The 71731-nt window shown below is 42.6% G+C and overlaps 5 protein-coding genes and 3 pseudogenes across 5 annotated transcripts in view; all 8 read left to right on the top strand.

Moving 5' to 3' along the window:
- Positions 1-6632: 6632 nt before the first annotated feature.
- LOC118825033 (trace amine-associated receptor 13c-like) lies at positions 6633-7643 on the top strand. Its single transcript, XM_036595532.1, has one exon. The coding sequence runs from the start codon at positions 6633-6635 to the stop codon at positions 7641-7643; it is 1011 nt and encodes a 336-aa protein (XP_036451425.1).
- Positions 7644-17318: 9675 nt separating this feature from the next.
- On the top strand, positions 17319-21225 carry LOC118825052 (trace amine-associated receptor 13c-like). The gene is made up of 4 exons (XM_036595550.1): positions 17319-17475; positions 17587-18384; positions 20785-20864; positions 21000-21225. Exons 1-4 carry the CDS (start codon positions 17416-17418, stop codon positions 21223-21225), a joined length of 1164 nt encoding a protein of 387 aa, XP_036451443.1. The 5' UTR covers positions 17319-17415.
- A 2840-nt stretch (positions 21226-24065) lies between these two features.
- Positions 24066-25088, top strand: LOC118825051 (trace amine-associated receptor 13c-like). The gene is made up of 2 exons (XM_036595549.1): positions 24066-24143; positions 24255-25088. Exons 1-2 carry the CDS (start codon positions 24066-24068, stop codon positions 25086-25088), a joined length of 912 nt encoding a protein of 303 aa, XP_036451442.1.
- A 3040-nt stretch (positions 25089-28128) lies between these two features.
- On the top strand, positions 28129-29423 carry LOC118825073 (annotated as a pseudogene).
- Positions 29424-41969: 12546 nt separating this feature from the next.
- LOC118825050 lies at positions 41970-42993 on the top strand (annotated as a pseudogene).
- A 15680-nt stretch (positions 42994-58673) lies between these two features.
- Positions 58674-59718, top strand: LOC118825049 (annotated as a pseudogene).
- Positions 59719-63485: 3767 nt separating this feature from the next.
- On the top strand, positions 63486-64529 carry LOC118825048 (trace amine-associated receptor 13c-like). Its single transcript, XM_036595547.1, has 2 exons — positions 63486-63563; positions 63675-64529. The coding sequence occupies exons 1-2, from the start codon at positions 63486-63488 to the stop codon at positions 64527-64529; spliced, it is 933 nt and encodes a 310-aa protein (XP_036451440.1).
- A 6379-nt stretch (positions 64530-70908) lies between these two features.
- The window catches only part of LOC118825047 (trace amine-associated receptor 6-like), a 1023-nt gene continuing 200 nt past the window's right edge, over positions 70909-71731 (top strand). The window contains exon 1 of the mRNA XM_036595546.1: positions 70909-71731. This exon is cut by the window's right edge and continues 200 nt beyond it. Coding sequence (XP_036451439.1) covers positions 70909-71731 — 823 coding nt within the window.

Raw genomic sequence — 71731 nt, 5'->3', positions numbered from 1 at the left:
CACTCTGGACCTCAGCAAGGGCTACTGGCAGGTTTCCCTAACTCCTGTGGCATGCCCAAAAACTGCTTTCTCCACCCCCACTTGGCAATGACAATAGCGGGTTCTTCTGTTCAGCCTACATGGAGTCTCGTGGTTGACCTCTGCCCAGTGGGGGTGGAGAAAGCAGTTTTTTGGTGGGCTCCAGCCACCTTCCAGCACGTTTAATTGCATTTGACTAGTGCATCGCTATCAGTGACCCTCTGCTTTATTCTCATAGACCCACTGTTTGTAAAACATCTACGTTTATATTTCTAGACAGGTGTTTCTCTTTACTGTATGTTATTATTTTGATGTACATTAATGATCACCTCACTCCATCTCAGATATCCACTAAATGCTATGGAGAGTGTGTGCTGGTTATGTAGCCTGTGGGACACCAGGTCCCATTTGGGAAGGAAACTGGAAGGGCACTAGGACCCAGCAGGAAGGCTAGTTTTCAGAATTGGGAGCAAACACGAATATCTTGAGCTCTCTCGAGACCCGTAGTATGCCGGCATTGTTAAACAACGTGCTCAGAACGCCACTGTAGTCTGGAGTTTCCGACTTTTACCTGTGTGTAGGCACTGGAAACGGTTTGTATGATTACTTCAGCAAGTTTATTGATATGTGCACTGTGGTAGTTTTTCTGTGTAGAAGCTTAAAGGGTTGTTTCATTGATTCTGTAGCTGAAAGAAGTCTTGGTAGTTTGCCCTGCTTAAACAGTCAGAAAGATGAGATACAGGTAACTACTTTCAATTGTTAAGCAATGCTGCTGGGGGTTTTAATGTGTTTTATATACAATGGAATGGCTTAGCATTTGTTCTAGTCCCAAATGCTACAGTGTTAGTGCTTCTTATTGTGGGATATTTATTATTTTTAGTTAATTATGGAGGCTGGTGACTGAAGGAGAGCTTCCAGAGGGTGTCAGCAGTAACAGTTACTGAAATAACCTAAAAAGAGGTCATGGGTATGCCTATTTCACACAGTGCTTGCAAGAATCACTGGGGCTAAGGCTACAAGGCTATGGGTGCTAATATGGTTTACAGCTTAACTTTACTGGAGGTTTAGGCTGCTGCAGCATTTATATATATATATATATATATATATATATATATATATATATATATATACATATATTAAAGCAGCGAAAACATTAAGTTTAGTCATTTTTGTTTATATTTCTTGCTGGATACCTTACTATTTATGTTCTCTCTCAGTTGGAAGTGTCACATTTGTGTCATGTGGACTGTGTTTATCTGGCTGATTCTCCTTAACTCATCACTGAATCCACTAATATATGCTATTTTCCATCACTGGTTCAGAGCATCGGCTAAACATATTTTAACCTGTAGAATATTTGAAATCTCATCTTCTAGGCTTAATTTGTTTTGTGAATGTGTTTAATTTAACTGTGTACAACTGTGTTTAAGTGGGGTATAAGTGTGAGAGGGAACAAAGGACACACATGGGTATATATGCTAACACAGAAGACAAGGAACACCTGAGACTGATGAGAGGGCAGGGCTAGAAAACAAGAAACAGGTGAAGGCTGAAGACAGTGAACAAAACACGAAACTGAATAGAAAACTGAATTGTGGGACAAACAATGAGTGAATGGGAGACTACATCTAAAAGGGGAGGAGACAGAAAGAGGAGACAGGACATGAGGTGAGACATGAGACAGGACTACGGGCTGGACAGGAGACAGAACTACAGGCTGGACAAGAGAAAGAACATGAGATGAGATAGGACCAAACAAGTTTACAGTGACAGGGACTGCAACACTGACAGGAATGGACACCAAAAAACCAACTGAGACAGAAACAGGAGCACTAATGGTAATAGGCATGAACACATACACAACAACATTGACTGGAATAGGACTAGGAACTGGAGACTGAACTGACATGGGGAACTGGAAAGATGAGGAGAATAGTACTTGAACAGGGCACTGGGGCAACATCACTGAAGTGGGACGCTGAAAGGCCGATGCTGGAGCAGGGTGCAGGGAGGCCAGTACTGGAGTGTGATGCTGGGAGGCAAGCACTGGAGCCTGATGCTGCAAGGCTGGTGCTGGAGCGTGACAAAGGCTAAGCCACATTGACATCCTTGAGTACAGATTGAGTCATACCAACATTCAGTGACGTCACTGGGTGCAGACTGGGTCACACTAGCATCCGGCGGACCTGCAGCAAAATTATGAAGTGCAGATGCTCCTGCAGCAATGTCCTCAGAGGCAGGTGGGCCTGCAGCAACAACCTCAGAGGCAGGTGGGCCTGCATCGGTGTCTTTGGAGGCAGGTGGCTGCCTACTAGAAATCTCCAGAGCACAGTGTGGTTCAACAGGGGCTGTAAACATTCATTCATTCATTCATTCATTTCTTTCATCATCTGAAATGTCTTGATCCAGCTAGGGCCAAAGTAGCAGTAGGGAAAGCAAAGAATTCCAAATGACCCTGTTTCCCACAACTTCCTCCAGCTCATTCTGGGTGACCTTGAGTAGCTCCCAGGCCAACTTGTAGATATAATGCCTTCAGCAGATCCCAGGACAACCTCGAGGTCTCGTCCTTGTCAGCCGTGCCTGGTAAACCTCCAATGGGAGATGGCCAGCGGGCATCTCACTGAGATGCTCAAACCACCTCAAGTGGCTCCTCTCAATGTGGAGGAGTAGTGGCTCTACTTTAAGCTCCTCCCGATTGACCAGACTCCTCAATCTATCAAGTACTGTGTATCCTGTCACCCTGCAGAGAAAGCTAATTTCTGCTGCTTGTATCCATAATCTCATTCTTTCAGTCATTACTCAAAGGTCATGACCATAGGTGAAGGTTGGGATGTAGATGGACCAGTAAACAGAAAGTTTTGCCTCTTGGCTCAGCTCTCTTTTTACCACTACAGTTTGGTACAGTGACAGTTACTGGTGCCACCTGTCCAAGCCTGTGACTAGTCTCACAATCCCTCGTCTCATTACTTGTGAACAAGACCCCAAGATACTTAAACTCCTCCACCTGGGGTAGGTCCTCTTCCCTTACCAAGAGTGGGCATGCCATCCTTTTCTGGGCTAAGACCATGAACTCAGACTTGGAGGTGCTCATCCACATACCACACACTTTACACAGCTGCAGTGAGTGCCGGAGGCATCCATGTGATGTAGCCAAAAGGACAACATCCTACACAAAAAGCAGAGACACCACCTTACAACCTCCACACATAATGCCTTCCTGACCTTGGCTATGCCTTTACAACTTATCCATCAATATCACAAACAAAAATAGAAGTGGAGACAAGACACAACCTTGGCAGAGCCCAACACTCACATTGATTTTGACTTGATGTAGAGTATACAGACAAAGCTGTCACTGTGGGAGCACAAGTCAAGTCAAATTTATTTGTATAGCGCTTTTTACAACTGATGTTGTCACAAAGCAGCTTCACAGAAATCCAATTAAGGACAAAGTTTTAACATGAAATGTAAATCCTCCAGGTGAGCAAGCCAGTGGCGACAGTGGCAAGGAAAAACTCCCTCAGAGCTGGGGAAGAAATCTTGGGAGGAACCAAGGCTCACAAGAGGGGACACATTCTCCTCTGGTCAAACTACCTACAAAATTATTATACTACTAATTTTAATAGTAGTAGTAGTAGTAATAGTTAAGAGTCCACTTCAGTGTAGGGTGGGCAGCTAGTCCAAGGCAGGTGGCGGTAGCTGGGCAAGTGGCGGTGACTGGGGCGTGGGCAACTGGTCTGAAGCGGGTAGCAGGAGAGCTCGACAGACAATCATCCATCAGTGTCCGGCCGGACAGGTGGGCAGTCGTTTACTCGGAAAAAAGGTAGGGAGATGGAGTTAGTTTTGTTCTGTATGGGTGTATGTATAATAATATGTAAAACATTTCCAGAGTGTGGCTAATGACTCCGGCAGATCTGACTATAACAGCTTAACTAAAAGGAGAGAACCAAAAGGGCACACAGATATGGGAGCACCCTGAAACAATTTGGCACAGAGTTCGAATGGCCCAATAGTGGCCCTGGCACCCCATACACCTGGAGGACCTGGTTGTAAATCTTCTTCAAGTGCACAAAACACATGTAGACTGGGTTGGCAAACTCCCATGCCCACTTAATAATCAGTGCAAAGGTGAAAAGCTAGTCCATTGTTCCACAGCCAGGATGCAATATGCATTGTTCCTCCTCAATCCAAGTTTTGACTATTGGTTGGAGACTCTATTCCAGCACCTTGGCATAAGCTTTCCCAGGGAGGCTGAGCGGTATGATACCCCAGTAATTGGCACACACCCTCTGGTCCCCTTTCTTAAATATGTCAGTCCAAGGGTACTGTTCCCAAGGTCCATGCGACCTTGCAGAGGTATGTCAACCTACTTACCAACTACCTCAGTAACCTCCACCAGGGAAAAGGGGTCTGGCACTCCAGAGGCCTCTGGCCCTGACTCCAGTGACGAAGGCATGTCTCTTGGGTTTAGAAGTTCCTTAAAGTGCTCTTTCCATTGACCAGCTGTAAACAAAAAGTCAAAAATGTCCTTGGGAGGCAACTCGAAACTAAACATAGGGTGAAACAGTGTGATTGCAGCATTTTTTTGTTTCTTCTTCTTCTTGACCTAGGGGGGTCTTCCTCTAATACTAGGAAATCCCATCACAAGAAAAGCATCATTATCAGCCGCAGTGATGTCCTCCAGTGCAGCTGAGGAAGAAAACTCCAGCTTAGCACTGGGCAGCATAGCCTTAAACTGGGACAAGACACAAAAACCATCCTGAAGTCTGATCCTCTGTTTATGGGTCCATATACTTGGTGTACCAATTGGAGAGTCAGCATTCTGTAATGCGTAGGCTGGCAAGGCAGACAAGGAGGCAGGGTACAAGTGTGAGTGTCCTTTTAACTAACACAACAGCTCCTTAGTTTCAGTAAAGGCTAATATTACGTTACAGTATACAAGGACATTTTAGACAATTATTTGCTTCCAAGTTTGTGGCAGCAGTTTGGGGAAGGCCCAAGATGAGTCTGGTATGAAGGAACTCCAGTGGCCTGCACAGAGCACTAATAATAAAATAAATATAATAATAATAATAATAATAATAGTAACATTCTTAAACTCAAAGATGCTTTATGATTCTAAATAACAGCACAATAAAACCGAAAAATTGTAGAACCTTAACGAAAAGTGTCCCAGCTCGCAGCCTAGTCAAAAACTGCTGTTGTGGTGTGACATCTCTGAATTGAGGCTGAGTGAAACAGCTGTCATGGTGCACAGTCATCAATTTCAATCTACTGCAGTAAAAACAGTATAAGCTCCAGGCCTAATCAAATTCTGATGTCATGTTGCAAAGTCCCCAGCGCACAACCCAGTCAAACTCCTAGGCAGACTCTGTTACCACAGTTAGTGTCCTTGCAAATGGCCTAGTAAAACTACACTACCATGGTGAAAAGTAAAGTGTTCCACCTTGTGGGTTACTTAATCTCCACTGTCATGGTAAAAAGTGCTCTAGCTTACAACCTATTCAAACTTTGCTACCACTGTAAAAGTATCATGGCTAGCCGGTTATTCAAACTAAACCATTGCGATAAAAAGGTTTGCTAGTTAAATGGATAGTTAAACTCCACTACTGCAGTGGCTTGCACCCTAGAATCATTCTGCTACCACAGGGAAAAGTGTCCCGGCTTAAATTCATAAGAGCATTTCATATACAATCTTATCTAGAGCAACTTTTTGGATATGAGCAACACTTTTATAAGAAGTCAAAAACCTTTGAGTTTATCTGAAGGTGTTCCTGGACCTCACTGAACCCAAAACAACCCAACAATAGCAAATACTGAGCTTCTCTTGAGAAAAGGCAGATACAAGGCAACACCTTAGTTATACATCAGTAGAGTACCATTAGACCTCCTCTGTCTGAATCTTCTCACAGCAAGATCTGCTGGAAAGCAGCTTCAGAGAAATCTGTTTGGGACAAAACACATCAGACAGTGCTGTTCAAACAAACGGCTTCTCTCTGCGCCCTCAAGACTGCATGGACACTACCAGCAAGGAAAAGAGAGATAACATTTGTTTCTTAACCAGGGACTCATGATACACTAAATTTGATATCATCATGAAATCTTGCACACCAGTGCATGACGGCCTCACAAACAGATGTTGTCCTTTCTACCACTCTTGTAAATTTTTAGCAGTTTTACTCACTATATCTCACCAAATGCTTATGCTACACTCAATGACCTGTACACATACAAGAAAACAGCTACCTGAACACACTCAGTGGTAACATCTCACACCACCGCTGTCAACAATCCTGATTTAGTAAGATTTTTAAAATGTTACATTTCAAACCAAATCACAACTATTTGATCTAATTTCTGTGACATACAGCCATTTCGGTTTGCACTGAGGTTTTTGGCTTTGTCCCCTTTTCAGCAGATGATTCCCAATGGAAATAATAAAGTAGTTCTGAATATTAGATGAGTGACTGTTGTAATGGACCAACAAGCCAATCATATATCAGTGGGCAGACATATGCTTAGGTATAAAGAGACATGACAAAAGGCAAATCTCCCAGTTGAGCATTACTGAACTCCACAGGTGGATCAGTCCCAGTTGGCAGATCTGCATACAGATGAATAACACAGAGTATCAGCACAACATCACAGTTCAATACTGCTTTCCTGACAGTACTGCATCTTGCAGAAAGGAAGTTCAAACAGGCCCTGCTTATATGTTATTGTTCATTTTTCTCTCATGTGTATCTGTGTGCACTGTGTTTCTGAACCTGCTGGTGATCATCTCCATCTCTCACTTCAAGCAGCTCCACACTCCCACCAACCTGCTCATCCTCTCTCTGTCTGTGGCGGATCTACTTGTGGGATTGATTGTTATGCCAGTGAAAGTAATGAGGCTGATTGACTCTTGTTGGTATCTTGGAATAGTGGCATGCATTGTTTCTGAAATAATCATTGGCCTTTCGATGTTTGCATCTCTCAGTAGTTTAATTTTCATTGCAGTTGATCGGTACATTGCTGTCAGTGACCCTCTTCTGTATTCCAGTAGAATCACAGTTTGTAAAATGTCTGTATTCATATTCCTTGGCTGGTCTTTCTCTCTGTTTTATATTGTAATTTATTTTTACTTTAATAATCATCTTCTGCCGTCTCAGATTTACATTAGATGTTATGGTGAGTGTGTAGTATTTCTAAAATATTCTTGGTTGGTTATTGACCTGGTGATTTTTTTTCTAGTCCCCTGCTCCGTTATACTGATCTTGTACTCAATTATTTTTAATGTGGCAAGACGACAAGCCAAAGCTGTTAGAGCTGTCATGAATATAATCTCACAAAAAGTTTCAAGCTCTTCTCAAATCAAAGCTGCAAAAACACTAGGAATTGTAATATTTGTTTATCTTGCTTGCTGGATACCTTATTATGTAAGCTCTCTGTCAGTTGAAAGTGTTACGTCTTTGTCGATGGTGTGGACTGTGTTTGGGTGGCTAATATGCATTAACTCCTCTGTGAATCCATTAATTTATGCCATAGTCTACCCATGGTTTAGAGAATCAGCTAAGTATATTTTATCATGTAGAATATTCGAATCCTCATCTTCAAGGTTTAATTTGCTTCCCCAGCATTTTTAACTTCAGACTGGATTCCTGCTGAAAAACCACTTCACAGTTATTATGCCCAGATTTAGGACATATTCTTAGACAAAGCATAGAAACTACTTTTGCTTTATTATTGTAGATTTAGACTGCTTTACACAGCACTGTTAAATGTGATTTTCTAATATTTAATAGAACTAATGATGGATAATAAATAATAATGAAGGAAAGGCAAAGATGATTTTACTTTACAGCCAACTGTGGGAGATAAATGCCTTGCTTTTGATCCCTCAGACTGCCTTTTAATGTCTAAGTAAGATTTTAAATTTTCTGATTAGAGTTCCGAGTTTAAAGTTATGTAAGACATGTTTATCAGATCTGATGTGCTTATTTGAAATTGTACTTTTTGTTGCTAAAGTCTTATTAATGCTATTTGTAAACCATATATATATATATATATATAGGGATGAATAAAGGATCACAAGGTCATTCACCTTCTGCATAAATTTATGGCCAAGAATCAAACCCATGCCTTCTTGCTGTGAGGTAATAGTGCTACCACTGTGCCACCCTACAACAATCTCCCAAAAAAAAACACATTCAATGCAGGGTTACAGGTATATGTCTAGCTTGGGGATGGTGTTGAGACTGAGGTTATCTACACAAAACTGGCAAGTACCGTGTTTCTTAACCAACACAGCTGCTTCTGCTCAGGGGCTACTAGATGATAGACTAGATTGCAATATATGCAGCCTGCACCAATGCGTCAAATGGTCAACCATGTAGTTGTCAGTGTGGGGCTGAACATATGGGGGCATCTTGTGGCATTAGGGCAGGGATGTCAAACTGGGGATCGTCCGAGCCAAAGTGCTGTGGAGATTAGAGTTTACCCTCACCTAACACTCTGAATTCAGTTCATGAAGGCCTTGCTAATTAGCTGATGAGCTGAATGAGGTGTGTTAAATGAGGCAGTGTGCTGAATCCATTGATTCTCAATCCAGTGCTGGCAACAACTTCAATAGACTATTATTATACACACCCACCACACTCACCTGCTATCAGCTGGCCACCAATGTAAGTAGTGATGTAAAACTGAATTTCAGATGATTGATGGAAAGGACAAACTAGCTATTCATATGTCAAGAGGTATACGTTCATATGTTTCATATGTTTAGTTTTGAGGTATAAAACACAAAAAGCCAAATCTCTCAATTCAACACTGGATGACACAACCAGATCGTGTCCTGCTGGCAGATCTGCATTTGAGATGAGTGACTGAGTATAAAGGACAATGTAGCCACTCGTATGTCAGTGGGAGGATTCATGCTTAGGTATAAAGTAGCATACCACAAGGGCAAATTTAACAGTTCAACATTACTGAACAACACAGTTTAAATTGGAGATTTATATTTATTTCAGGTGGAAAATAAATGTAGATTATAAATAAATGTAGAAAATAGATTGATCAAAGCATCTCAGTTTAATACTGCTTTCCTGAAAACAACTTATCTTGTAGAAAAGAAATGTAAACAGGCCCTTTGAATATATTGTTCATTTTTCTCTCATGTGTATCTGTGTGCACAGTGTTTCTGAAACTTCTGGTGATCATCTCAGTCTCTCACTTCAAGCAGTACTTCAAACAGAGTTTCCTTGTACTGGAAATTAAACACTATGCATTAAAAGGTGAGGGAAAAAAAAAAACACTTTACTAAACATTAACAAATACAGTGGACTATATAATCAAAGTCCATTATTTACACACTGTTTGCTTTATTTGTAGTTTTAGAATATATTAGACAACACTATAAAACATGGTGTATTCAAATTTCATAGGAAAAATAATGATAGTGGTGAGGCAAAGATGTTTAGCCTTCAGGTCAGTTGAAGTCTTTAATCACTCAGATGACCTTAATATCTTTGTCATTATATTTCCTGTTAAGAGTAAGAGTTTACAACATTTTGAATGATGAAAGACATTTATTGAATCTGGTCTGTTTGTGTAATTTTATTTTGTGTGGTATAAGGCATTCAATCTTATTAATATTCTCTGTAAAACTTAAATATCCATAAACAATTATTTAAATGTTATATTTCTAAAAAGCTTTAGCACTTAGAAATGACAATTTGAAACCAGATAAAAATACATAAATCAACACCATATAGGGAACAACTTTGTTTTACTTTCAATTATAATATTTACTGCAGTTTGATCTATTTTTAGTTAGAAAAACCAACAGTTGTCAATTCATAATTTTGTCACCTAAGCATTTTCTTTGACATGTGATACAAATGCCACAAATCCCACCTATTATTATGGCCTTGAGGAAATATAATAGATCACAGTGGAGGTACAGTATGCCATTCACCAGGAGGGGGCCTGGATGGTGCAGTTGAAGAGATGGTGGATCTGGGTCAAAGAAATCAAATTCCCAGAAATTCCAGCACTAATAGGCACTCACCATGCACACCTGCTGGGCTTAGCTTAAAAGCCCACACCAGCAACAATTCACTGTCACAACTTTTTACACAGGGCTTATGACTGTGTAATCAATCTTCTCTTTGGCTCCACACCACCAAAGGCCTGACTGTTTGCATTCTCACCTCCCAGGTGCACCGCTATGGATGCTTACATTCAAGAGGCCCTGGAGTCAGGGTTTATTAAGTCACCATCTTCGTCCACTGGGCCAAGGTTCTTCTTTATCAGCAAGAAGTATGGGGGGCTCTGCTCCTGCATCAATTACCAGGAGCTAAATGCCATCATGGTAAAAGGCTGCTATCCCCTGCCCCTAATGTAGACGGTCTTTGAAGCATTACAGAAGGTGTCCATTTTCACCAAGATTCTTACTAACTAACTTAATCCACATAAGGCAAGACAACCTTCATCACCCTCTTTTATGAGTATTGGGCAATGCCCTTTGGCCTCATGAATGTGCCAGGTCTTCAAACGCTTCATAAACAAGGTGTTGAGAGAGGCCCTGGAAAAAATATGTATATGTCTACCTCAACGATACACTCATCTACAGTTGGTCACTTGAGGAACATGTAGGACACATCAGGCGGGTTCTTCAATTGCTCCTTGAGAATCGTCTCTTACCCAGAAGACCCCAGATTATTTTTCTACCTTAATCACATACTACATACTAAGTAAGTACTTTGCCACATGTGCCTAAACTTGCACACAGCTATATAGATGTTAAGCATGTTCCTCAGTGCTCAGCTAAGACTGTCATGAGGAAAACAAAAACAAAAAATCTGAAAATGCACATAATAAATTGTAATGAATTCCATATTGATATGTATATTACTACACAGTTTTATCCCTAACTGATTATCAGCACAAACATGGAGTCCTGAAGTCAATTAAACTGTTAATTGGTAAAACATGTATCTGTCACTTGATAAGGTAGCATCTTGTGTTATCTAGGTGTTCCTTCCTAGGTGTGGTGTGTAAACATAGATAAATAGTAAGATGAACTCCATTCATAAGTCTGCAAGTGCATTTTTTTTTCCTTTTTAATATCATCTTCCAAAGACATAAAAACTACTTGAACTCCACAATTCTGTGATGGCCGTAAAGGCCCTGTCTCTTAGCCTAGTCAAGCTCTGGTGCAAAGTCCCAAACTCCGTTACCGTGTCCTAGCCAAACTGTGTTACCGTGGTGAAAAATGCCTCTGCTCCCATACTAGTCAAACTCTGATACTATGGTGGTATTTGTCCCAGCTCGAAGCCTAGTCCAGCTCCATTACCACAGTAATAAGTGTCTCTGCTCACAGTCTATTCAAAATCTGTTAACAAGATGATAATGTCCTAGCTCGCAGCCTAGACAAACTCTGTTATCATGGTGATAAACGATCCAGTTCGCAGCCTAGTCAAACTCAGTTACAGCTCACAGCTTTATCAAACTCCATTACTATGGTGCAAAATCCCATCTAAAACTCGTCTATTTGCAGAAAGGAAAACTACTTTGTGCAAGACAAACACATCTGTCAAGACAGGCACAGTGGAATGTATTGATACTTTTTTTCTTCTTCTAATAACAATAATATATATACCAATCAGGCATAACATTATGACCACCTCCTTGTGTCTACGCTGATTGTCCATTTTATCAGGTCCACTTAATATAGATGCACTTCTACAATTACAGACTGCAGTCCATCTGTTTCTCTGCATGCTTTGTTATACAGATCCTCTCCTCCATAACCTAAAGGCGCTCCGCTAGGCCATACTGAATGATGTCCTCAGGAGGCGGAAGTGGAGGGGGTAGTTGCCACTCAGGTGCTTCCTCCTGGCCAACTAAACTCTCCTCCTCATCCGACACGATGTACAGGTGGCTCAAAGTGTCAATGATCTCAATGAAGTCATCTCTTTGGGTGACGAATAGTCCAGCTGTGAAATCTAGTAGTGGCGATGTCTCAGCCCCATCTCTGACCGCAGGGTTGCCATAGCACACAAGACACAGACACAAACACAGTTAGCACCAACAGCAATAACCCAGATGGTCCCTGTTCGGGCACCACTTTGTAATGATTTGCCTAGAGAACCCACTAGGTAATTAGCTACAAAACGAATGAGGGGGATACCATCTGGGATGATGTAAACGCTATGGTGTTCAGTGATATATTGAGGCAGCCAAAGAGGTGAGTAATGTGACCAACAGAGCCACAATGAAACAGGAAGTATCTGAGACAATTTTTATCTAAATGTAGAAAACACAATAGAGACTTGATGAAATGTTGCTTGGGCACTTCCCTGAATAAAACCCCATTCTTAAAAACAAAGCGAATCCGGTCTTGCCTCACTTTTGGGTTTTTGGCCTCTTCTCATAGTGGCTGGAGGGTATCATCTACCTCCTGCTCCTTGGTGAGTTCTGCCTAGTCTACTGGCAAGTCCTCCACTACAGCCCTGGCTACCTGGTAGGTGGCCAGCCTACCCTCCCCCTGCCTGGTGTGGATACGGGAGAGAGTGTCCGGCACAATGTACTTTCCTTTGTGGTAACGGATGGAGAAATTGAAGCCTTGCAGCCATATGGTCCACTGGGTCAACCTCGAAAATGGTTTAGGGTGGTTAAAAACCCAGGTGAGCGCAGCATGGTCTGTGACTACCTGGAAGTGCCATCCCTCCAGGTACGCCCTCCACTTCTCGACGGCCCACACAACAGTGAGGCACTCCTTCTCTGATGTGGAGTAATTTCTTTCTGGCCCTCGCAGGAGTCTTGAGGCATAAGCAATGACATGCTCTTGCTCATTGATTTCCTGGGAAAGTACAGCACCAAGTCCCACCTCACTGGCATCAGTTTGAAGTTGGAAAGGTTTATTGAAGTCTGGGGAAATCAGGACTGGTGCACCTGCTTGATGTCCTCGAAAGCTTTCGTACACTCCTCAGACCATGCCCAGGTTCTTGCACAGCGGCTCTTTCAGTGAAGTGTGGAATGAACTGGTGGTACCACCCTGCCATCCCCAAGAACCTCTGCACCTCTTTGACAGACTGAGGTTGAGGAAAGTCCTGCACTACCTCCACTTTACTGGGCTTTGTGCTTATGCCCTCCCTGGAGACCACGTGACCCAGAAAAGGTGAGAGATGTTTGCAGCAGGTTGCACTTTTTCAGGTTTAGCATTAGTCCTGCTTGATAGAGACGCTCAAACACTTCTTGGAGATGGTGGAAATGTTGCTGGACCGAGGAGTAGACAACAATGTCATCTATATAGATGAAGCATGCCTTCCCCTTCAGCTCTCTTAAAACTGTCTCCATCAGGTGCTGAAATCTCACGGCAGTGTTCTTGAGACCGAAAGGACGGACCAGGAATTCATATAACCCCTTGCATGTGATGAACGCCGACTTCTGGATACTGTCTCTCTCCAGTGTGACCTGCCAGTACCCACTCCTAAGGTCGAGGGTACTGAAAATGGTTGCACCATGAAGGGACTCTAGGATCTCCTGTACCTGTGGCATTGGGTACCCATCAAGGAGGGTTTTGGTGTTCAGTTGGCGATAGTCCACACAGAACCTCGTGCCTCGATCCTTCTTGGGCACCAGAACTACAAGAGCGGCCCATGGGAAGGTGGATGGTCGGATTATGCCTTTTCTGATAATATCCTCTATTTCCCCCTTGATGAACTATTGTTTCCCTACTGACACTTGGTAGGGCCTTTGATGGATAGGGAGTTCATCAATGGTGGTGATACGATGGAGAACCTTTGTTATTCGTCCCAGCTTGGTGGAGCACACCGATGGCCATTGGTGTAACAGATTTCGCAGCTGTTGCTTGTGATGGTCCGAAGCATCAGCCTTAGCTACCAGACATTCTACCTGTCGTTGTAACTCTATGTCAGCAGCTATTCTGACTGGATGGGCAACATAGAGATGCATGTTGACCGTAGGTGGTTGTTCATTGTTGAAGGTGTCAGCTATGTAGAATTGGGCCGAGAAACATCCTGGCAGGCAGTATGTGGCATTCTGGAAATTGATGTTGAGGCCAAATGAGTGGAGGAAATCCAGACCAGCGATGAGTGGAAATGCCAAGTCCATATGACCCATGATGTAAAATGAATGGTGCATGCGGTGGGTATGTAGCTGACAATCAAACTCCACCAGGCTTTTGGCAACTCGGGCCTGCCCGTCGGGCGAGTAGAAAGTTTTGCTCTCCGCATGGTCTCCACACCTCCTTCTTCCCCTTTAATGCTTTCCACAGAGACTCCTGCATCATAGAATAGGTACTGCCAGTATCAACCATGGCTGTGACCTTCTGACCTCTGACGATTAGCGGCAGTGTTAGCATCCCAACTGGAGATGGAGCAGGTTGGAGTATGCTGGTGTGAGTGGGTTCTGACCTGAGCCTTTCCTTGGAGATCTGGAGCCTTTCCCCTGCAGCATCCTGCTGTACCTGGTTCCAGTAATTCTTTGCAGTGGTCGGGTCCCTCTCCACCAGTGTTCAGACACTCACCAACTCATCCACTGTCTTAATCGTCCCCCTCAGTAGACTTGCCAGCCGAGGATTGCAGTTCCTCAGAATCCCTCTCAGTCAAGTCAAGTCAAATTTATTTGTATAGTGCTTTTTACAACTGATGTCACAAAGCAGCTTCACAGAAATCCATTAAGGACAAAGTTTTAACATGAAATGTAAATCCTCCAGGTGAGCAAGCCAGTGGTGACAGTGGCAAGGAAAAACTCCCTCAGAGCTGGGGAAGAAACCTTGGGAGGAACCAAGGCTCACAAGAGGGGACCCATCCTCCTCTGGTCAAACTACCTACAAAATTATTATACTACTAATATTAATAGTAGTAGTAGTAGTAGTGGTAGTAATAGTTAGGAGTGGGTAGGGTGGGGAGCTAGTCCAAGGCAGGTGGCAGTAGCTGGGCAAGTGGTGGTGACTGGGGCGTGGGCAACTGGTCTGAAGCGGGTAGCAGGAGAGCTCGACAGACAATCATCCATCAGTGTCCGGCCGGACAGGTGGGCAGTCGTTTACTCGGAAAAAAGGTAGGGAGATGGAGTTAGTTTTGTTCTGTATGGGTGTATGTATAATAATATGTAAAACATTTCCAGAGTGTTGCTAACGACTCCGGCAGATCTGACTATAACAGCTTAACTAAAAGGAGAGAACCAAAAGGGCACACAGACACGGGAGCACCCTGAGACAATCTGGCATCCCTCCGCTCCACCTTCCACAAACGTAGTGATCGCGTGTGAGCGGCGGGACGACAGCACCAGCGTCTCAGTTTACTATAATTCCCTGCGTCCATGGACCCCTGGATCTGCTGCCTTTTTATAAGGGGAAACACTAACTACCAAAAGCTAAACTAAACAAGTGAGTTTTCAGCCTAGATTTGAAGATTGCGACTGAGTCTGTGTCCCGAACATTTTCTGGAAGATCATTCCAGAGTTTGGGGGCTTTATAAGAAAAGGCTCTTCCCCCAGATGAAACCTTCTGAGTTCTGGGAACTATTTAAAGCCAGCACTCTGTGATCTGAGTAATCGTGGTGGCTCGTAATGGGAAATAAGGTCTTGTAGGTACTCAGGAGCGAGCCCATGTAGGGCTTTATCTGTCAATAAAATAATTTTGTAATCAATACAGAATTTAACAGGCAGCCAATGGAGTGATGATAGAACTGGACTGATATGATCAAACTTTCTAGTTTTAGTGAGAACCCTGGCTGCAGCATTTTGAACTAGTTGAAGTTTACTTAAATTCCTGCTGGTGCATCCTGATAGTAGTGCGTTACAATAGTCTAGCCTTGAAGTAATAAAGGCATGTACTAATGTTTCTGCATCATGCAGCGATAAGGCATTTCTTATTCTGGCGATATTGTGAAGATGTACAAAAGCTGTCCTAGTGATGCTGCCTATGTGTTGATCGAATGATAAATCTGGATCAAGTATGACACCAAGATTTTTTGCTGCTGAACCAGGTGTAACTGGGAAGTCAGCGAGATTTAAAGTTAAATCTGATAATTTATTTCTTGCCACTTTTGGACCCAGAAAAAGAACCTCTGTTTTGTTACTGTTTAGAAGGAGGAAGTTACACAACATCCAACCTTTCACATCTTTTACACAGTCCTCTATTTTCTTTAGCCTGTATTTGTCATCAGGCTTGGCTGATATCTACAACTGCGTAACAGTGAAAGTTAATGCCATGGTTACTTATAACTGTGCCTAACGGTAACATGTATAATGTAAATAATAATGGTCCTAAAATAGAGCCTTGCGGAATTCCAAATCTTAATTGTGAATAATTGGAAAGTCATTTACCTTTACGGACTGATAACGTTCCATTAAGTAAGATTTGAACCATGATAGGGCTGTCCCTGTGATTCCAACCATGTTTTCTAACCTTTCTAGGAGAATATTGTGGTCTATCGTATCAAAAGCTGTGCTGAGGTCAAGTAGCACCAACAGGGATATGTAGCCTTGATCAGAGACAAGAAGAAGATCATTTGTTATCTTAACTAGAGCTGTCTCAGTGCTGTGATGTGGCCTGAATCCAGATTGGAATTTTTCATATATGTAGTTCTTATGTAGATATGAACTAAGTTGTTGGGCTACAGCTTTTTCTAAGATCTTAGATATAAATGGTAGGTTAGAAATAGGCCGGTAATTAGACAATACACTAGCATCAAGGTTTGGTTTCTTGATCAGAGGCTTAATAACTGCTAGTTTAAAAGCTCTGGGTACATGGCCCAGGCTAAGGGACGAGTTTACTATAGTTAAAAGAGGATTAATGATAACTGGTAGCACTTCTTTGAGTAATTTTGAGGGAATTGCATCAAGTGTGCAGGTTGTGCAATTTGCAGAGGAGATAATCTTCTCTAGTTCTAGCTGTGGGAGTGGGTAGAAAGTTTCAAGCCTTTCTTCTGCAACTATGTTATGTTTTATATCAGCCATGTCAGATGACAGCCAAGTTGGATTTAATACTGTGGGTTGAATTTGCTGTCTAATATTTTCGATTTTATTATTAAAAAAGTCCATAAAAACTTCACTGGTGAGAGTCGCCGGAATTTGTGGTTCAATACCTGCCTGATTTTTTGTAATTCTGGAAATCGATTTTGTAATTCTCAATCCAAGGTTATGAAACACTGCTATACAGTATTATTATAAACAAAATTGCCACCCCTAACATGGTGTCAGCTGACATCACTGTAATGATGTAATGTTAAAAGTCAGATGAGTGACTGATTAAAAGGGACAAACTAGCCATTCATGTGTCAGTGGGAGGATTCATGCTTTAGTATAAAAATACAAGTCAAAAAGCCAAATCGGTCAGTTCAGCATTTGACGACACAGTTTCTACAAACAGACCTGCATTTGCTACAGATGGATAACCTCACAGTTCAGTACTGCTTTCCTGACAACAACTTATCTTGCCAAAAGGAGGTTCGAGCAGGCTCTATGAATATATTTTTGTGTTTTTTTCTCTCATGTATATCTGTGTGCACTGTGTTTTTGAACCTGCTGGTGATCATCTCCATCTCTCACTTCAAGCAGCTCCACACTCCAACCAACCTGCTCATCCTCTCTCTGGCTGTGGCAGATCTTCTCGTGGGATTGATTGTTATGCCAGTGAAAATAATGGAGCTTAATAACTCTTGTTGGTATCTTGGAAAAGTGGCATGCATTGTTTCTGAAATAATCACTGGCCTCTTAATGTTTGCATCTCTCTGTAGTCTGGTTTTCATTGCAGTTGATCGGTACATTGCTGTCAATGACCCTCTACTGTATTCCAGCAGAATCACAGTTTGTAAAATGTCTGTTTGCATAGTTCTTGGTTGGTCTTTCTCTCTATTTTATAATGTAATTTATTTTTACTTTAATAATCATCTTCTGCCGTCTCAGATTTACATTAGATGTTATGGTGAGTGCGTAGTGTTTCTAAAACATTCTTGGTTGATTATTGACCTGGTCATTTTTTTTCTAGTCCCCTGCTCCATTATACTGATCTTGTACTCAATCATTTTTAATGTTGCGAGACGACAAGCCAAAGCTGTTAGAGCTGTGATGAATATAATCTCACAAAAAGTTTCAAGCTCTTCTGAAACCAAAGCTGCAAAAACACTAGGAATTGTAATATTTGTTTATCTTGCTTGCTGGATACCTTATTATGTAAGCTCTCTGTCAGTTGAAAGTGTCACATCTTTGTCGATGGTGTGGAATGTGTTTGGGTGGCTAATATGCATTAACTCCTCTGTGAATCCATTAATTTATGCCATAGTCTACCCATGGTTTAGAGAATCAGCTAAGTATATTTTATCATGTAGAATATTTGAATCCTCATCGAATCTGAAGGTTTAATTTGCTCCCCCGTTGTTTTTAACTTTAACCTGGATTCCTACTGACAAGCCACTTCCCAATTGTTATGCCCACATTTAGGACATATTCTTAGACAAAGCATGGAAACTACTTTTGCTTTATTTTTGTAGTTTTAGACTGCATTACACAGCACCATTGAATGTGATTTTCTAACATTTAATAGGACTAATGATGATGGAGGAAAGGCAAAGATGATTTTGCCATACAGCTGAGGCAGACACATGCCTTGTTTTTGATCCTTCAGACTGCCTTCTAATTTCTTTGTAATTTTCTTTGTAATTTCAAGTCATAAAAGTTTCTTATTAGAAATAATAATAAAAAAAAACTAATAAAAAGATACTATTTAACAAATTTAAATGTCCGTTAGCTAGATAGGCCCTTGATTTGGAACAACACTATGGTGGAGTTTCAAGGTGGGCAGGGATGTAGATACTTACCAGAACCCAGCTAAGGTCTTGTAAGATATACCAAATGACCTTTTCTTTTATTGTGATTTTTCCATTTTAAATTGTCTTTGTACTGTTTTATTATATTTTTTAAATTACTACTCCTGTACTGTGTACTACTGCCCTACTGTATTATTTTTCATTTTTCATGTGTTTTGTTTCCTCAGTTTCTTTTTATTTTTTTTTATTTTTTACTCTTGCATTACTTGTTTCCTTTGTTATTTTGAAATGTACAGTATGTCACAACAGAGGACTGCAAGTAAAGAATTTGGCAGTCAAGTACAGAGAAAATATCATTGCATACTGTCCACCCTGTAGGCTTTTTCCTGATATAGTATCTCACTCACTGCAATGCCATGCTTCATGTGCTCCTCATACGATGTCACCTTCTTTGATAGACATTGTAAAGAAAACACTTTTTGGGATTTTGGAGTGTTGTGCTCCTCCTGCATACAAACTGCTATCCCTGAAACAACAGAAATCTGCCACTGCACTGATTTATTGGTTGTACAGGCTAAAAAATGCAGAATGCAATAAATAAATACTGCATAGAACAGAGCCTGGGCAAGTGAAGTCTTCCTAATTTGATTCAAAAATCTATAAAAATGATTATTTGCAGAAATAATGCAGATAATTTGCTTGACTTGATTGAAATAAGCAACTGCAGCTGGAAATAGGATACTTTCATCAAATAAATCTATTGAAAATAATTTTTAAATAAACTTAATCTAATAATATTCTTACAGCAGTCTCAAAAAAGATTTTCTTTGCACACATTTAACTACACTTATTAAGGAAAAGCTTAAGTTTGGCAACGGAGAGTGCAGCCAAAAATTCCCCAAGGTACTTCCAGCAGGCCATCTAAATACAAAACACAGTGGTCTTTTGTAAGGCCAGCTAGCACCCACCCCACTAGCCTCACAGAAAATGGCAGGCCAGTAGTAAATATGACTGTGCTGTATAGTACATGACACATATCAAAGCCAAAGAACATACATCAAAACTGCACAAACTCCACTTCCCAGCACCCTGAACCACATAGAGCCATGTATCAAGGACAAAGAACATACCTCAAAACTGCACAAACTCCACTTCCCAACACCCTGAACCACATAGAGCCAGTGACTTAGTCGAGAGCGTGGCCAATGCAGTGCCACAGGTATACGTCTAGCTTGGGGATAGTGTTAAGACTGAGGTAATCAACACAAAACTGGCAAGTACCATCTTTCTTAACCAACACAGCTGCTGCTTCTCAGGGGCAACTAGATCATAGATGAGACTTCGATAATCGCATGCTGAATTAGTGCCTCACATGGCCCACCAGGTAGTTGTCAGTGTGGGGCCAGAGATATGCAGGCCAGGCACCCCTAAATGAAATTTTCCACTGGTGCTGGCTCATGGCATGCTTTGTGGCCTGTCTTTCAGGAGTGTCAGCAAACCAGCTGTGATGAAGGCAACTGACTAGCCTTGCACTTTTTCTCCTCTCCTGAATTGCTGCAGTCCTCAGTAGTACAACAGGGCATCTGGCGGCATTAAGTCAGACATGTCCAACTGGGGACCTTTTGGGCCATAGTCTTGCAGAGATTAGAGTTTACTCTTGCAGAGATTAGAGCTTACCTAATGTGGCAGTGTGCTGAAGTCTGCAGTGTTTTGGCCCGGGCAGACTGGAGTCTGACACATGTAGGGAAGATGAGAAAATTCATGCTTGTAAAGGAACATGCTCAAAAACCAAACCTTCCAGTTCAGTATTTCTGAACACCACAGTTGGATTCATCCAAAGTAGCAGATCTGCTTCTATTTCAGAAGGAGAACACAACAGTTCAACACAATACAATATGTACAATAATACAGTAATTTACCTTGCAGAACAGAGGTCCAACAGGCCCAACTTAAATGTATTTGATAATTTTATCTTGTATATCTGTAACAGTGGATGGCTCACCAGACTGACAGAAGCGAACCCAAGCTGTCTGAGTTGTATTCCAGGGCCTACCAGGTGAGCCAACTCAGGTTTTAGGGACACAGGATCCAATGTGTGTTTTCTTCTCTGTGCTTATAAAGGCCTCTGCCAAGGTGTAGGGTATTGGGCTTGATTGGACATGGGAGTTGTGTGTTGTCTCCCTTTGCTGGTCGGGCGCGCTGCAGCCTGGAGCCAGCCCTTACACAACCCCCTCCCCGAGGAACGGAACCTGATGTTCCCAACCCTTGCAGCCCAATCCCGCCAGAGTGTCTGGATAAGCTCACGACCCAGGATGCGGCCGTAGCCCTCCCAGTCGACCAAATACTGGGTGCTTCCCCACACCCGCCAGACATTGAAGTGTGCCATCAATTATTTGAGGGGCAGGGGAGGCTCACAACTGTGTTCCCCTAGACATCTTGTGGGAGGTCCTCCAGGAGTATGGGGTGCTGGGGCTACTACTCCAGGCCATTCAATCTCTGTACTCCCGAAGTGAGAGCTGTGTTTGTATACTTGGCATTAAGTCAAGCTTGTTCAGTGTTAGTGTTGGACTCCACTTGTGTTCATGATATTTACAGGCAGGGTGTCAAGGCATGGCCAAGGTCAGGAAGACATTATGTGTGAAGGCCGGAGGGTGGTGTCTCTGCTATTTGCAGATGATGTACTTTTGGCTGGATCACATGGATGCATCCAGCACTCACTGGAGCTGTTTGCTGCTAAGTGTGAAGGAGTTGGCATGCGGATCAGTCCAAGTCTATGGTCCTAATTCAACATAAAATAACCGCATATATAATTAGATGCAGAGATTGTGTTAATTTCTTTTCACTTTACAAAAAAAAACAACAACAAAAAAAAAACACAACAACAACAACAACAACAACATAAAGGTGCCCAAACATTTTGCAACATTTTACATTTTGATCAACTGTATAGAGGTTCACTCTGTTCACCCCCCACACTTTTATATTAGATATGTGGTGTTGGGGTGAACCCGAGGGGAGTAAAAGTGTGAAGGTGCTGTGTTCTTCACTCTGTTCTCCTCCTACATGGCCTGCTGTGTGTGTGTGTGTGTGTATATGTGTTTGTATATGTGTCTGTGTGTGTTGGTGGACAACATGGACAGGCTACTGACTGGCTATAGCTGCTTAAGGAGAACCCTACGCTGGCCACTTGTGATATTTTAAACATTTCGTATTTTTACATAAATTGTTATGGCTGTATTGATTTGATAAACAATGTGGTGGGTCCACCAGACCACTGAATAACAAACGCATCAACACCACACAAGGGTTAAAAGATCATTATACCTAACAAGTTGAAAGTCAGAGTTCAAAACACACTTGGACTAAAATGATTTTGCTCTGAGTGACCATCTAAAGTAATTATTTTTTATTTTATTAAAATAAATGATTAAATATTCAATTACATCACTACCAAAACAATAATAACACTACTTAAACTTTACCAGATATTTCAGTAGTGACCCTTTTGGTTGTGATAATTCTAGCTCATTTTGAGTAGAACTCAAAAATGATAGTCAGTACATGACTAGCAAACACAGCTTTGAACAGCTGCACACACACAAATGATTATAATATTCATCCTTACAACACAAAAAGTTGCAGAAAATATGTATTTCGGTAGTGACGGTTCTTAATGATCCTCACTGATTTTCAGACTTTGGGACACATTTACTTTAAAACAATGGGATCTAACTGCTCACCATGTGGCCATGAGGGATGCAGTCTCACTACTCGCTCTGACATGCAGGATTGTGGCTAAAATAAGGCTCCGATTTAAATTAAGCTCATGATAAATGTAAATATGTCAACTTCACTTCAAAAGAAATCAAGAATATCTTTAAAAAAAAGGAAAGAATGCACAAAAACAAACAAACTGTACTGTGTTATGTTTTCAAGTATAATTTTCATGAGTGCAAATGTAGGCTTTGGGACAAGAAAAAGTGTCCTGGCTCACTGCCTATTCCACCTCTGCTACTGAACTGAAATTTGTCTTGCCCGGAGCAGTGGGCAGCCCTATCCACAGCGCCCGGGGATCAGTTGGGGGTTAGGTGCCTTGCTCAAGGACACCTCAGTCACATGCTGTCAGCTCTGGGGATCAAATTGGCAATCTTCCGGTTACAGGGCCAGGACCCTAACCTACAGCCCATGCCTGTCTTGACCCAAACTGGCTCAAAGACTAGTTAAACTCTGCTACTGTAGTGAAAGGTGTAGCTACTTGTGGCCTAGTCAAACTGCAGTAGCGCGGTGAACACTGTCTCTGCTTGCGGCCGAGTTAATCTCTGCTACCACAGAGACAAGTATCCTGGCTTGCAGCCTTTCAGACTCCATTACAACACTGAAAAGTGTACCAGCCTGCAGACAGTGCAAATCTCTGGCTTTCGACTCTGCATTCAGCTAACAAAGTAAAAAAGAATCAACATGTGTAACGAGGCAGAATAACTTAGACACTCACGGTTAAAAAAAGAGAGTAACGCTTTAATGTTTGAGTTGTAATCCAAAAACGTGGTCAAAAAACCGGCAAAGGTCGAATCCAGCAAAGACACGAGACACCAAAAGACAAACAAAGTCCAAAGGCAAAAAGTCAAAACAGCAACAGAGATGGAGTCCCTAGAGACGTCTGAGCCTGAGCGATGCGTGGCAAAATGACTGTCAGCAATCCTATGTATTTTTTTTTTTTTAATGTTGCACTACATTCAAATTATTCTGAATGACTGTTTATATTATGATAACCCAACATAGTGGAATTTTTGATGAAATAGTGGATTTTCAAACAACATTAAATCATACTTGTGGCCAAGAACTTGCCATTCAAAAAAAAAATACTACAACAGTTACAATATGTCAACAACAGTTAAATAAGCCTCTGTGTTCTTGGTGAACGTAAAAGTAAATTACATTCTCATTTTTTTCCTTCTGGTTGTTCTGATTTCTCTGTCTATTTTAAAAGTAACTAAAGTGAATTCCCGTACATCACTACTGTTTGATGATATTCCATTGAGTCATTCAGTGTTTTATATCCTTTTCAGTAGATGGTTCCCCACCTAAGTAATGATGTTGCGTTGAATATCAGGCAAGTGAGTGATGTAAGAGACAAACTAGCCAATCCCATGTAAGTTGAGAGATTCATGCTTAGGTATAAAGTATCATGTCTCAAAGGCAAATCTCTCAGTTTAGCTTTACTGAACACCACTTCTGGATCAGTTCCTGTTAGCAGATCCATATCTGTATCAGATGAATAACAAGGACTATTCGCAAAACCTCACAGTTCAATACTGCTTTCCTGATAACAACTCATCTTGCAGGAAGGAGGTGCGAACAGGCCCTGCTTATATATTATTGTTCATTGTTCTCTCATGTGTGTCTGTGTTCACTGTGTTTCTGAACCTGCTGGTGATCATCTCCATCTCTCACTTCAAGCAGCTCCACACTCCAACCAACCTGCTCATCCTCTCTCTGGCTGTGGCAGATTTTCTAGTGGGACTGTTTGTTATGCCTGTGAATGTAATGCAATTGAAAGACTCATGTTGGTATCTTGGAAAAGTGGCATGCACTGTTTTTCCACTGATCAGTAATCTTTTAATGTCAGTATCTCTCTGTAGTCTAGTTTTCATTGCAGTTGATCAGTACATTGCTGTCTGTGACCCTCTACTTTATTCCACTAGAGTCACAGTTTGTAAAACCTCATTGTTAATAATTCTGGGCTGGTCTTTAAGTCTGTTTTATATCCTCCTGTATATGTGCTTTAATGATCATCTCCTTCAATCTCAGATATCCACTGAGTGTTATGGAGAGTGTGTCCTGGTCCTGAAATATTCCTGGGTGATGATTGACCTAGTCTTTTCATTTCTGACCCCTTGCTCTGTTATACTGGTCATGTATTCAATCATTTTTAATGTGGCAAGACGTCAAGCTAAAGCTGTTAGAGCTGTGCTGAACGCTGCCTCACAGCAACATGGGACAAAAGTTTCACACTCTTCCAAAACCAAAGCTGCAAAAAAATTAGGAATTGTCATTTTTGTTTATCTTGCTTGTTGGATACCATTTTATTTAAGTTCTCTGACAGTTGAAAATGTGACATCTTCATCAATAGTGTGGACTGTGTTTGGCTGGCTGACTGTTATGAACTCCTCTATAAACCCACTAATATATGCCATTTTCTATCAGTGGTTCAGAACATCAGTTAAGTATATTGTAACCTGTAGAATATTTGAAAACTCATCTTCAAGGTTTAATTTGTTTTCTGAAGGTGTTTAGTTCCAGACTGACTCCAAAGCTGGGACCACATTTACGACAAATAGAAAATCATGTCCCACCCCCTTCTCACCTCAGCTTGACTCTTTGATATAATCATTGTAATTTCGGGTCACAATGTTTCCCCATCACATTAGAGCCCAGATTGATACATTTATATATAATGTCTTTGTGTACCATTAAGGATCATTTATACATTAAATTTAAAATTCAATTTAAATAAAATTGAAATAAATGTAGATATATTTGTACTCCTGTAATAATATGTACAGTTTATAATACTGAATAAAAGCTGAGCGAATTATATTTACATTTATTTATTAGGGTATGAAACTTGAAGCAGAAGCATTTTTTTGTTCTTTGTTAATTATATACATTTTAAAATAAATACAAATCAGATGCAATCATGAAATTAGATTTGTTAAATCTTTAAACTTGTATTCATGTTGCATGGAAGGCAACTTTATGGCTTATCTGATGAAGAAAAAATGCACTATAATGACATTTTCAAAAGACCATTTAACCTAACAAGTTGAAAGCACACTTTGACTGACTTGGATGTAGATTAAAATGATTTTGCTCTGAGTGACCCTATAACTTAATTATTTTATTTAAATGAATGTTTGAACATTCAATTTTGTCACTACCAAAACAATTATAACACTACTCACACTTTACCAGGTGTTTCAGTAGTGACTGTTTTGGTAGTGATAGTTTTAGGTCATTTTGAATAGAACTCAAAAACAGTAGTCAGTACATGACTAGAATACACAGCTTTGAGTAGCTGCGCACACAAATGATTATAATATTTATACTTACAACACAAAAGGTGCAGAAAATGTGTATTTCAGTAGTGACAGTTCTTAATGATCCTCACTGATTTTCAGACTTTGGGACACATTTACTTTAAAACAATGGGATCTAACTGCTCACCATGTGGCCATGAGGGACAGGGATGCAGCCTCACTTCCTGCTTTCACTAAAATAAGGCTCCAATTTCAAAACTAAGCTTATGATATATATGTATAACTTATATATATGTATAAGAAAGTGCAAATTTAGGCTTTGGGACAGAAACTTCCCAAAAGAAAGTATCATAAAATATATATTGCACATTACTATTGCAATAATTAATGCTTTGGGCTTAAACAGATCATAACGTAATTCTTGTTAATAATAAAAGGTCTGAACTCAATAGTTTATTTATTTATTTATTTATTTATTATTTATTCAAATAGAGGGACTGCAGTTTTAACTAAGATCCAGATTTGATCCAGAAGGAAGCAAATTCTATTAACCTCCTTGACCAATAGTTTCTTTTTATGATTACATAAGTGTCGCCTAATTTAGTAGCATTGACTATAGGAGGAAATACACAAAAAAATAAAAATAAAAAATAAATAAAAAAAATACTAAAAAAGCCTAAATAATATATAATATAATATATATATATATATATATATATATATATATCATATATATATAACACACACACACACACACATACATATACATATATATATAAAAAAATTACTTTCTCAGTATTTCAGAATCTACTTATTCAATTACTTAAACATTTCTAGTCTACAATTACCTATTCATGATTTTAATTTATTTATTTATTTGCTATATATGTCCCATTTTTATACACATATTTGGTCTTGCTTTTATTATTATTTTATTTCATTTATTCATATTTATCTCATTTTATTTTATTTTTACTTACTTACTTAGACACATTTGGTCCTCTATAAAAGTCTCTTGCATTTTAGTTTTGTATATCTGAGAAGTGAACTGCAGCGCCCCCTCTAGGGCATGTGCAAAAATGGATGACCGCTTCCCTTCCTGATGCAGTGGTCAAAACTTAATCTATGCCTAAAGCCCTTCAAGGCTCCAGGATAGCTTGGCTTGACCCATCTTTCTTCAGGACATGATAGACAAGCATAAAGACTCTTCTCTGTCCTGACACTGGTGATGGTAAAACTTTCACTGACTGTCTGAACAGCAGACTCCCTCACTGTCTTCAGTGCCGTGAAGCACTTAAGCAAACATTGATCTAACACTGATCTGAAATGTATTGTGCTGTGCTTGTGCTATGTCTAATTTCTGTATGTTGAATCTTTCTTTCTATGTATCAGCACTGGCTTTTGCTTCTGGCAGCGCTTTAGCCCAAGAGAAGTTCAGATTTACAGTTGGTAAATGTTAGGCTAATGTTAGCCAGATAGTTAGCTTGCTAATGTGTGGCATATAATAGAAATACAGTGCTCCATGTGAATTTCAGGCAAAATATCCTTACAATGTAAATATCTTAGCTTTTTTATTTATTTATAATTCTTTATTTTGATTTTGTTTTTTTTTTTGTGAAGGATAACGTTTTATATTTATCTTTTTTATGTTTAGTTTTAATATATATGGTCTATATAGTAACAAGTAACAAACTGTAAAAAACCTTGTTAAGTACTTAACAAAGTTAATTACTTGCTTGTTAATTCTCTTCTTGTTACTTCTTCTCTTTTTCTTGAGTGCCCTGCTCTCCCTTTGCTGCTGTAACACTGAGAATTTCCCCGTTATGGGACTAATAAAGGATTCTCTTATCTTATCTTAAGAGCCTTTTAGTTTTGTTTCTCAGAGGACTCCGTCAGGGATCAATAAATGACCTTTTAAAGCGATGTTCTACGAGTTTTACGCAAAGGTACGGTGAAGAAGTGGGGTTCATTAGAGGTTCTTTTAAGGTCTTTTGCATTGGTGCAAAAAATCCTTTTGGGTCTGACTTTTATAGATTTCATAAGGCAGGCATCCCTGATGGTTGGTCACTCCGGTTACAGCAAATCCTTGTTGCCCTCACCTGACCGTCACTGTAATAATGTAATGTTGAATGTCAAATGAGTGATATTAGAAAAAAAGAAAACTAGCCACTCATACGTCAGTGAGAGGATCCAACTCATGTATAAAGAGACATGGCAAAAAGCCAAATCTGCCAGTACAGCAATGCTGGATGACACAACGAAATATATGTAAACTGGCAGCCTTGCGTCTAATTTAGATGGATAAGACAAACTACGGGCAAAACATCACAGTTCAGTACTGCTTTCCTGACAACGACTCATCTTGTAGAAAGGAGGTCCGAACAGGCTCTACTGATATATTGTTGTGTGTCTTTCTCTCATGTGTATCTGTGTGCACTGTGTTTCTGAATGTGCTGGTGATCATCTCCATCTCTCACTTCAAGCAGCTCCACACTCCAACCAACCTGCTCATCCTCTCTCTGGCTGCGGCAGATCTTCTCGTGGGGTCTGATTGTTATGCCTGTGAATATAATGAAATTAAGAGACTCCTGTTGGTATCTTGGAAAATTGGCATGCTCTATTTCTGAGCTAATCACTGGCCTCTCAACAGCAGCATCTCTCTGTAGCCTCATTTTAATTGCAGTTGATCGCTACATTGCTGTCTGTGACCCTCTGCTTTATTCCACTAGAGTCACAGTTTGCAAAATGTCTGTGGTGATAATTCTTGGCTGGTCTTTTTGCCACTTGTACATGATCATCTATTTTTACTTTAATGACCATCTTCTTCAATCGCAGATATCCACTAGATGCTACGGAGAGTGTGTAGTGTTTATAAAATATTCCTGGATGATTACTGACCTGGTAATTCTTTTTCTTGCTCCTTGCTCTATTATACTGGTCTTGTACTCAATTATTTTTAAAGTGGCAAGACGTCAAGCTAAAGCTGTTCGAGCTGTGATGAACACTTCAATCAAACAAGGGGACAAAGTTTCAAGCTCTTCTGAAACCAAAGCAGCAAAAACACTTGGAATTGTTATTTTTGTTTATCTTGCTTGCTGGATACCATTTTATATAAGTTCTCTGTTAAGTGAAAATGTAACTACTTTATCAATGGTGTGGACTGTGTGTGTCTGGCTAATATGCATCAACTCCTCTGTGAATCCGTTAATTTATGCCATATTCTATCCATGGTTTAGAGCATCAGTTAAGTATATAATCAGTTGTAGAATATTTGAATCCTCATCTTCAAGATTTAATTTGCATAGAGAACATTCTTAACTTAAGGCCCATGTTCAGGTTAGTGTTGTGAACACAGGCCTAGAATATCTGTTTACTACTGCATCTGTAGTGTAAACTCTACTACACAATCCTGTAGGGATGTTTTTAATATCACTCTGTCATCTCTTATAATGATTTTTATTGTGCTTATATGTGCGTACAATGCAATATTACATTTTTTAGCGTTTTATGGCTGTTCAGTTTGAGTTTAGTTTGACGAGATCAAGTGATGTGCTGTTTATTTACTTAACCTGTAATGATGTGCCAGAAAAAAAGATGAGCATGTAATGATAAATGAGCAAATTCATGACTTAACATATTTATGCATCACCAAAATTATGGGCTTATAACCAATAGGACACGTTTCTTTCTCTCAAAAAAGGTACTAAACTTGCTAAGAATATTAGAAAATGTATCATTCTTGTTTAAATGACGTATCATTTGATATTAACTGGTTGAGATTTGTGTTGTTTAATTATAAAAGCATTTATACGCATTATGAGCTTACTATAAGTAATGCAATCTGCTAAAGGTAAACCACTACTTTACATGATAAATAAACCCTTTTGTAAAAGCATGGCCAAAACAAAAGTATGTATTCTCAGTTTAAATAAATATGCAACAAACTAATAGTTTAATACATTTGCTAAAATAATTGGGGTAATCATTTTGCATGACAGTGCAATTTCAAGTCATTACTTTGTATATTTAAAAATCATTAGTTACTATAGTTTTATATTGTCTAACTTATCTATTCACCATTATTTAATAATGATGTGTCCCACCAAGTTGATGTGAATATATGTGGGTAATGTATTAATTTATCATGAACTTATGTACAGGGTGTAACCAGAAAACATATACCAAAATATACAGACAATATATATATATATATATATATATATATATATATATATATATATATATATATATATATATATATATATATGTAAACTATTAAATCTATAAACATAATGAAATGAAAAAATATATATAATTTTAGTCACTCCATGCATGTGCCCTGAAACACTTGAGGGTTTCTGCTGGATGAGAGAAGCATCTGTGCTAATTTGATACCATCCAATCTTTCCTTTGTTATGCCTTTTTTATCCATCGCTTCTATCACAGAAACAAAACATTCCCAAAGGCTAAAATCCCATTAAACAATGGTAAAGCCAGTGAATAACATTGGAAGGTATGTGGATTAGCAAAGCTTCTTTTATGTCTGAAAAAAAAAAATAATAATAATAATTCATGTTCAAGAAATATGTGCATGTTTTAATTGTTCTACAGCATTTATTTGCAGTCTTTTTTTAAGGACTCTTACTTTGAAGGCTAGGCTATCCCAGTGCTGTATTCTGTGTAGATTAGGAAGTACTGTGCAGATGTGAGTGCAGGGCCAATGGCTAAGAGAGCAGGACGTAGCTCAGCTTGGAGCGAACTAATAAAGCCAAGTTGAGCTTATGTACAGCATAGCTGTGGCCAAGAACAGCTCCTTAAAAGCACCACCACTTGTGTAAAAGCTGTGTCTATTTTCATAGTAGTGAATGCTACAATTGGTGTTTAGACAAAAATAAAAAAAACGTTTTGTCAGGGGAGGCAGTCTGACAAGTCAACTGCAGCTAAGCTAAACTACACAGCTCAGAAGGATTATGGAGTGGTCTGTTTGTGTGAAAATAGAAGAGGATGACATCAAGTTGGCTTCTTCAACAGCACTGCTGCGATCGTGGGAAAGCTGGACTGGCCATGAGTACAGTGGGAGTGCTGTGGTGGCGAGAGGAGGAGAGCAGAGTCTGACCACATCGGCTAGCTTGGAGGCTAACTGCCATTGCACTGACTTTCACGATGTCATCAAATAATCCGAGCATGGATGTAATTGTGCATCATTCTAGACTTCAGCACTGTAATTAGAAAATCTGAGCACAGATATAAACAAAGACAGGTGAGCCGTTAAGAGCCATAGCTAATAATATTGAGACTTTCAGCTAGACAGGCTTATGTTAACATGCCACTTTCAGTCATGGTGCCGTCTCCAATTGAGTTACATATCTACACAGAGCTGTCCCACCCTCACAACTTGCAAGAGGCCCTGGAGAGAGAAATGATATTATCAGCAGCTTCAAAGTGCATACCGTTCCTGCAGTTGGAACTGTTGAGGCATCAAGTGAGTCCAAAGTCGGCATGAGCATGGGAACTGACAGAACTGATCTGAGCGCTGGCCATACAGTCAGTGGCATGGGACCAGTGGTGGTGGACGTGCAGTCAGATGGAACATCTGTCTAAGGCTTGTCCACTGGCCATACCTTTACAGCCATTGGCATAGGTTCACCAGTGTTGGGCATGTGGCCAGTCAGGACATCTGTCTAGAGATTGTCCACTGTGGGTGAAATCAGTGGGAAGAAGACAGTGGCCATGGTGGGATGAACATCACTGCCACAACTGAGTTCCATGCAATGCTCTGGGTGGCCAGTCACAGTGGCCTGGCCAGAAGTGGTACCTGCTGTGTTCGAGCTGGAAGACACGTCAGTTCATCTCCATACTGTGAACGCTGAGTTAGCACCAATCATGGATAGGGGATGGCTGACGCTGACAGTCAGGGGCAAGAAGATGCGCCACTTAGTATGGATAGCTGAAGTTCAAAATGTGTATTCTGGGTCTAGACTTTTTGCCAAACCATGGGTGCCAAATGGACCTACAACGTGCCACACTGGATGCCACTGGATGCCCAGTGCACAGTGTATTGGTCTCTGACCCTGCCTTCCTTAATTCTAATACATCTATTCCAGCCAATCGGGGACTTGGCAGGAGGTTGATTAGCTGGAGCAGTTATGACAAATAGTGGTTGGAAATAAGTTCTGCAGGAAGGTAGTGCTCCACAACCAGTGATGGAAACACGCAGTATAAAAGCTGGTTGGAGGACCTCCATGGCCGGAGAGCACTGTCAGATTGAAGGCAGCATGGCTTTTCCTGGGCAGTGCACATATCAGCACCCCCACAAGCACTGACAACCGAGAGAATGTTGGAAAGAGCAGAAGGTGGCCGAGAGGAGTGCTGCTGCTGCTGTCGTTGATCCTAGTTCCACTGGGCTGTGAACTGTGAGAAGTGAACCGTACCCCGGAGAACAACACGGAGCTGGTCGTACCATGCTGTGACCAGTACACAGTAAAGAAAAGACCATTGCAATAATCACATGCTCCACTTTCTTCTATCTGTTCTGGCACACTGTTGGAGAAGATGCCATGGAGTTGGTGTTCAGCTGCCTGCCAGAGCCAGTCAGTGCAATTAAAGGAGGGGTTGGCCCTCGGTTCATTTCAAAGACTTTGTGGTCCTCGGACTAATAAAGTCAAGTTGAGCTTATGTATGGTGTACCTGTGGCCGACAACAGCTCCTTAAGAGCACTATGGCTTGTGCAAAAGCTGTATCTTCTTTCATAGCAGTGAATGATACAATATTCTGTGGACTATGTAGCCTAAGCAATGTGAACTGCACTGAGAAAATCCGAACAAGATAAGAGGATGGTTAAAATGGAAACACTTTGAACGCCTGTTTTATCTTGTGAAATCAAGATTAATTTTAGCCCAAATGGACTCTTCTGTTTCTGTCTTATGTGGGACAGAAAGGGAAAAAAAAAACAAAAAAACAATCAAGTTCTGAACCTAATATTACTAATATGTGCGAAGAATCATTTTGGATTAAAGCCAAACAAGACTGACTGTTAATTTGGGAGAAAATGTCTATCGTTTGAAACAAATAAACAAAGACAGCACAGAGCAAACTTCGAGGTTCACGGTGTTTCAGCATTGTGCAACTTTGACATAAAAAGCATTGCAGAGCCAGGCAGGTTAGTTGGATCTGTAAGCAGGGGTAAAAGGCTCAGGATTTCAGTGAGACACTAACAATGCTGTGCAAAGAGTGGAGAGAGAGAGTGAGAGAGCATTTGTAGAAGAGTTGATGAAGGAAAATTGGGGACAGGTGTGTGTGTGTGTGTGTGTGTGTGTGTGTGTATGTGTGTGTGTGTGTGCGTCACTGTCTGGGCAACAGTTACTATGTGGGAGATGAGTACCTCTGGTGGGCATGTTGGGAGTTGCACATAACAGTTAGTTTATGCACATACTTTTTTTCTCTGGTTTTATTCTGTGAGAAACAAATAAAAACAATTTTTTTTTGTTTCAATAAGTGCTCTTCAGGGATAATGCCTTGTGATGTTTTTCAGTGATTTAATTGATAAATAATTTACTCCTTCTCCACTGTAAATTAATGATATAGTATATAAAGTATATAATGATATATATATTAACTGATGATTTGTGAGCATATATTTACATCATCACTTTACTTGGGGGGGACACATTATAATGAATTAATGATTAATTTAGACACCATCATATGATGAATAATTATAACGACTAATAATGCACAAATATATTAAGCAATGACTTGTCATGTATGATTATCAAATGTATCATTACACACTTTCCCTGGCACATCATTAATTCTTAAGTTGATTAGCATCCTATTGCAGTCTCTTGAAACTGCAGCCCTTGACACATAATTTTATTAACATTTTTTCAAATTAACAGATTTTGGATCATTTCTAACTTGTGTCCTATTAGACAGTATTCATGAAGGTGACTTTTTGATAGGGGCGTTACCATAAAGTTGTTGCTTGTTGTGGCTGGACTAGGAGCATGTGTGTAGAAAAAGCTTGTTGATGTGTTTCTCTAATTAAAAGGACACTTGAATTTACCAGTTCCTATGTTTCTTACCAGAGTCTTTCGTTGAGGGCCCAAAGTATGTGTGAGTGATGAATGGATCCAAGTTATAAGTCTGTCTCAAAACTCTCAGGAACATAAATCTTTTCTTCAGGACATTGATCAGGAACAGAAATATTCTCTAACACCTTTTCTATCTCCTCATCTACGAACCAGTGAATAGATGAAATCTGAACATGTGGTGGCAGGATGTTATCAGGGATTTGCTTATTGTCTCCATCATCTTTCTCCTGGTAGATCCTGGACAGTGCATCAGCTTTGGTATTACGTGACCCAGGGCGAAAAGATATGTTAAAACTAAACATTGAAAAGAATAATGACCATCTTGCTTGACGGGGATTCAGACGTTTAGTGGAGCAAAGATATTCAAGGTTCTTGTGGTCAGTTCCCAGACAGCAAATGTACACTGCGCCTGATTAGGGCCAAATGTAGCGCTGCATCCGGTCCGGATCTGCAAAGCAGAGCTGGCCCAGTGTCTTTTTGCACAACGGCCCAATACCGGAACTGATCTGTTTTACAGATCTGCGCCAAAACAGATTAAAAACTGGCCCAGATGAGCAAAGAACAGCATTACATCTGGCCCTGAATTGGTGCAGGTTTGAATATTATCTTCATATCTGGCCCGAATGTGGCACAGACCCAGTTCAGAAGAGGTCCAAGCTCTGCACCGGATCCGTTCCAGAGTCAACAGCAGCTCCATATCCCATATAATTATTCACAAATCATTAATAATGAATGTTTTCAAAAAACGGTAAATTCAAAAAGGGAAACATAAAACCAAATACCTCAAAAAAAGTTTATTGAATGTCATTATGTTTTCAACACAGCATTTTTTTGAAAAATGAATTCAAACAAGAATACAATGCCAGTACTGAGGTGTAAAGCAAAAAATCCTGCTATTAAAGAAGCGATAATTAGCTGCTTTGTTTTCAATTGTAGAGACTGATAAACTCTGCTCATGTCATCACAATAATAAAGGGTAACTGGCAATCTGAATACTAAATACTACCATGCTGAGTTTTACAATGTCAAATTAAGAAATGTGACCATTGAGAAGTGACAATTGTATCAGTGAAGCACAGTTCAACTAAAATGAATGAGTATAAAACAATTCAATATAAAGTACTACAATATAAAATAATACCAGCAAATATTGTTAAGTGTTAACATAATTTCCAGCCTCTTAACAATCATTACTGGTATCAGTCACAGTTTTCATATTGGTTGGGCTCTAATCCATGTTTTGGAATTCAAATCACTTAAAATTCTTACGATTCATCACTGCTGTGGTCAACAGCTGAACGGTGAACTGAATGGTAACGATCTTTACAACCTTTTTTTCAAGCTCTCATTGAGGAAGCCCATTATTTACAGTTACCATCCAGTACCTGCTTCAGCCAACCCTACATTAAACTGAACCAAGTGTGCTGCTGATGAAATTGAACAAATCCATGCAATGACTGGTGCTGCAGCAAGAAAGCAGGAACAAAAAAAAACAAAAAAACAATGTTCTTAACTGTTTTCGTCTATCCAACATATTAATAACGTTACTTAAAACAGGGCTGTCACTATCGATTATTTTAGTAACTGAATAATCTAGCGATTTCTCCTAGATTTAATCTAGATTTTTTGATGTACACTGAAATTGTAATAGCCATTACAATTACAACACTGAAAATAAATGATAAGAATGAGTCTGCTGCCAGAGGAGTACTGGCACTACTGTGCCATTAAGAGTCGACCAAGTCATTGGTTGGCCCAAATCAGCCAATATTTACAGCCCACAGTTTTATTGGGGTCATGACCTTTCAAAGGGTGGGTGAAACCTTAGAAGAAAAATGTTCACCCTATGGCAGACATGGAGGAAGTTGGATATAAAGAAGTGGTGAAAGAGGTTGGTTACAGAGGAAAACAACAGAGGCCAGTCTAGATAAAGTGGCTAAAAAAGGGCGTGAAAGAGGCTGGCCCTGGCAGAGAGATGTAGAAGGCTGACCCTTGCAGACAGGTGTAGGAGGCTGGCCCTGGCAGAGAGGTGTAGGAGGCTGACCCTTGTGGACAGGTGTAGGAGGCTGGCCCTGGTGGCGAGAGGTGTAGGAAGCTGGCCCTGGTGGGGAGAGGTGTAGGAGGCTGGCCCTGGCAGAGAGGTGTAGGAAGCTGGCCCTGGTGGGGAGAGGTTTAGGAGGCTGGCCCTGGTGGAGAGGTGTAGGAGGCTGACCCTTGTGGACAGGTGTAGGAGGCTGGCCCTGGTGGCGAGAGGTGTTACTTGGCTGGCCCTGGCGGGGAGAGGTGTAGGAGGCTGGCCCTGGCGGGGAGAGGTGTAGGAGGCTGGCCCTGGTGGGGAGAGGTGTAGGAAGCTGGCCCTGGTAGGGAGAGGTGTAGGAGGCTGGCCCTGGCGGGGAGAGGTGTAGGGGGCTGGCTGGCCCTGGTGGGGAGAGGTGTAGGAGGCTGGCCCTGGCGGAGAGGTGTAGGAAGCTGGCCCTCGTAGGGAGAGGTGTAGGAGGCTGGCCCTCGTAGGGAGAGGTGTAGGAGGCTGGCCCTCGTAGGGAGAGGTGTAGGAGGCTGGCCCTGGCGGGGAGAGGTGTAGGAGGCTGGCCCTGACGGAGAGGTGTAGGAAGCTGGCCCTGGTGGGGAGGTGTAGGAAGCTGGCCCTGGTGGGGAGAGGTGTAGGAGGCTGACCCTTGTGGACAGGTGTAGGAGGCTGGCCCTGGCGGGGAGAGGTGTAGGAGGCTGGCCCTGGCGGGGAGAGGTGTAGGAGGCTGGCTGGCCCTGGCGGGGAGAGGTGTAGGAAGCTGGCCCTGGCGGCGAGAGGTGTAGGAGGCTGGCCCTCGTGGGGAGAGGTGTAGGAGGCTGGCTGGCCCTGGCGGGGAGAGGTGTAGGAAGCTGGCCCTGGTGGGGAGAGGTGTAGGAGGCTGGCCCTGGCGGGGAGAGGTGTAGGAGGCTGGCTGGCCCTGGCGGGGAGTGGTGTAGGAAGCTGGCCCTGGCGGGGAGAGGTGTAGGAGGCTGGCCCTGGCGAGGAGAGGTGTAGGAGGCTGGCCCTGGCGGGGAGAGGTGTAGGAGGCTGGCTGGCCCTGGCGGGGAGTGGTGTAGGAAGCTGGCCCTGGCGGGGAGAGGTGTAGGAGGCTGGCCCTGGCGAGGAGAGGTGTAGGAGGCTGGCCCTGGCGGGGAGAGGTGTAGGAGGCTGGCTGGCCCTGGCGGGGAGAGGTGTAGGAGGCTGGCTGGCCCTGGCGAGGAGAGGTGTAGGAGGCTGGCTGGCCCTGGCGGGGAGAGGTGTAGGAGGCTGGCTCTGGCGGGGAGAGGTGTAGGAGGCTGGCTGGCCCTGGTGGGGAGAGGTGTAGGAAGCTGGCCCTGGTGGGGAGAGGTGTAGGAGGCTGACCCTTGTGGACAGGTGTAGGAGGCTGGCCCTGGCGGGGAGAGGTGTAGGAGGCTGGCCCTGGTGGGGAGAGGTGTAGGAGGCTGGCCCTGGCGGGGAGAGGTGTAGGAGGCTGGCTGGCCCTGGCGGGGAGAGGTGTAGGAGGCTGGCTCTGGCGGGGAGAGGTGTAGGGGGCTGGCTGGCCCTGGTGGGGAGAGGTGTAGGAGGCTGGCTGGCCCTGGCGGGGAGAGGTGTAGGAAGCTGGCCCTGGTGGGGAGAGGTGTAGGAGGCTGGCCCTGGCGGGGAGAGGTGTATGAGGCTGGCTGGCCCTGGCGGGGAGAGGTGTAGGAGGCAGCTTGCCCTGGCAGGGAGAGGTGTAGGAGGCTGGCCCTGGCGGGGAGAGGTGTAGGAGGCTGGCCCTGGCGGGGAGAGGTGTAGGAGGCTGGCTGGCCCTGGCGGGGAGAGGTGTAGGAAGCTGGCCCTGGTGGGGAGAGGTGTAGGAGGCTGGCCCTGGCGGGGAGAGGTGTAGGAGGCTGGCTGGCCCTGGCGGGGAGAGGTGTAGGAAGCTGGCCCTGGCGGGGAGAGGTGTAGGAGGCTGGCCCTCGTGGGGAGAGGTGTAGGAGGCTGGCTGGCCCTGGCGGGGAGAGGTGTAGGAAGCTGGCCCTGGTGGGGAGAGGTGTAGGAGGCTGGCCCTGGCGGGGAGAGGTGTAGGAGGCTGGCTGGCCCTGGCGGGGAGAGGTGCAGGAGGCTGGCTGGCCCTGACAGGGAGTGGTGTAGGAAGCTGGCCCTGGCGGGGAGAGGTGTAGGAGGCTGGCCCTGGCGAGGAGAGGTGTAGGAGGCTGGCCCTGGCGGGGAGAGGTGTAGGAGGCTGGCTGGCCCTGGCGGGGAGAGGTGTAGGAGGCTGGCCCTGGCGGGGAGAGGTGTAGGAGGCTGGCTGGCTGGCCCTCGCGGGGAGAGGTGTAGGAAGCTGGCCCTGGTGGGGAGAGGTGTATGAGGCTGGCTCTGGTGGGGAGAGGTGTAGGGGGCTGGCTGGCCCTGGTGGGGAGAGGTGTAGGAGGCTGGCCGGCCCTGGCGGGGAGAGGTGTAGGAAGCTGGCCCTGGTGCGGAGAGGTGTAAGAGGCTGGCCCTGGCGGAGAGATGTAGGAGGCTGGCTGGCCCTGGCGGGGAGTGGTGTAGGAAGCTGGCCCTGGTGGGGGGAGGTGTAGGAGGCTGGCCCTGGCGGGGAGATGTGTAGGAGGCTGGCCCTGGCGGGGAGAGGTGTAGGAGGCTGGCTGGCCCTGGTGGGGAGAGGTGTAGGAGGCTGGCCCTGGTGGGGAGAGGTGTAGGAGGCTGGCCGGCCCTGGCGAGGAGAGGTGTAGGAGGCTGGCCGGCCCTGGCGAGGAGAGCGGTAGGAGGCTGGCCGGCCCTGGCGGGGAGAGGTGTAGGAGGCTGGCTGGCCCTGGCAAGGAGAGGTGTAGGAGGCTGGCCCTGGTGGGGAGAGGTGTAGGAGGCTGGCTGGCCCTGGCGAGGAGAGGTGTAGGAGGCTGGCCCTGGCGGAAAGAGGTGAAAGAGGCTGGCCCTGGCGGAGAGGTTTTGGAGGCTGGCCCTGGCGGGGGAGAGGTGTAGGAGACTGGCCCTGGCGGAGAGGTGTAGGAGGCTGGCCCTGGCGGGGGAGAGGTGTAGGAGACTGGCCCTGGCGGAGAGGTGTAGGAGGCTGGCCCTGGCGGGGGAGAGGTGTAGGAGACTGGCCCTGGCGGGGGAGAGGTGTAGGAGGCTGGCCCTGGCGGGGAGAGGTGTAGGAGAATTGCCCTGGTGGAGAGCTGTAGGAGGCTGGCCCTGGCGGAGAGGCAAAATTTGTTTTTAACCTAGACAATTAAATAGAAGATGCTAACGGTAATTTGTTTTAACAGAACTAAAATTGTCTGTACTCCTCTACCATTAAGCTTATTTGATTGTCAAATTGAATAAAATATTTAAAAATAAATGTAATAATTTAAACAAATGTAATAATTTGTGATAGCTGATCTCATATGTGCAGATAGTAAGTAAAGTAATGATTAACTTACCTCAAAGTCAGCAGCAAACTTTACAGGTCAATATCAACGGATGACTGTAGACCGCTGAGCAGGAAAAAAGAAAGGGGAATGTTTTTTAATTAGGCGCGTCTGTTTTATATATCGGGCCTTGGCCTGAGCCCAGTAAGAGTTACCAAGCTACCGCAGTAACAGCCCATAATGACGGTAAAACACGGTCTTTTATTGGTTTATTTAATGCAAACCACAGCGTGAAACAGTATTCCAACACGTTAACATGACTGAGCTGCGGTAGTTAAACACGCTCAGTGCTGCAGGCAGCTGCATGTATGTTTAAAAACACCGGCTGCGTTACTGTGACCGTTTTAGGACCACCTCAGACCACCACGGCCATGTCTCAGCTTTCACACAATCAGTCTACACACACCACATCGGACGGTAAAGTTCGTGTGACATTCGCAATTACGTTCTGTGTTATTAGATTAATTACACTTTCAAAAACACACCTTACAAAACACACCTTACCTCAAATGCAGCAGCAAGTTTTACAGTCAAAGTCAACTGACGACTGCAGAGGACTAAGGGGGGAAAAAGGGAGGGGCAAATTTTAAATGAGGCACAATTGTTAAATGAGGCGCGTCTGAGCCCGCTTACCGGCAGTGTGTCTAGTGCTGTTAACAGTTACTTGGCCCAAATGTGGCACAAGTCCACAATGCAGATGCGACTGCTAGGAGGACTTTGTGACGGCCAAGGTAATCCGGCCCGAACATGCTTGCTGTCTGGGTTAGAACAGTGAATGGATAATTAGCCCCCTCTAACAAATGTCTCCAATCCTCCAATGCTGGTTTCACTGCCAAGAGCTCTCAACTTTGTACTACCATCGCTTCATGTATGGGTTTGCTGACATAGCTGCACCATTACACCAGCTCACAGAGAATGGTGCTGTCTTCCAATAAGGCGAGGAAGATGATTGCGGGTTTGCTCCCTTCCACGCCCAGCTATGTGAGGCACCAGTACTGGCATTCCCCAGGGTAGGCAGTGAGATCGTCATATGCATGGACACCCGCAATAAGGACATCAGTGCTGTCCACTACAGGAATTAGAGAGCAGTCGCCTAATACTACTGACATCTGAATGGAGGCCCCTTCATTTTGTGTATCTCGCTGACCTCGCTCTTGCAGTTCAAGGAGCCTGAAGAGCAGGTTGTGAGGTGGATCGCAGCCATACAGGAGTTTTACTTCACCATCTGGCACTATGCTGGGTGCCTGCATGGTTATGCTGATGCCCTGTCCAACTGCCTGGAACACTGTTAAAGAGTGCTGGTACTGTGAACAATTGGAGAGTTGCTTCCTGTGATACCAGCCTTAATGTGGTGTGCTCCAACGAGTTCTGCAGTGCAGGGATGGCTCTGATGGGATGCAAGCCAGATTAGACAGACCTAATGCCACACAGGCCCACACAGGCCCACTGCTTTTCACTAGCTGAGACAGACTTCTGATGTATGACAAGCTGCTGTGTCATGTGTGGGAGGAACCAGTGCAACACAAAGTTCGCAGAAGACTGCGTGTGCTGCATGTGCGGTGCATGAAGTGGCTGGCATGGGACTCTTCAATATTGGCAAGAACCTGAAGCATTTACAGCATAGGTTCTTATCCCTGAGCTGCCACATGGATTTGGAGCTGTACGTGCATTGCTGCTACCTATGCAGAGGAGGGAAGGGACCACCACAGCCATTCCCAGTGCTGCTGCATTCGCTCCATTCCAGCACACCCATCGAGAGAGAGAGGGTGTCCTGGACCCTTTCTCCACCACCGACGCTGGGAGCCACTGCATTCTCAAGGCGAAGTGAGCCATACTGTTTTGAACCTGGCTTTTGTGTTCTGTCTTTGGCCTTATGGATTTGCCTAATGTGTGTCTTCCTTTCTGTTTTTCACCCCTGCTTGTGTTCACTGACAGTTGGACTGCCTTTCATTTTAAAGTATTGAAAGGACAGTCCCTTGAGATGCAGCAACTTATTTTCAAGGGGGTCCCAGAATAAAGCCACTCAGCACTTGCAACCTACTCACATGGCCCATTTGTTTCAGTAGACATAAATTTAGATCAATGCGAAGACTCCTTTGTTTAGTTCAGTTTGGCTTTTCCTTCACTTACAAGAATGTCAGTGATGTTTTTAGTTTAGTTTACCCCAGGTCACAATTGTCTGGTGCCCAGGCAGAATTTTGTGCTGTGCCATTGAGCCCTGGCCAACCACTGCAGGGAAGCTGTGGAAGATTGTTCATGTAAAAAGTACACAGACATTACCACCTTGTTCCCAAAACACAACAGGTCACTAGCAGTTTTGAAGCTTATTATTTTCACGTATGAAGAAAACATTCTCTGATGTTTAATTCCCTCAAAAACTGTATTTATGACATTAACTAAGATTAATGGTTGTCAACTCAGGGATGAAAACAGGTGCTATAAACTATTATTTGCAACAAACTAATTTCTTTTTGGCTGACAGTGGCTGTAAATAATACCTCTGTGATGTAATGATGTAATATTAGAGACTAGCCAATCATATATTAGTAGGAGGTTTCATATTATGGTATAAAAAGACAAGACAAAGAAAGCTGAATCTCTCAGGTAGGCATTACTGGACAACACAAGAAGATCAGTTCCAGTTGGCAGATCTGCATTTATTTGAGATGGATAGAACAGACTATAGACAAAACATCACGGTTCAGTATTGCTTTCCTGACAACAACTCATCTTGCAGAAAGGAGGTCCAAACAGGCCCTGGGAATTTATTGCTGTATGTTTTTCTCTCATGCATCTCAGTGTTCACTGTGTTTCTGAACCTGCTGGTGATCATCTCCATCTCTCACTTCAAGCAGCTCCACACTCCAACCAACCTGCTCATCCTCTCTCTGGCTGCGGCAGATCTTCTCGTGGGGCTGTTTGTCATGCCTGTGAAAATAATGCAGCTATTTGACACTTGCTGGTATCTTGGAAAACTGGCATGCTCTATTTCTAAAATAATCATTGGCATCTCAGTGTTGGCATCTCTCTGTAACCTGGTTTTCATTTCAATTGATAGGTACATTGCTATCAATGACCCTCTGCTGTATTCAAGCAGAGTCACTGTCTGTAAAATGTCTTTGTGCATATTTCTAGGCTGGTCTTTTGTTTTACTCTATGTCATTTTATTTATGTACTTTAATGACCACCTCACTCCATCTCAGATGTACACCCAGATGTTATGGAGAGTGTATAGTGTTTGTCAAATTTTCATGGGTGATTGCTAACATGATAGTTTTTTTCCTAACTCCTTGCTCTATTATACTGATCTTGTATTCAGTCATTTTTAATGTGGCGAGACGTCAAGCTAAAGCTGTTAGAGCTGTGATAAATGGTGCCTTAAACAAACAAGGAGCTAAAGTTTCAAGCTCTTCTGAAACTAAAGCAGCAAAAACGCTGGGAATTGTTATTTGTTTTTATCTTTCTTTCTGGATACCATTTTATATAAGTTCTCTATCAGTTTCAAGCTTGACATCTTTGTCAATGGTGTGGACTGTGTTCACTTGGCTAATGTTCATTAACTCTTTTGTTAACCCCCTAATTTATGCCATATTCTATCCATGGTTCAGACAATCAGCTAAGTATATTTTAACTTGTAGAATAGTTAAATCCTCATCGTCAATGTTTGATTTATATAGAGAACATTCTTAACTTAATATTGGTATAGCTGAGGCCTCTTCAAAGTCATTGCCCTTATTCAGGACAGAATCCAAGAAATTCTGCTTATTTTTGCTTTAAATTACACAGCATTGTAAAATGTACTTTTAAAATTTGATATAGTTTCATCACACTGATCAGATGCTGTGGATAATGTATAATTATTTCTTTCTATTTCATTTCTTAACATGTTGGCTTTTTTGATCTCATGTATCTATAAAACGAATCTTTATTCTGTTTTGTGTATTATCATATGCCTTTTTTCTTGATATAGATGAAATGCTTAAATGTTTTGAAATCTTCTCCTAACAGTACACTTTTGCTTTACTCTGGGGGTTACTAGTGGGTACAGTGGTTAAATTATCTCTGCTTAATTACATCAGTTCTCCACAAACATTCAGTTGAGCAATGGTATGGATTTTACCTTACCCAAAACCTGAAAAAAAGCTTTTATTTTTAATCATTAAAAGCTGTACATACAGATTTTGTTTATGGTAAAATCCACACCATTGTAATAAAATAATTGAAAGGATTTCATTGTACGTATGTTCAAGGTTTCCCAGTGCTTAAAATTCAAGCAAATCCATGGCCATCCACAAAGATCTTTTACTGTAGCCTTTTAATCAGCTAATTTATTAGGACAATACTTAGTAGCATTTTGCTGTAATATTCAGAAAAAAAAAATAGCTGATGTAATAAATGCTTATTGCAGTAATTGCACAGTAGATCTTCTTACAAAGACATAATTTTGCTAATTAATCAGTGATATTGTGTGGTCACTTGTTCAGAATTCCTCCACAGAATGTTTGTTTTTTTATTGTTATTTATTTTTTGTTATTATTTAAAACCCTGAAACTGTATATGAAATACATGTGTGCAGAATTACACAGTCATTAGAGGTGTTCTATACACTCCACTCATGTCTACCCAATGGGGCATTCAAGGAGAACCTATGATTTCAGCTGAAATTTTAGGCTAGATTTATGTAACAATTCTGTTTATTGCCTTTTTTAAAAAATATATAATTTATTTCTCCTGAAGCCCATCATTAAACCCCCTTCCCATTGTTTGCTATGCATGAAATCCACTTTGGATAATCACATTAATACACTCGTGTTATTCCGTGAGTTATTTGAAGTGAAGTATTTAGCAGTTAAATGAGATACCATCCTATGCTCAGTGTCATAGCAATTTTTTATATTATTCAGAAACAGCAGTTTGGGGTGGGTCATTTTGCATATCAGTCACATTACCCCTTCCTTTCAATTTGTGAATTTTGAGTACTTTTTTAATGGTCGACATGGTGGTTAAGCAAAGAATACTTGCTGATTAATAGCTTCTAGTAACCACTGAAAGGTCACTCAGAGGCAAATAAGGCAGAGTGATACTTAAAAAGATACAGTCAGAGTGCCAAAGTCAAGTCATATTTGCTGTCATCAAACGCTTCTCAAGCAATCATACTGCAAAGTCAAAACTAACTGGCAAACTTATTCTTGTAATATCCTCAGTGTCGTCAGGGGTACATTCACTTTCTATTTTAGCTCAACTGAAGTTTATTTGATCACTTCTTGAAGGTATGATGGGTTGAGTCAACATAAATATAGACTTTAGTTAAGAGATCACTGAAGTGTACTTTTCAAAAACCAAAAAATGGAATACAAAGCTGTTTATGCAGGGAAAAAGTATACTTTAAACAATAGAGTGAGAGGAGAGATGGCCAGAGACGTGTCTGTATCCCCCAACCCAAGGCACTGCTTCAGCTACAGGGAGCTGCCCACCTGGGGGACTTTCAAAGAGAGTGAGGTATGGAAATGGGTAAATTGGAAGGTCTAATAAAAACCCTGTTTTAGCACTTCGTCTACATACTTCTGCATAGGCTGTATAGTCTGGTCTCAGCTGCTAATAAAGCCCAGTGGCACAGCCATTAGGAGAGTGAGGTACAAGTTTGGTTTCCTTGCTTTGCTAAATATCTCTAAACATTTGTGGTAAAGAGGACGAATGTGAAGTGGGTCTTGGACATTGTGACTTTAAATGGAGCTTGAAGCAAACATTATTTTGAAGCAGGACTTTAGACAGCGTGGGGACCAGGATGTAAAGTTTTGATCAGCCAGGAGATGGAGGGTTGTGTTGTTTAAGACAGTGAAGATCTAAAATGATTTTATGAACCCAGGGTGTTGGTTATAAGCAGACACTTATTCTTCTGAACAACATGCACCATGACCATGAGGGGCTCAGTAATGTGAGTGATGTGGTGAGATCCTTTACTCACAGGCTAAAAGTCTACTGCATAAATGTTGAATGCATGTTTCAGATTATGGAGGCAATTGGAGGGGTTGGACTCCCCCAAAAGAGGTCAAAACAACATTTTTTTTTTTTTTGGGGGGGGGGGCATGCACATATACTTCAGTATATTACAGTATATTTCACATATTCATGCCTGGAATAAACTTGTAATATGATCTCAGAAACCTCTAAAGGGGACCATACCATTTTTTAACCTTGACATTTGTTTTATGTCTCATCGCCCTCAGTTTGTGCACCAGTGCTGTTGTAGCGCAAGCCAGTGGAGACACTGTAGGTTAATGTAAGTAGCTAGCTATCTACCCTGCATACATGCCCATGTGGACCTGCTGAGGTATTTACCCCACAAACATACCCGTGTGGGTCATTCCACACTGGGCCCACATCATTTAGCCAACAGTTGGCCCTTAATGGATTTACAGTACACCATGAGGCTCCTCACAAAAAACCTGACACAGGCCAAACGAAAGTGTCTCCACATTTGGCCCACATCATTTTGCCAAATGTTGGCCCTTAATGAATTTTGGTGGGCAGTACACTGTTGGGCTCACCCACAGATAACCTGGTCAATCCACACTGGGCCCACATCATTTTGCCAAATGTTGGCCCTAAATGAATATGGGTGGGCAGTACACTGTTGGGCTCACCCACAGATAACCTGGTCAATCCACACTGGGCCCACATCAGTAAACCACTATAGCTGCACCATTACACCAGCTCATGGAAGGGGTGCTGTCTTACAAAGAGGTGAGGAAGATAATTGTGCATTTGCTGCCCTCCATGCTCAACTATGCGAGGCACCGGCACTGACATTACTCAAGGCAGGCAGTGAGATCGTCTTATACCTGGACGCCAACGAAAAGGGCATTGGTGCTGTCCTCTTGCCAGTGCAAGACAGGAATTAGAGAGCAATTGCCTAAAACTGCTGGCATCTGAATGGAGTCCCCTTTGTTTTGTTCCTCTCGCTGACCTGGCTTATGCAGTTCAAGGAGCCTGAGGGGCAGGTTGCGAGGTGGATCGCAGCCCTAAAGGAGTTTTACTTCACCACCTGACACCATGCTGGGAGACTGCATGGTAATGCTGATGCCCTGTCCCACTGCCTGGACACTGCTAAGAAGTGCTGGGAAACCTGCGTACCTTTAGGGAAATTGGGGACAACTGCTTCCCATGGTACCAGTCTTGATGTGGTGACCTCCAAGCAGTTCCAATGTTCTCAGGGAGGAGAAAACCAAACTCTCCTACTTGCAGGGATGGCTCTAGTTGGGGTGCAAACCAGATTAGACAGAAGTGATGCCACACAGGTCCACTGTCATTGTGCATCAAGCCAGCTGGGACAGCCTTCAGATGCATGCTAAGCTGCTGTGCAATGTGTGGGGGGAACCGGTGCAGCAGTTGCTACTGCCACAAAGTTTGCAGAAGACTGCATGTGCTGAAAAAAAAGCATTAACGCATTTACGGCAGACATTCTAATTCCTGAGCTGCCGCATGGATGTGGAGCTGTACATGAATTGCTGCCATCTGTGCACAGGAAAAAAGGGACCACCACAGCCATTAGCACCTCTGCTGCAGTCGCTCCACTCCAGCACACACACCGAGAGAGTTGCCGTGGGCGTCCTGGACCCTTTCTCCACCACAGAAGCTGGGAGCCACTACGTTCCATGATTGTGGAGTGGCTGATCCAGGAGTTATTTGGTCAGTTCAGGTTGTTGCATGAGCTTCATAGTGAGTAGGAGCACAGCTTCAAGTCAGCAGTCATGGCTGAGGTCTGTAACCAGCTGGGCATTCACAAGACTCAGACTGTGTCACTCCACTCTCAGAGTGATGGCCTCATAGAGTGTTTAAGTTGGCCGCTCTCAACTCAGATTGCCAGTATACATATACCTCTGCCTCTCCCAGCATGCCACTCCACCGTACCGGAGTTGACTGGGCTCTTCTTGTGGTTGGTTGTGAGCTCAGGATGCCCATAGAGCTGATCTTCAGTTGTCTTTCAGCATCGTAAGTTCCTGGAGCTGAGTAGGCTGAGGAGCTCCAATGTCTCCAGGATGTGCACCAGCACACTAGACATCACCAGGATGTGGCCAGTGCTTGCCAAGAGAGGGCATACAACCCTTTTATTTGGGATGCGAATGTGGTTTTATAACCTGTAATGCAGGAAGGGATGCAGCCTAAAGGTCCAGTCACTGTAGGAGTGCTCCTGCATGCTGAAAGTGTGCCTGGGCGAAGTAGTGTATAGCAATGTGATGACTGTCATTTGCTCCATGTTACAGATTGGAATTTAGAGGCATGGCATGCAAAGCTGCACCATGAACTCCAACTAAACTCTAAGTTTAGTTTACCCCAGGTCACACCTGTTTGGCACCCAGGCAGAATTTTGTGCTGTGCCATGGGCCCTGGCCAGCCACTTCAGGAAAGCTGTGGAAGATTGTTCATATAAAAAGTACACAAGATATTACCACCTTGTTCCCAAAACACAACAGGTCACTAGCAGTATTGCAGCTTGTTAGTTCCACCTGTAAAGCAAAGATTTTCTGATGTTTCATTCATTCATGCGGAAAAATGTTATCAGTGACATTAACTACAGATTAATGGTTGTCAATTCAGGGATGAAATCAGGTGCTATAAACTATTATTTGCAACAGACTTTGTTTTTCAGCTGACAGTGACTGTTAGTAATAATGTAATGTTGAATATCATATAAGAAAACTAACCAATCATGTATTAGTGGGAGGAGTCAAATTAAGGTATAAAGAGACATGACAAAGAGAGCCAAATCTCTCAGGTAGGCATTACTGGACGACACAAGATCGGTTTCAGTTGGCAGATCTGCATTTATTTGAGATGGATAGCACACACTATAGACAAAACATCACAGTTCAGTACTGCTTTCCTGACAACAACTCATCTTGCAGAAAGGAGGTCCAAACAGGCCCTGGGAATTTACTGCTGTATGTTTTTCTCTCATGCATCTCAGTTTTCACTGTGTTTCTGAACATGCTGGTGATCATCTCCATCTCTCACTTCAAGCAGCTCCACACTCCAACCAATCTGCTCATCCTCTCTCTGGCTGTGGCAGATCTTCTCGTGGGGCTGTTTGTCATGCCTGTGAAAATAATGCAACTTTTTGACACTTGTTGGTATCTTGGAAAACTGGCATGCTCTATTTCTGAAATAATCATTGGCATCTCAGTGTTGGCATCTCTCTGTAACGTGGTTTTCACTTCAATTGATAGGTACATTGCTATCAATGACCCTCTGCTGTATTCAAGTAGAGTCACTGTCTGTAAAATATCTTTGTGCATATTTCTAGGCTGGTCTTTTGTTTTACTCTATGTCATTTTATTTATGTACTTTAATGACCACCTCACTCCATCTCAGATGTACACCCGGTGTTATGGAGAGTGTATAGTGTTTGTACAATTTTCCTGGGTGATCGCTAACATGATAGTTTTTTTCCTAGCTCCTTGCTCTGTTATACTGATCTTGTATTCAATAATTTTTAATGTTGCGAGACGTCAAGCTAAAGCTGTTAGAGCTGTGGCAAATGGTGCCTCAAACAAACAAGGAGCTAAAGTTTCAAGCTCTTCTGAAACTAAATTCAAATTATAGGGACAATCAGGTTGGGGGTGGGGGGTATTGAACCCACTAATTAAGAGTTGGACTCCCCCAAAAGAGCAAGCCAATAGAGACAGTGTAGGTTACTGTAAGTAGCTAACTATCTACCTGGCAAGCATGCCTGTGTGGACCCGCTTAGATATCTACCCCACAAACTTACCCATGTGGGTCACTCTACAATGGGCCCACACCATTTAGCCCACAGTGGGCCCTTAATAGATTTAAGTGAGCAGTACACCACTGGGCTCGCCCACAGATAACCTGACACAGGCCCACTGGGGGGTGTCACCACACTGGGCCTGCAATAGGCCCTTATTGGATTTGGGTGGTCAGTACACTGTCGGGCTAGCCCACAGATAACTTGACATTCTTGATCGAGTTAGCAGAATGTGAAATGCCACAAATCACTCCTTTTGACTGGGTGGACCCAGGATCAGATGTTGAAGTTCAACCCCTGGTCACCACATATGCCATATGAGTTCCCAGCGATTAAGTGGACCTCAACCACTTCAATCAGTTCTCAAGCTAGCGGGTGCTGACACATGGTATTGTGAGACTCATGCTAGGGGTTCACTCCATCAAGGGAAATAGTAAAGACAGTTTCTGTTCTGTAGAATACTTGAAAAAAGCCATAAACTTTATCCACAGTTATCCACATGTTGCAATGAGAAGAATGCTAAGGAGCTAAAATGCATCAAAGAAGGAGCCACTCTGCCTAAGCAAAGCACTCTGTAAAGTATGCCCTTATGATGACTCCTCTAGTTGACTTAGAATTGCAGGGTGAGTTTCACAAGCAAAGCCAGGGATGGAGGAAATTAACCTTCAAGAAAGATACAGTCACATCACTACTTTACTCATCAGATACTACCATGAGCAGGTGCAGCATCAATGATGCCATTTTACAGAGGGTGTTTAGAAAGCACCAGGTTTTGGATCATTGGTGGGAAGTGATGAGTCTGCATTTTGATTCAAAAGTGTATTACATGCTGAACACTACAGGGAAAAATAGATTCAAAAAATGTCTGACCGTCTTAACACCGTTCCACCCGGTCCCTATTTGAGTCTAGATGTATTTGGGCTGTGGATCGACATTGCACGCTGGACCAGAAGATCACAGGCTAACAGCGAGTGATGAACAGTGCTTAAATCAATGGACTCGGCAAGCTTCATTTATACACTTAGGTAGTTTTTTTGCCTTCTGTGGGCCTGCTAAACAAATAAGTTTTGTCTTTGGTATGAGATTTGTTTGGTCAGTTAAGGAGCTGAGGATAGAGTCTATCAGCTTTGATCAAGAAGTCAGAAGATTTCTGGACCATTCAGGATGTGTGTGGGTCTTCAACCCTCAGATGGAAATGTTCTGAAAATGCATGTCAGAAGGTGAATCCTGGATTCTATGCTGCTGAAAGTTATCCCATCAAGCTTCATTCCTGATAGACGTTTCAACTACTGTTAATGCCCGCCCACTGGTACCTGTGTCCTCGGACACTGATTTGCCACTGATCCTGACACCTGTGGCCCTTTTTATTCAGAATGTTAGTATTCCTCTTTAAGAGAAATTGATGACAGCAATCTGTGTAATCATCAAGAAAGAAAGGTCCAAAGCCTTGCCGATACATTTTGGCAGCACTGGAGGAAAGGCCTAACCACACTGCAGTTGCAATAGGTGGCAATCCAGTCTTCATGAGGGTGATCTTGTGCTGTCAAGAGAAATGATTAACAAGGATGGGAGAGTGAGGAAAGTTGAAGTCCAAATCACAGGAGGAGGTTTTATCCAAGGTCTCTATTCACCCAGTTACAGAAACTGTTCTCCTCTTTTCTCCTGAGATTGACAGAGGCTATGTTCAGACAGCAAGCCAAAATCTGATTTTTGGCATATTGAGAATTGTATCCAGACTGATTTTTAATAGTCTGGACAGCTAATAACCAAATGAAATCCAAACCACATTTAGAGGTGATTTGAAATGTGATTCCAATTAGATTTTTACAGATACATCTCAGTTTGGATGCCCTGGCTGTTCAAATTGTATTTCAAAGTGTATTTTGCATCACTTGCAGTGCAAAAAACAATGGCATCAAATCCGGATTTATGGAAGTGAAGGTCTACCATCAGGTCCAATGTTTTACTACATATTTCTATAACCTTGGAATGACCCAACCAGTTTGCATTGTAGTACCTGTAGGGACAAATTAATAAGCATTAGGATATGATCAACCTCAGATTTTAAGTGGTTATATTACTCTTTTCTCATGGATACTAAGTTTGAACATTTAAATAGGTATGCTCATGCTACATGACATTTGTGGCTCTGTGTCTCACAGTATTTATTTTGTTTGTTTCAGTTTCTATTACGGGACGGCAGGGGGGCGGACCCAAGTGCAGAGGGGAAAACCCATGAGTAAATGAATTTACTGGGGTGATGAAGTGTGAATTTGGTGACTGTGCACATTGGAATTCAGGTGACCTAGAGCCAGGCGCGAACCGCCAATATACTGATTTGCAGTCCGAGGAGTTACCGCTGGTCCACCAGGAAGCACAGGCAAAAATGGGAAAAAAAAACTCAACGAATGGGGAAATAAACAAGGCGGGAAAAAGGCAAACAAAGGGGAACGCAGCGTGCTTAAACAAAGGCTGAACTAGAAAAGTGAAATAAAGGATAATCAGAAAACAAAAAATACTTTCTCTGTGATTATGAGACGAATGCAGACTTTATGTTTCACCTGTTTGCTCTTTGTGGAGTAAATACCTTTTGTTTGGCTTGGAACCGTTTTCTTGTTCAAGGCTTCTTTTGGTTTTTAAGTGGTTTTGGGACAATTGCTCTCTTTTGCTTATTTTTCCAGCCCTCTTTCCTTTCCCTTCCTTTTCTTTTTCCTTCCCTTTCCTTTCTTTTCCTTTCCTTTTCTTTTTGTTTAAATACCCACCTGGGCTAAGTACTGTACCAGTCACCTCTCTACAAAGGTGTGACAAAGGGCTGCTGTTTGCCACAGCCTTAAGTAGAGGAGTCCACAGTTGTGCCAGGTTGGGCCTAATTAGCCTGAGAGAATTGGAGTTCCCTGAACTTTTGGCACCTCACCACCGTCACTCTCTGCTGGCGGCCGGTGGCACATCCCTCCCCCTCCTAGGGACAGCCCCAGAAGTCCCCAGGCCAGCAGCACGTGCCTACCAGAACTCCCTAATAAGGTGCAAGATATGGCATGCCGGAACCCAAGACTGTTCCTCAGGCCCATAGCCCTCCCAGAGGTGGACCCGCATGAAAGGCAGAAGGCGTAGCTGGTAGATGACTGGATTAATATGCTGGTTGACCTTATAGGGCCATTTTCTTAGACCCTATGTGGAGTGGGAGATCCTTGGCTGAGAGACAGACCCGCTGGCCCAGCCGGAAGGTGAGTGCCAGGCACCCCTTATGGTCTGCCACCTGCTTCCTGGCCACGGTGGTGGCCAGGAGGGAAGCACTGGCCTTCTGCCATGCCCTCCGGCAACGCTGCACAAATTGCTCTGCAGCAGGGTCCCCAACCTCACACTTCTCTTCAGCGAACATGGGTGGAAGAAACCCAAATTGGCATTCAAAGGGTGACATGCCCAGAGATGAAACCTGGAGAGTGTTATGAGCATATTCTTCCCAGGATAAAGGTCAAGCACTGCAGAGTCCGGGCAAGATCTTGATTGACCCTCTCAGTCTGGCCATTGGATTGTGAGTGGAAGCCAGAGGAAAGACTCACAAAGACTCCCATGAGCTGACATGCCCCCATAGCAGCACCTCTTGCCACACAGCTGCAGGCATGTACAGCTTTCCAGGGGGACTGCCTCCGGCATGGGGCTCCTGCCGTAGGGCCTCCCTGATGGTGGTCTTCAGCTCCCAAGCTGAGTGGGGCCAGGATCCGAGGAGTGGGAATGATGGGTTCCGGGGAGGGGTCAGGCCCCAGAGGTGCCCACTGTCTGAACAGGGCATCTGGCTTGGTGTTCTTAGAGTCTGGCCTATAAGACAGCAGGAAATCAAAGTGGCTAAAGAACAGCTCCCATCAGGCTTGGCGAGAGTCAAGCCTCTTTGCCTGTTGGATATAGGCCAGGTTTGTGTGGTCGGTCCAGACCACAAAGGGATGTTTAGACAAGCCTCAAGCCAGTGCCTCCATTCCTCCAGGGTGAGCTTTATGGCCAGAAGCTCCCTGTCTCCAACATCGTAGTTGCATTCAGCTGGGGTAAGACGATGGGAGAAGAACGCACATGAGTGGAGCTTCTTGACTGGACCTAGGCGTTGGGAGAGTACCGCTCCCATGCCAACTTCCAAAGAATCTACCTCAACGACAAATGGTCCCTTCAGGTCAGGCAGCTGGAGGACCAGGGGGGATGTTAACCGCACCTTGATCTCCTCAAAAGCCTTTTGATAACCCAACCAAAGGGCCCTGGGGTCTTCGGGTGAGGGCGGTGAGGGGAGCCACCACAGAACTGAAGTTCTGCACAAAGTGTTGGAAGAAGTTGAAAAACCCCAGGAAACATTGGCCCAATGTGGGGCCAATGATGGGGCCAGTCCACCACGGCTCTGATCTTGGCCGGGACCATGTGAAAGATGCCCTTGGACACCACAAAAAGGATGTAGAGACATGGAACACCGATTTCTCCACCTTAACATAAAGGCGGTTCTCCAGCAATAGCTGCAGGATCTGCCTGACATGCCTGATGTGTTCCTCGAGGGACTGGCTGTAAATGAGTATGTCATTGAGGTAGACATATGCATAATGACCCAGGGCCTCTCTAAGGACTTCATTAATGAACTGCTGGAGGACTGCTGGGGCATTCATTAGCCCAAGTGCATTACCTGGTACTCACAATGCCCATTGGGGGTGATGAACACTGTCTTCCATTCATTTCACTGCCTAATGCGGATGAGGTTGTAGGCACTGCACAATTTCAGTGAATATTGCAGCTTGCAGCAGTACCTCAAATGCTGTTGACATGAGGGGCAGGGGGTGGCTGTCTTTTATGGTGATGGCGTTGAGACCATGGTAATCTACGCAGGGGCAGAGGCCTCCATCCTTCTTTCTGACAAAGAAGAAGCCTGCTCCTGCGGGAGAGGAGGATGGGCGTATGAAATCCAACTCCAAAGCTTCTCAGATGTATTCATCCACAGCAGCACGTTCAGGGGCAAGAGCGCAAGCAACAAACCATGGGGTGGTGTGGCACCTGGGAGCAGATTGATGGTGCAGTCGAATTCCTTGTGGGGTGGCAGGACCTGGGCTTTTTCTTTACTGAAGACCTCCTGGAGGTCCCAGTAGTCTCTAGAGACCCCTGAAGGTCTGGCATGGTGGAACACTTGAGGGAGGGTGCCCTTTGAAGGGGGGTAGGATGGTCCATGCAATGACCATTACACCGGGGCTCCTATGCATATACAGACTTTGTGGACCAGTCGATGCAAGGGTTGTGCTGTCTCAACCAAGGGAACCCCAACACCAGTTGTAAGTGGGTGGCTTGGGTGAGGTACAGCACAGTGCTCTCACTGTGAGGGCCCACTCACAAAGTGAATGGCCCAGTACAATGAGTGATGGACCCAGAAACCAGAGACTGGCCATTGGAGGCCATAAGTGGTAGGGGAAACTCCAGGGGCTCAATGGGTAGGCCCAGGTCAGCAGCCAACGTGGCATCAAGAAAGCTTTCTGCCACCCCTGAGTCAACAAAGGCTTGCAAGGTGGTGTGTTGATAGGGCCCCCATGAAAATTTTGCTTTCAAGTAGAGCCCTGAAGTGGGGGAGGAGGAACACAGGCCCCTCACCGGTCCTCCTGATGGGAGCAGGCCTGTGCATTTCCTGATGGGTGACTGGTATTGCCAGGGTGGCTAACATCAAATGATTGAGGCCCAGGACCATGATCAGGCAGGCCAGCACTACCCAGTTGCATGGGCTCAGGCAGGTCCCCACTAGTTGGTGGCCCGACTGGAGAGGGGCACCAGGGGGGACAGGAGGCAGGAGCGTGTGAACCACCTCTCTGGTCTAAGTCTCTCTGACGCATGCAGGTGTCAAGGCAGATGCATACATCATAGAGACCCTCTAACATGGAGGGCAGCTCCTGGGTGGCTAGTTCATCTTTGAGTGTCCTGTTAAGCCCCTGATGGAAGACAGCAATAAGCACCTCCTGCCACTCTCAGTGGCCAGGGTACGAAATTCGACGGCATAATCCACCACTGAGCGGGCTCCTTGGGAGAGGGCCAAGGCGCAGTCTCCCTACCCCCGACAGGGTTATGGAAGGTTGCCTGCATGGCTTGGACAAAACTCTCACTTGTGGCACAGTCAGGAGAGTTCTGTTCTCACAGCGTGCTGGCCCAAGCCAAAGCCCTACCGTTCAATAGGGAGATCATATAAGCCACTTTGGATCTCTCTGTGGGGAACTGGGAGACTTGCTGCTCAAACACCAGAGAGCACTGCAGCAGGAACCCTCTACAGGTCTCTGGGTCCCCAGCATACCTTTCTGGAATGGCCACCAGAGCGTCCCCCCAGATGGGGCTCTGATCAGCAAGGGGGGCGGGGGGTTGAATGGGAGCTGAAGCAGGAACAGGAGCAGTGGCAGCACTAGCAGGCTGAACTCTCTCAGTCTGTGCCCTGACCAGAAGGGTAGCTGCTGCATCTTGTCTTGTAACAGCTGCTCATTCTGGCCAATAACGACACCCTGACTTTGCAGGGCAGTTTTGATGGGTTCCAACTCTGCTGGGTCCATGGTGGTCACACCTTTCTGTAATGGGATGGCAGGGAGGGGAAAACCCATGAGAAAGTGTCTTAAATTAATTTATTGAGGCAACAGAGTGTGAATTTGGTGACTGTGCACGTCGGAGTTGAGGTGACCCAGAGCCAGGCTCAAACTATGGAGCAGTTTCTTGCTCAGGCTTCTTTTGGTTTTTAAGTAGTTTTGAGGCAATTTCTCTTTTGTTTTTTCCAGCCCTCTTTCCTTTTTTTTCCTTTCTTTTCCTTTCCTTTCCTTTCCTTTTTGTTTAAATACCCACCTGGGCCATACCGGTCACCCCTCTACAAAGGTATGACAAAGGGCTGCTGTTTGCCTCAACCTTAAGTGAGGAATCCATAGGTGTGCCAGGTTGGGCCTAATTAGCCCGAGGGCTTCTGGGAATTGGAGTTCCCTGAACTTATGGCACCTTGCCGCCATTGCCCTCTGCTGGTGGCTGATGGCACAGGGTGGGCCCTTACAAGTTTCAATCTGTTTAAAAATAAGTTGTACACTGGACTGTTTACAATAAACAATCATTCAGTTACTTGGAAATTGTAAGCTGGAGGCACATTGATACATTTTTATAGATCTCTTCTGTATTGCAAGCATCAATTGACTTAATTTTCAATTTTTCTGCCAGTTGCCTAACCAGTCACAATGAGTCAAAATAACTAACAGAGTAATTACGTTTTTACATTTTAGAATGGAAAGGCTGTCCAAAATTTTACACGTCATACTGTTTTTTTTCTCTAAGTGTGTATATTATTTTTAATAGTTTGCTACACAGTTTGTGTTTGTTCCTCTTTATTTCATATTTCAACAAATGGATTATGGAATTGAACAAGTCACTTGATAGGGAAACAGACAGGAGATGGGACAGGTGCTGGACAAGTAACTGGATACAGGCCTGAATGGGTCATTTTAACAGGGAAAGAGATGCTGTGACAGAACCTGGCACAAAGAAGAAACTGAACAGCATAAAGAGGATATTTGACAAGGACAAAAAGGCCATGTGACTGGGAAAAAGACAATGAGAAGACCTTTTCAGAAAAACGGAAACATCACCACAATCGACCATTTGCCGATCGACAGCTGGAGAGAGGAGAAACAGAGAGGCCGGATTAATGTCCTTACCCTGAAGGATATCAGACTGCAAGCGAGACGAAACTGCCACAGCAGCAGGGGGAATGAAGGGCCAGCCCAAGGCCTGCGCAGGCACAGCGGTAGAGAGACTGAAGGAAGGCTGGGAGGAGACAGCAGAGGCACGAGGGTGCAGGGCAGCTGGAGCCACAGAGGGAGCAGAAGCCAGGACGCCCACAGCAGAGGTGGAGGGGCCGGGTAGATCCGAAGTCGAAAGCAGACCACTCCCGGAGGCGGGGCTGACATGCCGCTCGACGGCCACCAACCGAGACTCAAGGCCGCGAACAGAGTCTGCGAGATCCTGAATCACACGAACCAGGTGGAGATCCGGGGCAGATGGAGCCAGAGGGACTGGAGGCGGGGAGCGAGGAGAGCAGGGGGGCGGAGGAGCAGGAGAGCCGCAGATCCTCTTCGCCCGGCGAGGAGAGGAAGACTTGGCCGAACGCTTTCTTCTGGCTTTCGCGGGGTGAGCAGGTGCCACGGAAACAACGGGGGCGACACCATCAAACGGAATGGGAGGGCAGCCCAAAGTAGAAGCAGCCAGCAGGAGGAGATCATCCCTCGACAAACTGCTCGCGACAGGAATGTTGTGATCACCCAGCAGCTCTAATATCTTTTCCGACGGCCAAGGAGACCAGGGAGATTCCCGGGCGTGAATGTGAGCACTCCTGCGCGTAGACGCCGGCGGAGACAGGGCAACAAGTTCACCGTCTGAGTCAGAAACATGCAAACTCTGAAATTCGGAGTGAGATATGTCGGCTATGAGATCGGAGCGACGAAATGTCAGCATCTGAAAGCAGCAAAGCAGGTTTGTAAGTCGAGTCATTTTAAAGACAGTTGGAAGCTTGTGATTAGTCAGAGTAATGAGTGACGTAGCATTGGAGTATCCCTGGCAGAACTTGTGCTAAAGCTTTCATTTCAAAGTTGTAGTCGATAACCAGGCAGAGTTCAGATCCAGAAGGCACACGAAAGATGCAAAGATTAGCCAAGGCAACAATCCAAAAAGAGAAAAGCAGTAGCGTGGTCGAAGGTACAAGCAAATGGTCATAATCCAAAATCAGAGACAAATGCAACCAAATCCAAAAAGCAGAGCAAAAAGGGCAGAGACAAGAAAACGATAAGCAAAGATCATACACGAAATACACAACAATGAATAAACGCTCAGCAGATCTCAAACTGGATACAATACCTCGCAACTTTACTAAGCTAAAGCCCAGGCTTATATACTATACTAAGTATATCATATGACACATAACACAGGTGATTCACAGCAAAACTCCGCAGAGGTATAGCGCTGATAGGAGTGCGGTGTCATGTGAGACGTCATGTGATTTCCCATAGGATCCTGGGATATTGAGTCCGTTTCAGTCTTATCGCCTATGGGAAGATCAGAAGTCATGTGATCTCCCAGAGGATTCTGGGAGATCGAGTCCGAATCTACAAGGGGTTTCGGAGGCTGTGTGACATACACATTTTAATGTGATGGACTGGCCTGTGCAGGGTATTTCTGCCTTCTACCCAATAAGCCCTAGGATAGGCTCCAGCATCAAGACAATGGGCCCATCTACGTCACTCGAGTTCCTTGGCATTCAGTTCCTGGCTTCCCTTCCACCCTGTCAGAATTTGGCCGCAGCCTCGTTGCTTGAAGCTCAACCCAGGCCTGAGAACCTGTGCTATAAACTGTTATTTAGAACAGACCCATCATCTTCATCTGTTTTCAGCTGACTGCCACTGTACGTTTTGACATATCATTGAATATGAAATGAGCGACCGATGTCAGGCACAAACCAGCCATTCATATATTAGTGGGAGGACTCATGCTTAGGTATAAAGAGACAAGAAAGCCACATCTCTCAGTTCAGTATTACTGGACGACACAAGTGGATCAGTTCCAACTGGCAGACTTGCATCTATTTCTGATGGATAACACAGATTATCAGCAAAACATCACAGTTCAATACTGTTTTCCGGACAACAATTCATCTTGCAGAAAGGAGGTCCGAACAGGCTCTGGGAATTTATTGCTTTACATTTTTCTCCTAAGTATATCTGTGTTCACTGTGTTTCTGAACCTGCTGGTGATCATCTCCATCTCTCACTTCAAGCAGCTCCACACTCCAACCAACCTGCTCATCCTCTCTCTGGCCGTGGCGGATCTTCTTGTGGGGTTGTTTGTTATGCCTGTGAAAATAATGCAACTTTTTGACTCTTGTTGGTATCTTGGAAAACTGGCATGCTCTGCTTCTGAAATAATTATTGGTCTTTCAGTTTTAGCATCTCTCTACAACCTAGTTTTCATTGCAGTTGATCGTTATGTTGCTATCAGTGATCCTCTACTTTATCCTAGTAGAATAACTGTTTGTAAAATATCTGTGTGCATCATTTTAGGCTGGTCTTTATGTCTGCTGTATCTTATTATTTTTATGTACTTTAATGACCACCTCACTCCATCTCAGATGTACAACAGATGTTATGGAGAGTGTGTAGTTTTTATAAAATTTTCCTGGGCAATCGCTAGTGTGATAGTTTTTTTTCCTAGCCCCTTGCTCTGTTATAATTATCTTGTATTCAATCATTTTTAATGTGGCAAGACGTCAAGCTAAAGCTGTTCGAGCTGTGATGAATGGTGCCTCAAACAAACATGGAGCCAAAGTTTCAAACTCTTCTGAAACTAAAGCAGCAAAAACGCTGGGAATTGTAATTTGTGTTTTTCTTGCTTTCTGGATACCATTTTATGTAAGTTCTTTGTCAGTTACAAGCTTGACAACTTTGTCAATGGTCTGGACAGTGTTTGGCTTCCTAATGTGCACTAACTCTTTTGTTAACCCACTAATTTATGCTATATTCTATCCATGGTTCAGACAATCAGTAAAGTATATTTTAACTTGTAGAATATTTGAATCCTCATCTTCAATGTTTAATTTGTATAGGGAACATTCTAAATTCAAAGCTGAATCCTGCTGACAAAGCTGAGATCACTTCACAGACATTGCCCACATTCAGGACAATGTCTAGAAACTCTTTATTTGTACTTTTATACTATGCCACAAAGCATTGTAGAAATGCATTTTCTAAAATTGTAATATCAGTTTATTTATTTAACAGAAATCTTTGGATCATGTGCAGTTATTTATGTCTGTTCCTTACACTCTGTGATTTGTGTTTTTTGTCTTTTTTGCTCTCATTTATACAGAAATCTCTTTACTTTTTAGTATATTGTGATAAGTCTTTCTCATTTTGAAATAGATAAGATGTTTGAATCTAATAATGCTGCTCTATAATTATTGTGAAATCTGCTAACAGTGCATTGTTTCTTCACTCTGGGTTTTCCTGGTGGGCACAATGACTAAATGTTCGGCCCTTGACTACAGCAGTAATCCCCAGACACTCAGGGTCCTTACTAGGTAAATTTGTTCTTAAATTCTGGGTGAACCCCACCAAAGTAGACTTTAAAAAAATCTAAACTTTAGTTAAAAAAAGTTCATAAGTCACCATCATTTGCCCAGTGCATACAATTGATGTGCAGTATGTCAACACACCAATGCTAATATCTCATACAATAACATGACTTTGCATGTATTACTGTTGTTAGATCACCATTCCATTACTAATATTTATAATTAGCTGTTTAGTAGTTCTGTGAAATGGTCTACACAGAAGTACTGTTGAAAATAAACACTATACAGTCAACACATATCTATATTTCATCAACAAACTGAAAATGTTTTTTAAGATAACCATCTTATAATCAACCTCTGTAAACTTAGTGATGATGCAGTAGCTACAAGTTCTAGTTACTTGAAATTTAAATGAACAGTTTAAGTGTGAAATTTATTTTTATTTTCTTCTTTTACAGCACCAATTGAATAAGATTAATAGAGGTATTGTTCTCTTTTCTTTGTTTATAAAGACAAAAATAAGTACAGTTTGCTCTGCACTCTGTGTCACAGTAATTAATTTGTGGCACGATACAGTTTCTAGATTACATAAAGTTAGCAAACAAAATAGCATCTTGTCTTTAAAATGAATAAGTTGTGAAGTATTTTGCAAGTTAACAAGGTATCTCATGATGACTGACATAGCACTTTTTTACATCATGCAAAAACAATGGCTGGGGGTTGGTCATTTCAATAAAAAGTTTAATTAATAAAAAAAATAAACAGTAAGCAATTCTAGTCCTGCTGGTCCATTCTCCTCCTACACCATTAAGTAATTTATTTGAATTTGAAATCAACTGAAGCTGGGGGGGGGGGCGCGTGGTTCATTCAGGAGGCCATTGCAGTAATCAATCCTGCTAGAAATAAAGGTGTGGAGGAGTTTTTCCAGGTCTGATTTAGACAGAAAATCTCTAATTTTGTTGATGTTCTTGAGGTCATCAGAGGAAAAGGGTAAGGCAAGGCCAGAAACAAGAAAAGCAAACAAACAAAACAAAAGCACATGGCCAGGGTGGTTTTCCAGATAGCTGGATTGACAAACTTTAAAGTCAACCTTAAACTCTGAGTCACCTTAACCTGGCATGTCATATCCAGAGTTCGTGGTTTCTGGAACAGCTGGTCAGTATTTATGTAACCAAGATCAGTCCTAACAGAAGCACCTTCACAACTATAAAACGCCATGCTCATTTGAGCACCTGTAAAAGGATTCACTATGGATGTGAATGACAAAAAGAGTAGATCCTCGTATTTCACACAACTGAGCTAGAAATATGAAATTGAAAGAACAGCTAATAGTAAACATACAACTCAATTTGTAATGAAAAATAAAGCCTGTATTGCTATGTATCAGGGTTTCAGCACTCAGCATGAATCCAAGAGGACAGAAAATCATTAAAAACATGGTAACCTCATAATGATTATTTATTTTTATTCAATTATAAGCAATAGAAGTAACCACCATCAATGTTCTAACATTTTTAGCTCACAGACACTCTAGACTAACATTTTCTGAAAAGTTATCTGAGGTGACAGTTGATTTGAAGATATAGGCAAAATTTTACAATATTTAGCAGGTGCATTTATATGTAAAATAATGGCATATCTGAGTAGCCCATGGTATGCTGAAAATAAAAACATTTGGCATGTGTTGGTGTCTCATATAAGATTTTGTAATTGTAATTGTAATTGACTAAAATACAAATAAATTACTCAAAATTACCCTAAGGCTCTATGAATTAAAGGTAGGTTTAGGTGCTGCAGGTGTATAAAATCACGCTAGAGAATAATGACAAAGAAATAAACTCACTGCCATTTATATTTTTATTTATAAGAAAAAGAAATCATGAAACTCAATAGATATGAAATTGAAAAAAAAAAAAAAGATTCTTACAGGGAAGATGGGGGAAGGTGCAGGGATATAGCCGTTAATATAAGAAATAGTGATTGAAAATTGTGTCTCTGACAACTCTGTCTCTACTGTGGTCAGTCACATGGAGGTGATATTCCTCTTGGGCATATATTTGGGGTATGGCAGGGTGTCACTCTTCTCTGATGGTGGCAATGATGTGCAATATCATACGTCATTTGTGACAGAACAGGTCTGCCAGACTGATACTTACACTAATATTTTAGTATCTAATATATTATACTAATACTAATATTTTCTCTAGTTGTTGTCTTACACGCTATACACACACACTCTCTGTCTCGGTTTTAGCAACACTTACTGCTAAATGACCTACTTATTTCAGTTAAATGCTAGCTTGGTTATTTACCACGGTATCGGTTTAATCTTGTCATACAACTGGGTTTGCTAGTCAGAAGACAGATACTTCTAATAAATGTACACATGCTAATGTTTATATTTACCTGGGGGTTAGCAATTCAGCTCTGACAGAAAGAGTCTGAGTTGTTTACTGGGCTTTTATAGTCCTAGGGCAAGTTTGGGCATGCCCAGTGTGGCCGTGTGGATTAGTCCATGTTAGAGGGGGGAAATAACCCTAACAAACTGTACTTTCCACAACGGACATGACATTCAGTGACAAGCAATGTACAAGACACAGATATTGGGTGAGAGCAGGATATTTTGGAATGTGGAAATTGTAAGCTGGAGGCACAATGATACATGTGAAGGAAGAAGGAACCAGAAACACATAGAAACAATCAGAGGGCACAGCAACAAACAATGCACAGGTGCAGGAGATGGTACAAGGGAGCAAGGGTGGAGCAAAAGTGGATCAAAGACAGAGCAGGAAACCTATATAAAGCAGTAATTAAATTTAGATAAAATTTAAATTGCCATTTATAGGGAGCTGTTACAATAAAGTGTTGGTTAGATTACAATTATTTCATATAAAATGACATCTGATAAGTTAGTGAAGACAAAAATTACGCAATAATAATAAAACATGGACTTGGTTAGTATTTTTTAAATACTGACAATATCCTGCTCAGAAAAGTGTCTTGTGACATGTTGTGATGTAACATATCATAATAAAGATAAATATCTTATTGCCAAGGCCGATTCTCAACCCAGGTCTGAGAACCCGTGCTATAAACTGTTATTTAGAACAGACCCACCATCTTCATCTGTGTTCAGCTGACTGCCACTGTATGTTTTGACATATCATTGAATATGAAATGATCGACCAATGTCAGCACAAACCAGCGATTCACATGTTAGTGGGAGGACTCATGCTTAGGTATAAAGAGACAAGAAAGCCACATTTCTCAGTTCAGTTTTACTGGATGACACAAGTGGATCAGTTCCAGCTGACAGACTTGCATCTATTTCTGATGGATAACACCGACTATCAGCAAAACATCACAGTTCAATACTGCTTTCCTGACAACAATGCATCTTGCAGAAAGGAGGTCCGAACAGGCCCTGGGAATTTATTACTTTACGTATTTCTCCTAAGTATATCTGTGTTCACTGTGTTTCTGAACCTGCTGGTGATCATCTCCATCTCTCACTTCAAGCAGCTCCACACTCCAACCAACCTGCTGATCCTCTCTCTGGCTGTGGCAGATCTTATTGTAGGACTGTTTGTTATGCCTGTGAAAATAATGCAACTTTTTGACTCTTGTTGGTATCTTGGAAAAGTGGCATGCTCTGCTTCTGAAATAATTATTGGCCTCTCAGTCTTAGCATCTCTCTACAACCTAGTTTTCATTGCAGTTGATCGTTATGTTGCTATCAGTGATCCTCTACTTTATTCTAGTAGAATAACTGTTTGTAAAATATCTGTGTGCATCATTTTAGGTTGGTCTTTTTGTCTACTGTACCTTATTGTTTTTATGTACTTTAATGACCACCTCACTCCCTCTCAGATGTACAACAGATGTTATGGAGAGTGTGTAGTTTTTATAAAATTTTCCTGGGCAATCGCTAATGTGCTATTTTTTTTCCTAGCCCCTTGCTCTGTTATACTTATCTTGTATTCAATCATTTTTAATGTGGCAAGACGTCAAGCTAAAGCTGTTCGAGCTGTGATGAATGGTGCCTCAAACAAACATGGAGCCAAAGTTTCAAACTCTTCTGAAACTAAAGCAGCAAAAACGCTGGGAATTGTAATTTGTGTTTTTCTTGCTTTCTGGATACCATTTTATGTAAGTTCTTTATCAGTTAAAAGCTTGACAACTTTGTCAATGGTCTGGACAGTGTTTGGCTTCCTAATGTGCACTAACTCTTTTGTTAACCCACTAATTTATGCTATATTCTATCCATGGTTCCGAGAATCAGCCAAGTATATTTTAACTTGTAGAATATTTGAATCCTCATCTTCAATGTTTAATTTGTATAGAGAGCATTCTAAACTCAAAGCTGAATCCTGCTGACAAAGCTGAGATCACTTCACAGACATTGCCCACATTCAGGACAATGTCATAAACACAAGCCTAGAAACTCTTTTTATTTGTACTTTTATACTATGCCACACAGCATTTAATGTATTTTTTCTAAAATTAATATCAGTTTATTTATTTGACAGATATCTCTGGATCATGTGTAGTTATTTATGTCTGTTCCTTACACTCTATGGTTTCTTATGTTATTTGTCTTTTTTGCTCTCATTTATACAGAAATCTCTTTACTTTTTAGTATATTATGATAAGCCTTTTTTAAATAGATAAGATGTTTAAATCTAATAATGCTGCTCTATAGTTAATGTGAAATCTGCTGACAGTGCATTGTTGTGGGGGTTGCTTGTGGGCACAATGACTAATTTTCTGCCCTTAACTACTGCAGTTCTCCCCAGACATCTAGGGCCCTTACTAGCTACCTTACTAGGGCCCGTTGTTCTTAAATTCTGGGTGAACCCCACCAAAGTAGACTTAAAAAAATGTAAACTTTAGTCCCAGTGCCCAGTGCTTTTGGCCATCCTTACGTGTCTTTTGCTGTGGTCATTTCAACATTTAATGTAACATGATTAATTTGTAGCATTTTATTTTAAAATCAGGAGCAAAGAAAAGAAAAGCAAAGGACTGGTGATGTAACACATGCTTTTACTTAGCTTCACTAATTGCATAGTAGGCCTATGCAATTAAAAATTATGAAATTTATGATTATGTAAAAGAAGTGCGGATATGTTGTGTCCCTCTTTTGGAGATCTGAAAACACAGCATGCTTTTATTTTTATTAATAAAATCCCTTATACCGTCTATCAAATATTCATATATTTGAAGATTTACACAATCAATAGAGGTGCTCTGCACTTTCCATTCATGAAGGCATCCATTGAGGCAAAGCTGAACCTACAGCTGATTGAAAAGACTACATGATTTGAAAAGACTCGAATGCTGTTTATTGACTTTTTAATATTCAGTCACTTCATTCTCCTGATGCCAGTAAATAAACCCACCTCCTACAGTCTGCTGTGCATGAAGTCCACATTGGATAATCACATTATTAAACATGCAGTAGGTTAAGACAGCAATGTTAATATCTCATAGTACAACATGACTTTGAGTGTATTATTGCTGTTATATCACCATTACATAATCAACATTTATTATTAGCTGTTGTTAATAGTCTTCTGAATGGTTTACACACAAGTACTGTTGATATGAAATACTACACAGTCAACACATATCTATGTTTCATCAAACTAAAAATCTTTTTTTTTCAAAGCCATTAGATTTGATAAACATGTTATAATCAACTCACTGTAATCTTACTGATGTTTCAGTAATATGTAATGATAGGTATTTCTAATGATGTTATAGCTACTCAAAAATTAAAACAGTCTAAGTTTAAAATTTATGTTCATTTTCTTTTACAGTACTAACTCAATATTAATAGAGCTATTCTTTTTTATTTGTAATAAGATAATTTAGTCTTTGTTTACTATTTATCATTTATATGTTTGATGGACTGTGTGTTGAAGGGATGTGAAGATTGCTGTGCAGCACTCCTGGATGACATGGTATTCTTCAGCTCTAACTGGGAGGACCACCTCAAATACCTAGAGTCTGTTCTTCAATAGATAGCTGCTGCTGTTTAAATGTAGAAAAGTGTGAATGGGGGCCAGACAGAAGCATGATACCTAGGCTATCAATTAGGAAGAGAACTGCTCAAACCACAGCTTCACAAAGTGGAGGCCATCAGGACACCACAGCCTCACATGAAAAAGCAAGTTCATTCCTTCCTGGGTTTAGTCTTTAAAGTCAGCTCCACTAATCGAGCTGACTCTGAAGTCTGCAAAAAAATTCTGTCCACTGGACAAATGACTGTGATCAGGCGAGTTTCAGGGACTCGATTCTCAATGGTACGTCCCTAGTGGAGAGCCAAACTTGCTGCCTGGGATGGTTGGTGGTCCTCTGCACTGCTACAGCCTACCACGGTGCAACATGGGCTCTCCTCTAAGAGCAATGACACTGCCTAGCATAGTCACGGGCTACGGGGGCCTTGATATCAGACTCCTGTTCTGGGAACAAGGGTGGAAGGTACCCAAACTGGCATTCAAATGGGGACATGCCCAGAGAGGAGTGCCAAAGGGAGTTATGGGCATACTCCACCCATACCCATACTGTGCTCAGACTTTGACCCCAGTTCTTTGAGCCCAGTTGGTAAGAAAGAACAAAACAGAGCCGACTGAAAAACTGTCCTGTTAAAGGGCAGGTTCTTGTAGTCCGTCCAGACCAGGAAGGGATGTCTGGCACACTCCAGCCAGTGTCTCCACTCTTCCAGAGAAGCTTCACTGCTAACAACTCATGATAACCAACATCAAAGATTGCGCTCAGGTGTGGTGAGCCAGTAGGAATAAAATGTGCAGGGGCAAAGTTTATTATCTTGCCTAGAGTGCTGAGGTAAGACCACCCTATGCCTACATCAGAAGCATTGACCTCTACTATAAATGGTACGGTGGGGTTGGGATGTTGCAGTACTGGAGCAGAGGTCAAAAGACGCTTCAGTTCAGTGAAAGCCCTCTGGGTTTCCGAGGTCCACAGAAAATGCCCTGTGCCCTTCTTAGTCAAGGCAGTTAGCGGAGTGGCTAACATACTAAAATTCCGTATGAACCTACAGAATAAGTTGGTGAAGCCAAGAAAGTTTTGGACTAGGCAAACAGACTTGGGGCAGGGCCATTTACTGTTGGCCTGAATTTTTGCCAGGTTCATGCTCAGCCAGTTTCTGCACTCATAAAACTGAGAAAACGAACCAAATATACATGGAAGATGGACTTCTCCAGTTTCACATAGAAGTGGTTCTCAAGTAAGACCTGGGGTACCTGGTGAATGTGAACTATATGCTTGTCTACTGAATGCCTGTAGATAAGGATGTTGTCTAGGTAGGCAAATACATGGTGGTCAAGGGTCTCATGAAGGACCTCGTTAATGAAGCACTGGAAGACAGCTGGAGTATTCATCGACCCAAACCGCATTATGAGGTACTCATAATGGCCAGAGGGTATGATGAAAACTGGCTGATGAGTTCATTCAGGGTCTTAGGTACGTCCCAAGGTGACCAGCTCATTCAGCTCATCATTGAGACCCTGCTGGTACATGGCCATTAGGATTTTTTTTTTTACATCCTACCTGCTGTCAGCATCCAGGGTACAAAACTTGATAGTGTATTCCACCACTGAGTGCCCTGCCTACGGTGGGAGAGACGAGACCCAAGCACTTTTCCACAGATTGATTGATTAAAAGTGCACCACATAGCTGCCATAAACAGTTCTGAGAAGGAAAAGGCAGGGGCCCGATCAGTGAGTAGCAAGATGATCAATGTTACTTTGCTCAGTGGGAAATCTCGAGGGCTGCTGCTTGAATGCCATGTTCAACCCCCTACAATGCCCAGGTTCACTACTATAACACTCAGGAGCAGGCAGACTAGATTCTGCTCTATATCTAGGTGGCTTAGCTGATGGAATCTCAGGAGGACGGGTGGTGGAGCTGGAGTTTCCACTGGTTGGGCTTGAGCAAGGGCCCCCAGCAGCTGGTTTATTTTTTGCTGCTGGACTTGTTCATGGTGACCAGTAGCTGCAACCTGATTAGCTAGAGCATTGCAGAACTGCTGTAGCTGTGATTGTTCTGCTGAGTCCATTTTGCTGGTTCATTCTTGCTGTAATGAGCCCAGGGGGTTCACCCTGAGTAAGGATCAAACTCACATGCTATGAAGTGTGCTGCTGAAGGGGGATAATGGCCATGCTAAATAAAGACTTAAAAGGATGACCCAAACTAAGAGCTCCCCAAAACTGACACCAAAAAACTCCCTTCTTTGATCTCACCCTCGCCTCTCCCTAAATTCAGAGAATGAGAAGCACTTTTTTAGGCATTTTTTTAAACTTATGCTTAAGAACAACTAGAGAAAAGCAAAGATTTGAAACTTGAGAGAGATACCAAGACTACCGGATATGTCAGAGCAATGTGCTTGTAGCAGCGTGAACTCAAGACTGTGTGCTGAGCAGCTGCTACCACTTAGCCATAAGTACTCAGTCTGGAGGTCGCCTAGCAGGCTGCCTGGACATTACAATTGTTTATGTGTGTAAACTTAACCATTAGGAGGTAGACTACAAAAGGGATTGTAATGTTGTAATTCGCTTTATTTTCACATTTATTTTTCTAAAGTGTTGTATTTGTACACTTTTTCCGCCTTTTGCTGCAGAATAAACACTCTTGTGAATGTGCTATTTTGGTCTGCCAGTATTCCTTGGATACCCATGGCCTTGGTCTACACTATCCTCACCAGAGCTAGGTGCGACACCATTATAATGTTACATGCCCTCTCTGGGGTGACCTTGGGGTTATGGTGTCATAGAATAGGGCAAGCAGTGATGCCCTTTGTCTGCAAGGAGAAGGCTGACATATAGTCCTGTAATCGCACAGTGAACTGCAATGATTTAAAGATGCAACATTACAATGAATGTGTACCATACTTCTAGCAAAAGTGCCATAGGCATACCCTGATCAGATTTGTTATTTAGTGTAGACTCCTGAAAAATCTGCCAATCATGGACAGAGCCTGGCCATTTGACTCCAACATTTGTGATGATGTGTGTAGCATCAAATACACAATGTAGACAAAAGAATTGGGACATCCCTCCTAATTAATGAGTCCAGGTGTTTCAGCTACACTCATTGCTAACAGGTAGATATGATTAATCACATAACCTGACAGTCCTGAGAGACAAACACTGGCAGTAGAATGGGTCGTACTGATGAGCTCAGTGACTTTAAACATGGCACTGCCATTGGATGCCACTTCTGCCACAAGTCAATTTGTGAAATTTCTTTCCTGCTAGATCTGCCCCTGTCAACTGTAAGTGTGGTTATTGTGAAATGAAAGCACAATGGAGCAACAACAGCACAGAAATGAAGTGGTAGACCACACAAACTTAGAGTGAGGCTGCCAAGTGCTGAAGGCCACAGTGCCTATCCTCTGTTGAATGACTCACTAACGAGTTCCAAATTGCTTCAACATCAGCAAAAGAACTATGAATAAAAAAAAAATCACATTTCTCTATCTGGCAGTCTGATAGATGAGTCTGGTTTTGGTGAATGCCGGGAGAATGTTACCTGCCTAATTGCATCGTGCCAAGGGTATGTTTAGTGGAGGAGGGATATGTTGTTTTTCAGGGGTTGGCCTAGGCCCCTTAGTTCCAGTAAAGGGAAATCTTAATTCTTCAGCAAACCAAGATATTTTGGATAATTGTATACTTCAAACTTTGTGGGAACACTGTGGGGAAGGCCCTTTTATGTTTGAGCATGCCTGTGCCCCAGTGTACAAAACAGTCCATAAAGGAATTGTTGCATGAGTTTAGTATCAAAGAACTTGACTGGCCCACACAGAGCCCTCGCCTCAAGCCCATCAAACACTTTTGGGATGAACTAGAACAGAGATTGTGAGCCAGGCTTTCTCGTCCAACATCAGTGTCTGACCTCACAAATGCTCTTCTGGATGAATAGGCAACATTTCCCACAGTCACACGGCAAAATCTTGTAGAAGGTCTTGTACTTTTCAGATGTACTGACATACATTTGCCTTTCCAATGTGTTCAGCCTCTCTAACATTGTACACAAAACATCAAACAAGAAAAAAAAAATGGACAAATACAAGAGCAAGGTATTTGAGGATGCTACATGTTGCTTCTTAAAGTAGTCTTTGAATAAAAAGCAATTTTGCTTTCAGTTCTCCGGTGTTTTTATCACCTCTGTGTCACCTTCAATGTTTTAGTGTTTTAAAGCACTGTAAATGGTTTAACCTCTTAAATGGCCTGGTCAGGGCCCACTGGTAGGCCCAAAATTTTATCACACACTTCCATAACCTTATAGCTCAGTCAGTTTGCACTGAAGTCCCTGTAGTTACTGAATCATAAGCCTTAATATGTAATAAAACTGTGATTTTAGGCGTTTAATGTATTACATGTACATGTATTAAGTAGTATGTATATTCATTTTAAAATGCAGTCACAACGTATAATAAGGGACCAGTTACAGACACCTTTTAATGTTTTTATGACTGATCTGATAAGTTAGAATAGACAAACAAATAGTAATTAGCAACAAATAAAATACAAATGATTGTTATTTAACATTTCACATCTGATGTAATGCTGAATATTAGATGAGTGACTGATGTAAGGGACAAATTAGCCATTCATATGTTAGTGGGAGGATTCATGATTATGTATAAAGAGACAAAAATCCAAATGTCGCAGTTCAGTATTACTGGACAACACAACTGGGTCAGTTCCACCTGGCTGATCTGCATCTATTTCTAATGGATAACACAGATTATCAGCACAACATCACAGTTCAATACTGCTTTCCTAACAACAATGCATCTTGCAGAAAGGAGGTCCGAACAGGCCCTGGATATTTATTGCTGTATATTATTCTCTCATGCGTATCTGTGTGCACTGTGCTTTTTAACCTGCTGGTGATCATCTCCATTTCCCACTTTAAGCAGCTCCACACTCCGACCAACATGCTCATCCTCTCTCTGGCTGTGGCGGATCTTCTCGTGGGTCTGTTTGTAATGCCACTCAAAACAATGCAACTTTTTGACTCCTGTTGGTATCTTGGCAAACTGGCATGCTCTATTTCTGAAATAATCACTGGTCTCTTAGTTTTAGCATCTCTCTATAATCTGGTTTTCATTGCAGTTGATCGGTATGTTGCTATAACTGACCCAATGTTTTATTCCAGAACAATAACTGTTTATAAAATGTCTGTGTGCATATTTCTAGGCTGGACTTTTTGTCTACTATATGTTATTATTTTTATGTACTTTAATGACCACCTCACTCCTTCTCAGATGTACACCCGGTGTTATGGAGAGTGTATAGTGTTTGTACAGTTTTCCTGGGTGATCGCTAACATGTTATTTTTTTTTCTAGTCCCATGCTCTATTATAATTATCTTGTATTCACTTATTTTTAAAGTGGCAAGACATCAGGCTAAAGCTGTTAGAGCTGTGAGGAATGGTGCCTCAAACAACAATGGGCCCAAAGTTTCAAGCTCCTCTGAAACTAAAGCAGCAAAAACACTGGGAATAGTAATTAGTTTTTTCTTTGCTTTTTGGATACCGTTTTATATAAGTT

Source organism: Colossoma macropomum, unplaced genomic scaffold (assembly GCF_904425465.1).
Source record: "Colossoma macropomum unplaced genomic scaffold, Colossoma_macropomum, whole genome shotgun sequence".
In the NCBI taxonomy this organism is placed as follows: Eukaryota; Metazoa; Chordata; class Actinopteri; order Characiformes; family Serrasalmidae; genus Colossoma; species Colossoma macropomum.
Note: the sequence above shows the minus strand (reverse complement) of the source record. Positions and strands in the feature narration are given on the sequence as shown.

Excerpts from the sequence above, each read along its gene's own strand:
- LOC118825033 (XM_036595532.1), top strand. The coding sequence starts at position 6,633 with ATGAATAACACAGAGTATCAGCACAACATCACAGTTCAATACTGCTTT.
- LOC118825052 (XM_036595550.1), top strand. The coding sequence starts at position 17,416 with ATGGATAACCTCACAGTTCAGTACTGCTTTCCTGACAACAACTTATCT. Across the intron at positions 18,385-20,784 it reads AATCCTCATCGAATCTGAAG|TGGATGGCTCACCAGACTGA; the intron begins GTTTAATTTGCT and ends TATCTGTAACAG. Across the intron at positions 20,865-20,999 it reads TACCAGGTGAGCCAACTCAG|CCTGGAGCCAGCCCTTACAC; the intron begins GTTTTAGGGACA and ends GGCGCGCTGCAG.
- LOC118825051 (XM_036595549.1), top strand. The coding sequence starts at position 24,066 with ATGAATAACAAGGACTATTCGCAAAACCTCACAGTTCAATACTGCTTT. Across the intron at positions 24,144-24,254 it reads ACTCATCTTGCAGGAAGGAG|CTCCACACTCCAACCAACCT; the intron begins GTGCGAACAGGC and ends CACTTCAAGCAG.
- LOC118825048 (XM_036595547.1), top strand. The coding sequence starts at position 63,486 with ATGGATAACACCGACTATCAGCAAAACATCACAGTTCAATACTGCTTT. Across the intron at positions 63,564-63,674 it reads ATGCATCTTGCAGAAAGGAG|CTCCACACTCCAACCAACCT; the intron begins GTCCGAACAGGC and ends CACTTCAAGCAG.